This window comes from Musca domestica, unplaced genomic scaffold (assembly GCF_030504385.1).
Source record: "Musca domestica strain aabys unplaced genomic scaffold, Musca_domestica.polishedcontigs.V.1.1 16, whole genome shotgun sequence".
NCBI lineage: Eukaryota > Metazoa > Arthropoda > Insecta > Diptera > Muscidae > Musca > Musca domestica.
In genome coordinates, this window is record NW_026712219.1 from 2441394 (window position 1) to 2513482 (window position 72089).

The following is a 72089-nucleotide window of genomic DNA, read 5'->3' on the forward strand; positions in this document are numbered from 1 at the left end:
TTCAAAATTTGAAACAATTCCTTTGAATAATGTCGCTAAAATCATTAAAATACCGAATATCGGAAGGTGCCGTTATATGGGGGCTAGGCGAAGACTTGGACCTTCACAGACAATTTTCTGTCTAAGACTGTAGTATTCATTACGAACTTCAAATACCAAATTTGCAACATTTCCGGTAAATAATGTCGCTTATGTCCCCCCGTTATATGGGGGCTATATGAAGACGTGGACTTGTACCGACAATTTTCTGTCATAGGTTGTAGCATCCACTACGAACTTCAAATACCAAAATTGAAATATTTCCGGTGAATAATGTCGCTTAAATCACCAAAACACCAAAAAAAGGAGGTACCGTTATGTGGGGGCTATACCAAAATGTGGAGCTACATTACCCATTTTCAATACCAAAAGTCCTGCTGACAAAATACACATTTGAGTAAAATTTTATCAACCTATTTCAATTTGTTCGGAAGCTAGAGTGATTTTCACGGATAGACGGACAGACGGACGGACATCGCTAAGTCGACATAGAATTTTATGCTGATCAAAAATATGTGTACTTTGTGGGGTCTAAAATATATATATCGAGGTGTTACAAACGGAATGACAAACTGAATACACCCTCCATACAATGGTGGAAGTTATAACAAATAAAAAAACAACTAAGTTCCGGGCCGAACTTTTTATACCCTCCCCCATTCGGAAGGAACTTGAAATTTTACAAAAAAAAAAAAAAAAAATCCGAAATATACCGCTTAATTGTTAATCTTTATATGAGGGGCTATACAAAGTCGTGGTGCTGGATAAAAAATGTTTGTCGTAAGCTATAAGTATATAAGCCATTAGGACCTTCGAATACGCGAAATGCTGAATGTCTGGGGGTACCGTTATTTGGGGGTATATACAAAAACGTGGACCTATATAGACAATTCTCTTCAAGGGGCTAAGGTACTAAGAGGGAACTCCTTGTGTGGAATTTCAGACAGTTCCATTTAATATTTTGGCTACAATTATCAAAATACAGAATATCGAGAGGAACCGTTATAGGTGGATTTACGATATCGTACACCTATATAAAGACAGTCCTCTTACAGGGGGTAAAGTGCTTAGAACGAATTTCTGGTCTGGATTTTGAGACAATTCCCAAAAAAATGTGGCTAAAATCATCCAAATACCGAATATCGGGAGATACCGTTATATACGATATCGTGGACCGATATAGCCCATATTCGACCCTGACCTGCCTGCAGACAAAAGACAGATTATTGCAAAATTTTAGCTTCCTATCTTTATTCGTTTTGACTATACCGTGATTAAAACAGACGGGCAGGGCTAAATTGTTATGGAACTTTACGCAGATCAAGAATAAGAAAAAATCTATTCAATTTGGGCTGTTATTAAACATATGGTGAGCAATAACCGTAAAATCGGATGAAGATGTATAACGAAGCTATACAAAAATCTGATAATCTCAATGAAATTTGGCTCAGGTATTTTCTATGTGCTGTATCAAATATGTTGTAAAGTATATATAACGCATATAAGGGGCATAAAACTCCTAATCGGATGAAAAAAAAAACTAAATATATGGGAGCTATAGCTTTATCTTAACCGATTTTAAATAAATTTCATTAATTTGCTTATAGGCTCTGAAAGTAATTCTATGAAGATCCTTAAGAGTAACTATCAGACTATCTTGCTTCCACCTCCATGTTACAAACAAATGCGCAAAGACATAATATCCTTACTACTTTGTGGTGTAGGGTATAAAAGAAAAGTTGAAAAACACCGAATATAGGCTTCGGGTATCCGTATAGCCACCATATGGCAGTACCTATATGGGGGCCTACATGCGCAATTTTCTGTCACATTACGAAGTGAAAATTACGAAATTAGAAACAATTCCGGTGAATAATATCGCAAAAATGATCAAACTACTGAATATAGGGAGACACTGTTGACCAATTTAAGGTTTTAAGTCCCTCACATGCGTCATATGCACTCCGCTACAAAGAGTGCCTAAAGTTTTGTCAAGATCGGTTCAGATTTGGGGATAGCTACCATGTGTATCTTTATCAGATTTCAGTTTTATTGTGCACCAAATGACCAATATCAGCCCACTGAATTGAATTTTGCCACTTCCGACCGAATTCAGCCCAGAAGTAAGCAACATTTGGTGAAAATTGGTTCAAATATTGTTAAAGCTCCCATAAACAGGGTGAGATAAAAAACTGCAACAAAGTAAAGCACCATATTTTTTACATTTTTTTTTCAAATTTTATTGAATGAAAACAAAAATGTCGGAAATAGCATCACATTTTAGAATAAGTTTTGATTAGTTCGAATTGGTTACCTTTGGCACGAATTATAGCCTTCAAACGACCAATGAAACCGTCACACACTGCCCGAATGTTGGTCTGCGGTATTTTGGCCCATTCCCGGCGAAGCGCTTGCTTGAGGTAATCGAAAGTTTGGTATTTTTTAGTGCTAACCTAGCTTTCCAAAATATTCCAAGCTGAGCTTCCGAGCTCAAGGCTTTAATACTCCCTCCAGAATATTTTCGCATTAATATTCGGCATTTATTCTGATGCCACGGTCGATTAATACGAGCAGAGAGCGACCATCGGCTGTTATGGCAACCCCCATCATCACCATGGCGGGCGTTTGAGATTTGGTGGCCAACCGAAAGAGCACATTTTCTGCTGACCTCTTTGGCAAGTCAACACGATCATTTTGTTTGTTTACAAACTGCTGGACAACGAATGTTTTCACATCGTAGAAAACCACGATAACGAGCGATGGTACGAGACACAGAAGATTTATTCACATTTAAATGCTCGAGTGCTCTAACGATAGCCACTTGTGGTTTTCCAGCCAAATATATAGAAATCACACCATCGCGCTTGAATTCCATCACGAATAACTTTTTTTTCTGGAAAATTCTTACCAAAATGCTGTTGTACGCTTGTAAACAATATAACGAGCTGTCACTGGAATAATTTTAACAGCTGTCGGACGAATGGCTTGGAAATTACAGCAGTCTGAAGTTGATTGCAGTTTTTTCATGTTACCTTGTATGTATGCTTCACAACAATGTTATTTGATACCGGACATCAGATACAGCCTAAAAATAGCTCTGCCAAATTTTATCGAGATGGATTCAGATATTATATATACATCTATATCCGATTTTACGGTCATTGTCAACCATATATGTAATATCAGCATAAACTGGATAGAGTTTTCATATTTAACCGCATTTTTTAATTTGGGGAAACTCGCTCTGGTATATCAATCGCTCCAATAAATATGTTTTAATATAATTCTTATCGAAGTCATATCATGTACTATACAGCAATGTTATTTGGTACTAGAGGTGCAAAAGCCTCCATCAAATTTTTTGAGAGTCGATTCAGGATTGGATAGAGTTCCCAAATTGTGACTACGTTGAAGCCATGATACGCATTCAAATATGGTTCGTAGTTGCTATGATCTACTTCCCAATATAATTTTTTTTTTGTTATGGGAGCTCTGCTAAATACGCATAGTGGTGTAGGGTATCATATAGTCGGACCCACCTGATTTTTGACTTTTTCTTACTTGTTTTTTTTTTTTTTTTTAATTTCCAAATTTCTTCCAAATTGTGGAGGCCCGAACTTCCTGCTTTTTTACTTGTTTTTTAAGCTTACACCACAAGGTGGTCAGGGTATTATGTCTTTGGGCACTTGTTTGTAACAGGCAAAAGGGGACGAGATAGACACATAGTTCCTTTTGATGATCTGCATAGAATCACATTCTAAATCAGTCCGTTTGTCTATGTACTTTTGTGAACAAAGTACAGTTGTTTGTATCAAGGACGAACCCTATTGAAATTGGAGATAATCGGTAAAAATTTAGATATAGCTCTCATATATATCTTCGATTTGCCTTTAATTGTACACCAAACGTGTAATATCAGCCCGAATAGTATGGAATTTTGCACATACAACCAAATTATGCCTGAAAATAAGTATGCCAAATTTAATCGAAATCGGTTCAGATATAGCCATAGCTCCAATATATATTGTTCATCCGATTTGTTATTTTAGTCCTCCTCCTCTTAGTCCTCAGCAGTAATATGCACTCTGTAACAACAATTGGGGAAATATATCAAATACAGCTCAGAAATACCTTTGCTAAATTTTATCGAGATCGGTTCGGATTTGGATATATCTCCCATGGATAACTTCGTCCGATTTTCCTTTTATTGTGCACAAAAAGTGTAATATTTGCCCAAATGGCATGAAATTTGGCACTTAAAGAATTGAGTCTAGAAGCTAGTATGCCAATTTCGGTGAAGATCGGTTCAGATATAGCTATAGCTTCCATATATATTATTCATCCGATTTGTTATATTTGTTACCCATAACCGTAATATGAACTCCGTAACAACGATATTCAGGAAAATATATCAAATACAGCTCAGAAATATCTTTGCCAAATTTTATCGAGATCGGTTCCGATTTGGATATAGCTCCCATATATATCAAATGGGAAATACAAGTCTGAATTAAAGAGATACAAATGCTTCGGCATAGTTAGTTTTTTGAACTTTAAATTATAATTATAATCATTGTGTGTATGTGGAGCTCTACTAAATTAGCAAAGTGGCGACTTTAAGACTTTCCTTACTGGTTTTAAATAGGCAAATTTCACGAAAGAATCTACAGGTTTTGCCATTCTAAATGCTTGAATTTAAAGTATAAAAACGCACGCATGAATTCTCTCACACCCGGCTGCCAGTCCGATTTATTGAAACCACCAACATTTTACAAAAATCGATTGTCTTTTATTTTGTTTAATTTTTTCTTAAAAATGATTTTAACATTTAAAACTATAATTAAGATTGTTAAATCTATAACAAGGACATACAAATGTACAAAACTTAACTAATACTATATAACAAAATTACAAAAAAAAAAAAAAACATATTAACAGAAATAAATTTTCTCACGATTTTTAGTTTGAAGACTGGGTCACAATTTCTTCCTCCACAAGGAACTGTTCAAAATTACAGATGCATTTTACAATACGTAGGAAGACTATAAAACCGAATCTATGGAAAAAAGCCTTAACTAACAGGAATATTAACACATACATACATAGACAAAATTCTCTAAAAAATAACAACTAATGTTGGGACTCCACAAATGTGGAGTTACGTTTTCCATTCGTCGAATGTTTTGGTTGGGCATCATTCCAGCTCTGGACTTTCACTTTGCCAAAGAGCACAAAGAGCAAATTGCCAATGAAATAGAAACCGGCAGCAATGAAGAATATGATGCGCCATTGTTCGGGATTTTTCTGAAAAAAAAATTGACCATTTATTAGTAACTAATAATCATTTTAGGAGATATTCATTAACTCACCTCATCTGTCACAATAAAGCCCACAATCAGCGGGGCAATAATACTCATAATATTCGCCGCACAATTGGTAATGCCCATCAGAATGCCGGCAAAGTTTGGCGACAGATCAATGTGATTCACTTGGAAACCCAAATAGGTGGCACCATTAATGCCCACCGTAATGGTCAGCAGAATAATAGCCAAGTTGGTATCATTTGCCGATACATAACCCAAACAAACCAAGGTAATCATGGGTATCCAATGGCCAATGGAGTTGAAGAGTTTACGACTCACCGACAGAGGGATGCATTCGCGTTTACTCAACTGGGATTGCAGGGCGGAAAAGACAAAACTCATCAAAAACATGGCAGCATAGGGTAGGGCGGAAAGCAAAGCATTGCTCTTTATGTCCATGCCGAGAATATTTTTCATATATGATGGAATTTCTGTCAGCAATGTCCAGAAGCCCCAGTTATGGGTGCAATGGGTAAGAGTCAGTACCAAAAACGGTACCGAGGTAAAGAATTTCACCCATGGAGTTCTGGTTGGAGCCTTGGTCGTTTCATCTTCACTACTCGAACCCAGCGATGTTTCAATAAGTTTCTTTTCTTCCGGAGATATGTTGCGATATTCACTTGGCGAACTGGCACCCCAAATGAAAAATACCACTGACCACACTAGGCCCACACCGCCGGATATATAGAAAATACTTGGCCAGCCCATAACCGATGAGGCCATAACACCACTGGTGGCCAACATAACAACTGTGCCAAATTGTGTTCCGGAATAACTGTAGGTACCCAAAGTGCCTCGCTCTTCCACGGGAGCCCATTTGGAGAGTATGGTATGCGTGGAGGGGAATAGGAAACCTTGGCTCAAGCCCATCATAACACGCAAGGCACACACCAATTGCCAGTCGCCAAGGCGAGCACATATGGGTGTCAAAACGGTCAGCAGAGAACATATGAAGACACCACTTAACAGCATGATTTTACCACCAAATTTCCTGGCCAATTGGCCAGCTGGAACCTGGGTAACAACATAGCCCCAAAAGAAACTGCTCAACAGCAAGGATTTGGTTTTCTCCGTCCAATCGTATTCCTGTTAAAGAAAACGAACAATCATTAATTGCATTACAAATATATCCCTCCTTTTCTAATATTTACATCAAAGTCCGGATTTGTTGCATTCTTATCAGTCATTGCCACAATGGCCACGGACAGATTGACTCGCAGGGCATAGGCCACAGATAGACCACAAAACAGCAGAAAACATTGCAAATGTCTGATGCCAAACACAGAACCTGTAATGATTTGAGAAAATAGAAAATAAATGTGAGATAGTTAAGATTTTCAATACCGAAAAGCTGGCTAAAACTAGTTTAGACCAACTCAAGTAAGTAGCAAAATACAATAAAATGAAATTCACAAAAAACATCAGCTTAGAAAATTCCCCTTTTTGAATATTGTGTGTGTGTGTGTTTGAGTGTGTGCATGTGGGTGTTTAAATTGCTAATTAATTGTTAATCTAATCTCGTAACATGTTTACATGTAATGCCACGTTTTGATTTTTCAACTGGGCTTTATTTCGAATGCTATCGACATTGAAATGTGTTAAATGTATATATGTATATACATATGTATAATGTATAGATTTGGCTGAAATTGTGACAAATTAGGTCTGTCTAACAAAGGCGTTGCATGGCGTTGGAATGGAACACATCTTTACAAAAAAAAAATCTATACATAAGCTTTGTTCCTTTACTTTTTATACCCTCCACCATAGTGTGGAGGTTATATTAAGTTTGTAACAGAATATATATATACTTTGTATATATCCTTGATCAGCATAAAATTCTATGTCGGTGTAGCGATGTCCGTCCGTCTATCCGTCTGTGGAAATCACTCTAGCTTCCGAACGAAATGAAGTAGTTTGATAAAATTTTACACAAATGACTGCATGACTTTTGGTATTGAAAATGGGCTATGTAGGTCCACGTATTGATATAGCCCCTATATAACGGTACTTCCCGCTATTCCTTATTTTGATGATTTTAGCGACATTATTCACCGGAATCGTTTTAAATTTGGTATTTGAAATTTGTAATAGATACTACAGCCTATGACAGAAGACTGTCTGTGGAGGACCACGTCTTCTTATAGCCCCCATAGAACATTACCTCCAGATATACGGTATTTTAATGATTTTAGCGACACTATTTACCGGAATTATGTCAAATTTGGTATTTGAAGTTCGTAATGAACAGAAAATTGTCTGTGTAAGCAAACGTCTTCGTATAGCCCCCATACAGCGGTACCTGTCGAGATTCGGTATTTTGATGATTTTAGCGACATTATTCACCGGTTTTTATACCCTACACCACAAGGTGGTCAGGGTATTATGTCTTTGTGCATTTGTTTGTAACAGGCAGAAGGAAACGAGATAGACCCATAGTTCCTTTTGATGATCTGCATAAAATCACATTCTGAGTCGATTTATGCAAGTCCGTCCGTCCGTCTGTCCATGTATTTTTGTAAACAAAGTACAGGTCGCATTTATTGCCCGATCCGGATGAAATTTTGCAGAGATCATTTATTTGGCCCAAGGACGAACCCTATTGAAATTGGAAATAATCGGTCAAAATTTAGATATAGCTCCCATATATATCTTCGTCCGATTTGTCTTTTATTGTGCACCAAACGTGTAATATCAGCCCGAATTGTATGGAATTTTGCATATACACCCAAATTAGGCCTGAAAATATGTACGCCAAATTTGATCGAAATCGGTTCAGATATAGCTATAGCTCCCATGTATATTGTTCATCCGATTTGTTATTTTTGTCCACCGCCGCCGTAATATGCACTCTGTAACAACAATATTTGGGGAAATATATCAAATACAGCTCAGAAATACATTTGCTAATTTTTATCGAGATCGGTTCAGATTTGGATATAGCTCCCATATATAACTTCGTCCGATTTACCTTTTATTGTGCACCAAACATGTTATATTTCTCCAAATGGGATGGAATTTGGCACTTACGACCGAATTGAGTCTAGAAGCTAGTATGTCAAATTTAGTGAAGATCGGTTCAGATATAGCTATAGCTTCCATATATATTATTCATCCGATTTGTTATATTTGTTACCCATAACCGTAATATGAACTCCGTAACAACGATATTCAGGAAAATATATCAAATACAGCTCAGAAATATCTTTGCCAAATTTTATCGAGATCGGTTCCGATTTGGATATAGCTCCCACACATATTTTTATCCGATTTCAAATTAATTGTGCACCAAATGGGCAATACAATTCCGAATTTAAAAGATACAAATGCTTCGGCATATTTAGTCCTTTGAACTTTAAATTACAAATATAATCATAACGTGTATGATTGAATTCTCCCATAAAAACTTTAAATTGTTATGCACAGCTCTACTAAATTAGCAAAGTGGTGTAGGGTATCATAAAGTCGGGCCCGCCCGACTTTAAGACTTTCTTTACTGTTTTTTTTTTTCAAATTTGGTATTAGAAGGTTGTAATACAGCCTAAGAGGGAAAATTGTCTGTGCAGATCCACGTCTTCGTATAGCCTCCATATAGCGGTACCTCCCGATATTCGTTATTTTGATTATTTTAGCGACATTGTTCACCGGAGTTGTTTCAAATTTGGTATTAGAAGTTTGTAATGGATACTACAGCCTAAGAGGGAAAATTGTCTGTGCAGGTTCACGTCTTGGTATAGCCCCCATATAGTGGTACCTCCCGATATTCGGTATTTTGATGATTTTAGCGACACCATATACTGGAATTGTTTCAAATTTGGTATTTGAAGTTCATAATGTACACTACAGCCTGTGACAGAAAATTGTCTGTGCAGGACCACGTCTTCTTATAGCCCTCATAGAGGGCAACCTCCCGAGATTCAGTATTTTGATGATTTTAGCGACATTATTCATTATTCAAATTTGGTATTATATAAAATTTGACGTACGAGTACTTATTTGGTATTGGGTGAAGAGATAGGACTGAAAATCCGAAATTTCATGTGGCTGTGGTATACTATAAACGTACGAAAAGGGCAAACTGCCACGAAATGTGCAGTTGGGTGTTGAGAGTGGAAATAGAATTCTGACATTTGGTATGGAGGCCAATGTGGTGTATAGAGAACTACGCATTTTACGAAAAGTATGGTAGTAAATTTAGGATTGGGTCTTAGGATAGAGCTGGAATCCTGAAATTTGATATAGAGGCGCCTCTGTTCGTTTCTAGGATTGAGATAGGGTGGTGGCCAATTTTATTATGAAAAGACGTTGGCATAATTTTTGCTAGACGAATTGGATGTAAAACCATTGTCTAAAAATTGGTATTTGTGTGTCCTAATGGGTTTTAGCTTCGTTGCCGAAACATTGTATGTATAGGTTCAAGTTATTGTATAGCCCCATATAGCGGTACCTCCCTATATTCGATATCTTGATGATTTTTGCGACATTTTCCCACGAATATATCTAAAAATTGGTGTTTGTGGGTCACAATGTTTACTTTACCCTAAGGTGGAGGATATTAAAAGTTTGGCCCGGCGGAACTTAATGTTTTTTTTTTACTTGTTTGGTTGTAACTTGTGGCAAAAACCCTGAAAATGCCGTCAATCTCAAAGTACCATTATATGGGGGCTACAACTAAACGTGGACAAATATAGACCATTTTCATTATACAGACAAACGGAAATGACTTGATTGATGACTTCAAATATCCCGAAATAAATTGCGTCCAAACATGTATGGTTTCCATGTGGCGCCATTTTCGCCCTCACAAATGTCATATACTCTCATTAGTCATATAGAGATGTAAGTCCATGTCCCATGGAGTACACTAACCTAGGATACCTCAGATTATGTTATACTCCAAACGAAACACCACACAATATATATTTTCAATACATACTACGCCTTTATTGCGGGAATCACCAGCAACGAATTCCTTCGTTATAAGGAGTGGCCAGTTCTCACACAGGCCCTTCACATCCAATTATAGATTCACTTTATGTGGCCTCTCTGCTGAATGGTTGCAAACAAGCGAAAACTTAACAAAATTAATTTTATTTTTGTTTACCTTCATCTTCATAACGCCTATTTTTAACCATGTTGCTGTTGTTGTTTTTATTGGGATTTTATAAAATTCTTTGTTTATTGTAAATTATTTCAATATCACTTTTTGTTGTAATTTTCCAAATTGGGAAAAATCTTTTCACTTGTTTCGTTTTAAATGATTTACGTTGCTTCTTTCTTTGCGATCTCCGTCAAAATGCAATGCAACAATGATAACCGCTACTGACAAGGTCTGATCAAGAACTGATCAAATCGACGAGACGATTTGTAAACGGGACCAAGTGTTGGAAAGAAAAGCTCATCAAAGTACTGATACCCCCTTGGCTAAGTGTTATTAATTTTATATTTCGTTTCGAATATTTGTATACATCGATATAAGTCAATGCTTTGAATGTTTTTTTTTTTTTATAAGGAAATTGCTTATTATTTAATCTGCCCATAAGAGTACCTAACTGCAGAGCGCCTGCAGCCGGCAGCAGTAACAAGAACAACAACATCACAGCAACTATTATGGCTGTAATCAAAAGTAAATAATTTACCTGTGTGTCGAACCCCATCAGATGCACTTATCAATAAATTTTCAATATTCAAACGCATTTTTGTTGGTGCTGTAGTTGTGATAACTATTATCACGCTTAAAAAAAAGTAGCCAATCGGCGACAGCAGTAGGTACTTGCTTCTGCTTAACTTAGGCATGCCACATAAACATGTTATTGTTCTACATGTGACGAACATTGGTTAACCTGAAACTCTTTACTACTAGTTTCATTGATTGTCACATGCACACACATACATATGCACATATATTATACGAATGTTTTGGGGGGTCAGAGGAGTTTGTTGTCTTTGGCTTCAATGTAAAACGTTTGGTGACTTCGAAGCAGACGCAAAATATTTTCTTTTATTGATAATTTTCATTAAATGAATTGTTTAGATTGTCATTGAATTGTTTGGAGAATATATTCATACGCTAATGAGTTACAGCTAATTGCCATCAGATGTGAAGCGTAAAATTGTAACAGTTCATATATAATTGATCTGTTATAGCTACAAGATGATATTGTCACTTTCCGGGTAAGAAAAATAAATAAATTAATAAATAAAAGATCTGCTCACGTGTGACCGTGACTTTGCTCAGTGTCGTGGAGTAAGTAACTATTGTTCAAACAGCACCAAAGATGTACTCAAACGTTTTCCAAATTGAGCACTTGTTATATCGGAGATCTTTCAACGGGAAGCCAAAGCCTTTATATTGTTATAAGGAACAAAAAAAAATTGAAAATACTACATCTTGGGCTACACCTTGGTATCGGAATTAAAATATACACAAAATATACTGTCCAATAACAGCTATAGTTGCTAGTTTATATTTCATAATAATGTATAAAGTGAAATTTTTTATATCCTCCACCATTCTATGGAGGGTATATTAACTTTGTCATTCCATTTGTAACTTGCGAAATATTCATAATATTCTAAGACGATTGTAGCGATGTCCTTCTGTCTGTCCGCCTGTCTGTTGTAATCACACAATCTTTCGAACGAATTGGGATAGAAGGCTAAAATTTTGCATACATACATGTCGGCCATGTCGGTTCATGCTTTCGTATAGTCCCCATATAACGGTACCTACCGATATTCAGTACAGGGTTGCCCATATTCGACGGACCCATCTGGCAACGCCATAACTTTTGACAGAGATGTCACATCGCTTAATGACATACCGCGTTTGAAGCTTCAGTCCAAGCAGATTTTTACCATGAACCAATACACGCCACGCGAGCGCTCTGAAATAGTTGAAATTTACATTCAACAGAAGAAGTCAATTTTGAAAACTAAACGTGCTTTTAAAAAATTAAAAAATGTGAGAAGTGCGCCTTCTAAGAAAAAATTTCGAAAAATTTTCGACTGGTAAGGCTCTTTCTAATCCGAAGGGGCCATATAAAAGTCGACCAAGGCGATCGGCCGAGAATATCGCTGCCGTACGAGCCAGTGTTGAGAGGTCCCTAAGAACATCCCAAAAACGCCGTTCTCAGCAGTTGGGCATGGCTCGGTCCACTTTACAACGGATTATTCGCATTGATTTGCATTTGTCCCCGTACAAAATTCAATTGACGCACAGAATGTTGCCTGCGGACAAGCCTCGTCGATTGGAATGGGCCCAAAGGGCCAAAGGTCCGTCGAATATGGGCAACCCAGTATTTTCATGATTTTAGCGACATTATTTACCGGTATTATTTCAAATTTCGCATTTGAAGTTTGTAATAGGTACTTCAGCTTATGACAAAAATTTTTGTATGCAGGTCCAGATCTTCGTATAGCCCCCATATAACGGTACCTCCCGATATTCGGTATTTTGATGATTTCAGCAACATTATTCACCGGAATTATTTCAAGTTTCGTATTTAAAGTTCGTAATGTGTACTACAGCCTGTAACCAAAAAGTTTGTATGCAGGTTTACGGCTTCGTTAAGCCCCCATATAACGGTACTTCCCGATATTCGGTATTTTGATGATTTGAGCAACATTATTCACCATTTGGAACGAATTTACAATTTTTCAAAAAATAAAATCCTTAAAAAATTCTGTTAAAATTTTATAAAAAACCGAATATAGCCGTTATATTGGGTCTATACGACGTGGACCTACATAGACATTGTTTGTCATAAGTTATTACCATATTCAAATTCGAAACTTGATATAAACGGCGAATAATGTAGCTAAAATCATGAAAATATCGTATATAAGGAGGTACCTTTATATCGGTGCAGTGCGAAGATCTGGACCAACATAGACAATAATCTGTCATAGGCTGTAGCATCCATTACGTACTTCAAAATAATTTCGGTGGGTATTGTACCTAAACTCGTCAAAATACCGAATATAGGGAGGTACTGGTATATGGGGCCTATACGAAGACCTGGACCTGCATTGACAGTTTTCCGTCACAGACTGTAGTTCCCATTACGAAGTCTAAATACGTAATTTGAAACAATTTCGGTTAATAATGACGCTAAAATCATCAAAGTATCGAATATCGGGAGGTACCGTTATATGGGGGCTATATGAAAACGTGGACCTGCCTACTGGAAAAATAAACATGTGTGCAAAATTTTAGCCTTCTATCTCAATTCGTTCGAAAGATAGCGTGATTACAACCGAGAGACGGACAGACAGACGGACGGACATCGCTAAATCGACTTAGAATTTGACGCTGATCAAGAATATATATATACTATGTTGGGTCTGAAATGAGTATTTCGAGGAGTTACAAACGGAATGGCAAAGTTAATATACCCTCCATAGTACGGTGGAGGGTATAAAAACAGCATAACATTTTTGTAATTTTATTGAATGAAAGCAAAAAAAATCAGAAATAGCATCAAATTTTTCAATACGTTTAGATTTGTTCGAATTGGTCAACTTTGACACGAATTGTGACCTTCAAACGGCCAATGAAAACCTAACACTTTGCCAGAATGTTGCTCTGGGGTATTTTGGTCTATTCCCGGCGAAGGGCTTTCTTGAGGTGATCGACAATTTGGTATTTTTTTAGTGCCAGCCTTGCTTTCTAAAATACTCCAGCCTTGCTTTCTAAAAATCCGTAGATTTTGGAGCCCATTGTGCGTTGGAAATGAAGGGAGGAACATCATTTCGTAACCATTCTTGGGCGGGCGCGTGCTGAGTGCGATGGTGCTGAGTCCTGAATTTCAAGAATATTTTCGCGATAATATTCGGCATTTATTCTGATGCCACGGTCGATTAATACGAGCGGGGAGCGACCATCAGTTCACCAATTTTGGCCAAGCGAAGAAACTCTTTACCTCTTTTGAGTTTATTTTCTTTCTGTTGCGGTGTAAGTTCTTGCACTTTTAGGAATTTCAATGGCTTTTCAATATTTGCCGAATGGAATATTGCGATAAGTTCAGCTCACGAGCCATTTTTCGGCCACTGCGATGCGGGTTTCGATCAAGTCGCTTCTTTACCCTTCGAACCATTTCTGCTGATGTTGCTGTTTTCTTCCGTTTCCGGTAACGAGCGATGGTAGGAGACACAAAAGATTTATTCACATTTAAATGCTGGAGTGCTCTAACGATTGTCAATTGTGGTTTTCCAGCCAAATATAAAAAACTCACACTATCACGTTGGAATTCCATCACGAATAATTTTTTTTTTTCTGTAAAATTCTTAATTATTATTATATGTTTCGCATTACATCTTAAAAAGGTGTAGTATATTTTTTCACCAGCTTTTAAACAATTCTTTTTTTTGACATTATTGCTCTGTCCCAGAACCTGCAAGAATCTACAATTTTTGCATTTTTTTTTGATATTATACATTCTTGCAGTTCTGGAACAGAACAGAACATATATGAACATAGTTGTACTCACAACAAAGCTGTGGGTCTCCTAGTGGTGGAACTCCTTTGACCGATGATAGATATAATCTATCTTCTATTCTATACGAATTTTTCTGGTCTTCTATGTCTAAAGACATTTTTTGGTCATTATTCACAGAAGATTTTTTTTCAGATCTTTTACAGAATAAATATTTAATTAAATTAAATCACAATAAAATTAACATTTAATTACACTGTCTAGCTAGAGGCTCGCCTTTTATCTCCCTGCTAGTATTTGGAGCATAAAGTAATTGACCACCATTCGTAAGAGTACAAGGTCCGCACAAATACAAAATACAATGAATAATGAATTAATTAACCTATAATGATAAGTAAATATGTAACAAAAATAACCGACATGGATTAATTTAGTCTTGAAATTAAGCAAAAATGTGCAATCATCAATGACAATAAAAGAAAAAGAATAGAAAAGAACGCAGCAAGTCCATAGGCATTTGCTTGACCTGACTTTTTTTTTATAAAACAATGATGTGTGGGGGCTTTCTCCTCTTATCAGTTGGATTTGCACTTTTTTTGTTTTAATAATGAATACAATATTTTAATTGAATCTACTCTAGTCTAATAAGAAATTAATACTAAAAAAATGATTTGTTTGCCAGGCGTACAACGGCACAATGACTGGCGACTGGCAGAAGAACGTTGCTTGAGTGATTGGTGGGACGGAGATATGTCAATCAAGTCAGGGTGAGTGGAAAATTTTCTCTGCGTTCAGAAAAATATTATAAATAAATATATGGAGATTTTTATTTTTTTCCTATACACGTGTAATTTTTTATGATTAGTATTTATAAAAAGAAAAAATACTGAGGTTAAGAATCCATCGAGTGCAATATTCGGTGTATGGTCACCTTGACCGTATTATATTCGAAAATAACAGTTCATTGATTGCTTGAATATAAAAGTTAAATTAATAGTCGTTGGAAACAAAAGCTAAGTGAAAGCTTTTGCATGGGCTTTAATGTTATTGAAAGCTTCTGTAAATGGTGAGGTGAGTTTTCTGACAATAGCTAAGCATTTTAGGGTAGTGTTTTTTGTTGGTAAGGGAAAAGTAAATAATAAAATTTAACAGATAATTGCAATAATAAATCAAAGATTACAATAATGGGTATGTAGTTAAAAAGGCTCTTGGGCATGTCTATCGAACTTTCTTCCAAGTAAATTAATTTTGTTAGTCGTCAATGTGTATCAATTTCGTTTTTTAATATTTATCAATTTAAGTACCCTGGAGAGGATTGGGGACTTGGGAAATATCAAAAAATAAAATGCACATAAAAACAAAGCATTTGATTTGTTATTCACTAAAATAAATAAATCAATTGATAAACAAAAAAGTAAATTATTAAGAAAATAAAGAAGTAAATGCTTTAAAAACATTTACATTTAACTTTAAAACAAATAAATAAATAAAACGCATTAATCAAAAAGTAAATTCATAAATATTACTTATAAAAACAAATAAATAAACAATTTAATATTTAAATAAATAATAAACAAAATAAAAAAATAAGAAATAAAATAAATAAATACCTCACTCACTACATAATTTCCTTAATAAACAAAGGATACGAGAAGTACTAAAATGTTCTAAAAAACGGCATAAGCAAGAATTCTGAAATTTGGAAAAACAGCAACTGACGGAGTGCAGGATAAATGTACCAAAGAGGTGTAGGAAATTCGTACATCAAGGTTACGAAAATTTCTAAAATGGTGCTAAACTTCAAAATTGGTATCAATTGGTATTGTGTGAACGGATAGAGCTAAAACAAAAAAAAAGTAAAGTACTCAGAAAGAATTCCTTGTGTGGATTTTAAGACAAGTCCACTGGAAAATCTGGCTGAAATCATCAAAATACCGAATATCGGGAGGAACCGTTGTATGGGGGCTATAAGATATCTTGGACCTATATAAACAATTCTCGTCCAGAGGGTAAAGTACTCAGAAGAAACTCCTTGTGTGGATTTTTCTACAATTCCATTGGAAACTGTGGCTAAAATCATCAAAATACCGAATATCTGGGGGTAGCGTTGTATGGGGCCTATACGATATCGTGGACCTATATATAGACCTATATATTGTGTGGATTTTTAGACAATTTCATTGAAAACTGTGGCTAAAATCATCAGAATAACGAATATCGGGAGGTAATGTTGTATGGGGGCTATAGGATATTGTAGACCTATATAGCCCATCTTCGAAATTGACCTGTCCGCCGACAAAAGACTGATCAGTGCAAAATTTTGGCTTCCTATCTTTATTCGTTTTGACTCTAAAGTGATTTCAACAGACGAAGAGGGCTAAATCGTCTTAGAATTTTACGCTGATCAAGAATATATATGCTTTGTGGGCTCTATTATGAATATTTCGAGAAGTTACAAACGGAATGACAAAAATTAATATACCCTCCATAGAATAGTGGTGGGTATAAAAATGGTGTGAGAATCAAGGGGAAAGTAATTTTCATACATGAAGGTGGCTTTGGAAATGTATACTAAATGTGGAAACTGTACGAAATGGTACTAAATTTGAATCAGTTTAGCTTAGGGTGAACGGATGAAGCTGGAATTTGGTATTGGTATTAGTTTAAGATAAAGAGTTGACTTGAGAAATTTTGTACTACAAGTGCACGAAAATAACTAAATAGTTTTATAGTTGGTAAAATTTAGTATCGGGTGAATAGATAAATAGCCTGTACATATAAAGGTGGTTTCGGAAATATGTACTATAATTGTACAAAAAATACTGGACCATTAAATTCGACATTAGGTGAAGGTTATGGTCAAATTTGATATTGAGGTCTCTATTGGTATGTAGTGTTGAGATCTGATTGTAGTTTTGCAAATGCGTACTATAATTGTTCGAAAAGTACCAAGTGCTACTAAATTTGATGTTAAGTGGAGGGAGGGATAAAGCTTAAATTCTGAAATTTTAATTTGAAGTCAGCATTGGTGTCTGTGGTTAAGATTTGGAGGATATTCTTTAAATGTGGACTATAATTGTTCGAAATGTACACAATGGTACAAATTTGGGTATTGGGTCAAGGGATAAAGCGGGAATCTTTAAATTTAAAATGTTAGTCTTTGTTGGTATCTGGGATTGTGATATAGATGTGGTTTTGATAATCGGTAAAAATTAAGATATAGCTCCCATATATATCTTCGTCCGATTTGCCTTTTATTGTGCACCAAACGTGTAATATCAGTCCGAATAGCATGGAATTTTGCACATACAACCAAATTAGGCCTGAAAATAAGTATGCCAAATTTGATCAAAATCGTTTCAGATATAGCTATAGCTCCCATATATATAATTTTATCGAGATCGGTTCAGATTTGGATATAGCTCCCAGGAGCGCGACATCTCGTCGTTTAAAATTACAGTTCCTAATAGACTTTTTAACACTGTTGTTAGTAGTTCGTTTTGGCCCGATGATATTTTGGTAAAAGAATTTGTTTTTAGAGAACGCTCCAATGTAGATAAGTCTGTAAACATCGTAACTGCGCCAAAAAACTAAATGACGTCTGTCCGATTCTTTATCAAAATGTAAGAGGATTAAACACTAAGCTTAGAGATGTTTTCCTTAAAAGTTTCTTTTCTGAATATAAAATAATTGCTTTCACTGAAACGTGGTTAAAACCTGATGTCCTGGACACTGAGTTATTCTCTGATAATTATCAAGTCTACAGAAAAGATAGATTATCGAAAAAAGGTGGTGGTGTTCTAATAGCAGTTCATAACTCGATTCCTTCAGAAATGATTGATGTCTCAGCGGATCCTAATATTGAATTTATCTGCGCAAAATTAAATATCATTGGTAATACCATTTTCTTAACTTGTTCATATATTTCACCTAATTCTGAACTTGAAATTTATCTTAATCATGCAGATTTATTTGCAAAGGTGTCTTCGTTGCTTACAGATAATTCTGCATTAATTTGTTTAGGGGATTTTAACCTTCCTTGGGTATCTTGGACCTCAGGTGAAAATATTCTTGATTACATACCTCATATACAGATATAGCTATAGCTCCCATATATATTGTTCATCCGATTTCTACTATGTGTTACCCACAGCCGTAATATGCACTCCGTAACAACGATATTTCAGGAAATATATCATATACACCTCAGAAATATATTTGCAAAATTTTTTCGAGATCGGTTCCGATTTGGTCCTTTGAACTTCGATGCTGTCGCCATTTATATCCTCAGTTGGTACAAACCTTCGTGAAAAAGACCTAGGTTTACATTTTGAGTTAGACTTCATATATTTCAAACGATCCATCTTCAATTCGATGTAACTCAAATTTGATCCTTTTAGGTGGCCCCTATTGTATTACACTTCCACAAGTCCTGTCATATCCGGTATTTTCTCGTTTTTTTATAATGTAATGTGTATGGCAGAACAATAATAAAATTATACAATTTTGCATGCACCTCAAACATACAACCAAAATTGTTACGTCCCCATTTGACTTTATGCTCCATTTGTTACCATGCTCCACTAGCTGTTGTTTTTTTTGTTATTCTTCTCTGTTTTCGTTTTGTTATTTTTGCTCATGCAAATTTCACAAAAGTTTCCGGTTTTATTTTGTTCCAGTAATAAAAATTATTAATTTTTTGTTTGGCAACATATATAATTTATGGGGTTTTAATGTGAATAGCCTGAGCAATTAACTTATATCGATTACATCATAATTGTTTATATATAAACATCAACAACGACGACAACAACAACATTTGAAAATATTAACAATTTAAAGATTTGTAGTTGTGCCTGTATTTTTGTTTCGACAACAAATCTGTTGAAATTGTCATAAATCAAAAAAGCAATGCTGTAACAAAAAATCAAAGCTACCGCAAAACAAGTGGCGCTTAAATTCAAGAACATTGTCAACTGTATTTAATGAAAATATTGCAAATTATTATTGTATAAAAGCGACTGACTCCCTCTAAAAAATTAATGAAAAGCAAAAAACAACTTTCATCAAACTAAATATGTAATAAAATTGGATTTTATGGCCCGTGAAAAGCAATTAGGAAACCACAGTTAGTATATTGCTAGTGTGCTAGACTTTTTTAATAATCAACTTCATGAGATTAGGTGGTGAAGTAAGTTCGGTATTCTTTTTGCAATATGACAAAATTTTCATATGAAAAAAAAATTTTTTCTACAAATTTTCCATGAATGTGCTAGAGTTTTCTTCTGATGGAAAACCTCCTAACAATGGACACTTCCTAAATGACTTCCATAATTTAAAAAAAAAAAATCTAAAGGATTTCAATAGACAATAGACATTTTAAGACCTTTGGCAAAAGATGTTTTATAAATTAACAAGTAAAAAAACATTAAGTTCGGCCGGGCCGAATTTTTAATATCCTCCACCTTTGGGTAATGGAAACACTAGAACCAATTATAACCAACAAATACCAATTTTCAGACAAATCCGTGAAAAAATGTGGCAAAAATCATCAAAATACCGAATATCGGGAGGTACTTTATATGGGGGCTATACCAAAACGTGGACCTATACATGCAAAGTTTCGCCACCGTAGCTAGAACCTATTATGACCAACAAATACCAATTTTTAGACAAATCCATGAAAAAATCCATGACCGAATATCGGGAGGTACCGTTATATGGGGGATATACCAAAGCGGGGACCTATACTCGCCACCGGAGCTAGAACCCATTATGACCAACAAATACCAATTTTTAGACAAATCCGCAAACAAATGTGGCAAAAATCATCAAAATACCGAATATTGGGATGTACCGTTATATGCGAACTATACCAAACCGTGGACCGATATATATCATTTTCAATACCAACCATCCTAGACATAATACAAATTATTCTGCTAAATTTTATTTATTTATTTATTATTTAGGGATGTACAAACGGAATGCAAAGTTAATATACCCTCCTTTCTAAAGTGGAGGGTATAAAAAGAATACCTTAAAAAATTCTGTCATCCAAAGTGTCGCTTACTTACTGACAGATGTTGTTAATTATCGAAATTTTAAGCGTTTTAATTTCACCAGTTTTTGTCGGTAACTCAAAAAAAAAAAAAGAGTTAGAGAATTCCACAACATATGTCCTTTTAGGAGCCTCTTTAACAAGAAGATCTCCGGAATTAATATGTGACCCTTTAACAGAAATCCTGTTGTTAGAAAGGCTTATATAGATCATCTTTCGATATAACATTCTAAAGTTCTTCTTTACCTAAGTTGATGAAAAATACTTCTATAAATAAATTAAATAGCGTTTAAATCTCTGGTATCGACAGAAAATGTTCAACAGCTCCTCTATGAATATTATAAATGTTAAAGCTCTTATATAGTATACCTTCTATAGTTCACCTATATTTGGAAAGCCTTATAAAGCTCTTCGGTACATGGTGTAGACCTTATGAGGCTCTCCTGTATATAGAAAACCTCATAGAACTCACCTGTGGAGATAACACCTTATTTTTGTATCAAAAAAAAAACCTTCCAAAGTTTTTTTTTTTTTTTTTTTTTGTGGATATACGAATATTTAAAGGTCAGGATAAATCGAAAATCTTCTATAATTTCTCTACAGATGTTTGCAGCTCTTTTATAAATAAAATTACTTTTAAAGCTCTTCCATAGACAGAAAACATTATACAGCTCTATGCATAGAATACATTTCAAATCTCTTCTATAGATAGGGGACCTTCTGTAGCTCTTCCATGTATCGAAGAGTAAGTAAGAGTAAGGCATTTACGATAAAGATTCTTAAATACTTTTTAGGTCTGTTTTTTCATAAATGTAGTACCATTAACACTACTTTTGAAAGACCTTACAAAGCTCCTCTATTGATAGGAAACCTTAAAAAGGCTTTCTATATAACCCTTCAAAAGTTATTTTGTGGAGGTTCTTCTAAAAACAGATGACCTTTTATAACTATTATATTGATCCAAAACTTGCAAAGCTCGTTGGCACACAGAATGATGGCAATAGATTAACTATTTATAAAAGACATTCTATAAGTCCTTCTAAAAGTCTGCAACAGCTGAAAAATTTAAGAACATTCTCAGATCTGCTGGAAATAGAAATGAATAACTTGTGAAAAAAGAACTTATAAGGGTTTTATATTGGTGTTTTGTTTGTGTGGTTCCTGAAATCTAGATAGTTCCCATAATTTGTTATTATACCCTACCCCACCAGGTGGTCAGGGTATTATGTCTTTGTGCATTTTTTTGTAAGAGGCAAAAGGAAAAGAAATAGACCCATACTTCCTTTTCATGATCTGCATAGAATCACATTCTGAGTTGATTTATGCATGTCCATGTATTTTTGTAAACAAAGTACAGTTTGCATTTATTGCCTTGTCCAGATGAAATTTTCTAAACAACATTTGTTTGGCCCAAGGACGAACCCTATTGAAATTGGATTGGATCGGTCAAAATTTAGATATAGCTCCCATACCAAACCTAATCTTCGTCCGATTTGCCTTTTATTGCTCACCAAACGTGTAATATCAGCCCCAATACTATGGAATTTTGCACATACAACCAAATTAGGCCGGAAAATAAGTGTGCCAAATTTTATCGAAATCGGTTCAGATATAGCTATAGCTCCCATATATATTGCTCATCCCAGTTGTTATTTTTGTCCTCCGCAGCCGTAATATGCACTCTGTAACAACAATATTTGGGGAAATATATAAAAACAGCTCAGAAATACATTTGCTAAATTTTTCAGAGATCGGTTTAGATTTGGATATAGCTCCCATATATAACTTCGTCCGATTTATCTTTTATTGTGCACCAAACGTCTAATATTTGTCCGAATGAGATGGAATTTGGCACTTACGACCGAATTGAGTCTAGAAGCAGTATGTCAAATATGGTGAAGATCGCTTCAGATATAGCTATGTCTCCCATCCGATTTATTATATTTGTTACCCACAGCCGTAATATGCACTCCGTAACAACGATATTCAGGGAAATATATGTAATACAGCTCAGAGATATATTTGCCAAATTTTATCAAGATCGGTTCAGATTTGAATATAGCTCCCATATATATCTTAATCTGATTTCAAATTAATTTTGCACCAAATGGGCAATACAAATCCGAATTTAAAAGATATAAATGCTTCGGCATGTTTAGTCCTTTGAACTTTAAATTATAAATTTAATCTTAGCGTGTATGATTGAATTCTCCCATAAAAACTTTTAATTGTTATGCGGAGCTCTACTTAATTAGCAAAGTGGTGTAGGGTATCATAAAGTCGGCCCGCCCGATTAGCACATCAGTTCGTCTTATGCCTACAATCATAATATTGCAAATGGACTATATTAGTCTACGTTTATGCGGAGACCCCATATTTTATTATTTCTCGATTTTCGTTATTTGGGATTTCTATTAAAAAATAATGGATTTTTACATAACATATACATACATATATACATATATATACGTATATTAACTTTGTCATTCCGTTTGTAACATCCTCAAATATTCGTCGTAGACCCCATAAAATATATATATATATATATATATATATATATATATATATATATATATATATATATATATATATATATATATATATATATATATATATATATATACTAGCTGGCCCGGTCCGCGTTGCCGGCCTGTAGTTTTTGTCTATTATGTATATTTGTCAAAGCATAATTATTCACAGATATGACTGTTATAAGTGTTCACGTACTGGTCGATTAAAAGTGTTTTAAAATACCTGTACCTATATTTAAACCGTGGACTTCAAATGTGTGCGAGTGCTATATAAATCCATTAAAAAGTATATATCAAATTAATTTTTAGTATGGTAAACATCGTAGCAAAATTTTCCAGTCAAATAAGCAGTAATTTGGAATTTACTGTATTTTGTACACCTCATAATTGAGGCCTGAATGATTAAAGAATAGCCAAAGTTAATTACTTTTTTAAACCCATTAGCACCTCAGATTGTGCATTAGAGTTCTCATAAGTCCCCCTAACCATGTCGGTCTGTTTGTCCGCCAAAAGGTGGACTTGAGGGGGTACTATTAAGTAAGATTTTCACCCCCCAAATACACATTTTTAGACAAATCCTTTGAAATATGGTAAAATCAGGAGGTAGATTTATATGGGCACTACTCCGAAACATCAACCTACATTGAAAACTTTCTTCTACCCCTTATAATCCAATATGACAAACATAGGCCAAATCAAAAATATAGCTATTTTACACCCATTACCGTAAGATGAGAATTAATTTTATTTGCAATTTAAATTGTAAGTTGGAGACCCCATAAAGTCCAAATTTTTTATCATAGTATAATTCAATGACGATTCAACAAATATCCCGTGCTACTTTCTTATATTTGTAATTTGTTCATGTTTTCACAATTTATTTCATATAGATGTACATCCCAAAACTACGTTCCCAACCAATATTCTCTTGGGGGTTACAAATTCAATAGAATACAAAATTTTCTTTTCTGACCACACATTAGATGTGAAAGTGGACTTGGGGATACTCCAATGTGGGGACTTTACTTAAATAAATTCCTATGTGGCAATTATCTGTATGATGGTTCCCTACCCCAGGGTGGCATAAATAAAATTTTTTAGCCAAATCAATTGATGAATGGGCCCTACACCGAAAATTTTATGCGAAGAGGTTCTCTACCCCTTAGAAACAAAGATGCCAAGGGCCAAAAAATGAAAAAAGTGGCCAAGACCCCAAAAATAGCTTAAATCATACGATGGTTATATATGATAAATATCATGACCTGCAAAAGCGATTTAAGGTATCTTGAATGTTTGGGAGCAATTTCGGAAGGGATAGAAGCCCTTTTCTTACTAAAAGTCCTATTCGCTCTACTATTTTGCACCCTTTATATTTGGTATTTTACTGATTGTACTCCCATAAAAATTTTGCATTTAGAGCTCTCATTAGACGGATTATTGTCACATGAAAGAAGTAGGTCCACGCTTTGAAATGAGCCCCATTAGTCTTTTTCGGTCATTTTTGTTTGTTTAAATGTGTGCGCATCTTTCAGCTGAAGCACGCTGTAGGCCCTGGAGTTGAAAGGTAGATGTCAGTTAACATCGTATTTCACACTTATTTCATTTTTTTGCTGAAAAATTGTATATAGTGAAAAATTATTCTTTATTTAGAATTCAATATGACAATACAAACTAAAAAAAAAAAATACAAAAGAAGAATAACAAATTGAAAAAATCTTCAGCTTGTTTTGATTTTTTAGCGATTTTGAAAAAATAATTATCTTTTAACTTTGGTGTGACCGCGTTAAATTATTTCGCTATCATCTATTACGTTTCACCACCACATGATTCGGTACTACACTTCCATGTAACCCGCCTTCAATTTCAGTTCTCAAAAAATCAAGTCAATTAAATAAATTAGTAATATTATTCGAATTCAAAAATCTATATATATAAAAGAAAGTTGTGTTAGTTACTACGCTTATAACTTAAGAACCGCTGAACTGATTTAATTGATTCATACAAATTCGGAATTGTTTCCTCTCCGAAAAGGATAATATCCAAAAAAATCGCGTAAAAATGTGATATATTAACATTTTCATTTTGACTTTTGAAATGTACAATAGTAATGTTTTATTTTGCATGATTTTTTCCATTTTGACTTATTTTTTTCTAATGTACATTTGTAGTGTTTTTTATATTTTATTTTTGAATTCGAATAATATTACTAATTTATTTAATTGACTTGATTTTTTGAGAACTGAAATTGAAGGCGGGTTACATGGAAGTGTAGTACCGAATCATGTGGTGGTGAAACGTAATAGATGATAGCGAAATAATTTAACGCGGTCACACCAAAGTTAAAAGATAATTATTTTTTCAAAATCGCTAAAAAATCAAAACAAGCTGAAGATTTTTTCAATTTGTTATTCTTCTTTTGTATTTTTTTTTTTTAGTTTGTATTGTCATATTGAATTCTAAATAAAGAATAATTTTTCACTATATACAATTTTTCAGCAAAAAAATGAAATAAGTGTGAAATACGATGTTAACTGACATCTACCTTTCAACTCCAGGGCCTACAGCGTGCTTCAGCTGAAAGATGCGCACACATTTAAACAAACAAAAATGACCGAAAAAGACTAATGGGGCTCATTTCAAAGCGTGGACCTACTTCTTTCATGTGACAATAATCCGTCTAATGAGAGCTCTAAATGCAAAATTTTTATGGGAGTACAATCAGTAAAATACCAAATATAAAGGGTGCAAAATAGTAGAGCGAATAGGACTTTTAGTAAGAAAAGGGCTTCTATCCCTTCCGAAATTGCTCCCAAACATTCAAGATACCTTAAATCGCTTTTGCAGGTCATGATATTTATCATATATAACCATCGTATGATTTAAGCTATTTTTGGGGTCTTGGCCACTTTTTTCATTTTTTGGCCCTTGGCATCTTTGTTTCTAAGGGGTAGAGAACCTCTTCGCATAAAATTTTCGGTGTAGGGCCCATTCATCAATTGATTTGGCTAAAAAATTTTATTTATGCCACCCTGGGGTAGGGAACCATCATACAGATAATTGCCACATAGGAATTTATTTAAGTAAAGTCCCCACATTGGAGTATCCCCAAGTCCACTTTCACATCTAATGTGTGGTCAGAAAAGAAAATTTTGTATTCTATTGAATTTGTAACCCCCAAGAGAATATTGGTTGGGAACGTAGTTTTGGGATGTACATCTATATGAAATAAATTGTGAAAACATGAACAAATTACAAATATAAGAAAGTAGCACGGGATATTTGTTGAATCGTCATTGAATTATACTATGATAAAAAATTTGGACTTTATGGGGTCTCCAACTTACAATTTAAATTGCAAATAAAATTAATTCTCATCTTACGGTAATGGGTGTAAAATAGCTATATTTTTGATTTGGCCTATGTTTGTCATATTGGATTATAAGGGGTAGAAGAAAGTTTTCAATGTAGGTTGATGTTTCGGAGTAGTGCCCATATAAATCTACCTCCTGATTTTACCATATTTCAAAGGATTTGTCTAAAAATGTGTATTTGGGGGGTGAAAATCTTACTTAATAGTACCCCCTCAAGTCCACCTTTTGGCGGACAAACAGACCGACATGGTTAGGGGGACTTATGAGAACTCTAATGCACAATCTGAGGTGCTAATGGGTTTAAAAAAGTAATTAACTTTGGCTATTCTTTAATCATTCAGGCCTCAATTATGAGGTGTACAAAATACAGTAAATTCCAAATTACTGCTTATTTGACTGGAAAATTTTGCTACGATGTTTACCATACTAAAAATTAATTTGATATATACTTTTTAATGGATTTATATAGCACTCGCACACATTTGAAGTCCACGGTTTAAATATAGGTACAGGTATTTTAAAACACTTTTAATCGACCAGTACGTGAACACTTATAACAGTCATATCTGTGAATAATTATGCTTTGACAAATATACATAATAGACAAAAACTACAGGCCGGCAACGCGGACCGGGCCAGCTAGTAAAATATAAAAAACACTACAAATGTACATTAGAAAAAAATAAGTCAAAATGGAAAAAATCATGCAAAATAAAACATTACTATTGTACATTTCAAAAGTCAAAATGAAAATGTTAATATATCACATTTTTACGCGATTTTTTTGGATATTATCCTTTTCGGAGAGGAAACAATTCCGAATTTGTATGAATCAATTAAATCAGTTCAGCGGTTCTTAAGTTATAAGCGTAGTAACTAACACAACTTTCTTTTATATATATAGATATATATATATATATTCATAATCAGCATAAAATTCTAAGTCGATTTAACGATGTCCGTCTGTCCGTCTGTATGTTAAAATCACGATACAGCCCACATTATTTGACGTAGAGCGCCAAAATTTAGCAGAGCAATTTGTATTGTGTCTAGGATGGTTGGTATTGAAAATGAGATATATCGGTACACGTTCTGGTATATTCCCCATATAACGGTAGCTCCCGATATTCGGTATTTTGATGATTTATGCCACATTTTTTTACGGATTTGTCTGAAAATTGGTATTTGTTGGTCATAATTTGTCCTAGTTCGTGTGGCGAAACATTGTATGTATAGATTCACGTTTTGATATAGTCCCCATATAACGGTGCCAGCCAATATTCGGTATTTCGATGATTTTTGACACATTTTTTCACGAATTTCTCTTAAAATTGGTAATTGTAGATCATAATGGGACCCAGTTCGTGTGGCGAGTCATTGTAACTATAGGTCCATGTTTTGGTATAGCACCCATATAACGGTACCACCCGATATTCGGTAATTTGATGATTTTGCCACATTTTTTTTCACGTATTTGTCTGAAAATTGGTATTTGTAGGTCATAATGGGTTCTAGCTCCGTTGGCAAAACATTGCATGTGTAGGTCCACGATTTGGTATAGCCCCCATATAACGGTACCTCCCGTTATTCGGCATTTTAGTGGTTTTTGCCGCATTTCATCTAATGTTTCCTTTACCCTAAGGTGTAGGGTATTAAAAGTTTGGCCCGGCCGAACTTAATGTTTTTTTTACTTGTTATTTTTCATCCAATTTTTGAAATAGCCCCATACAAAGGCTCTTTCGAATCAACAAGAATTACCTGGAAAACCATTCATTACAAATCGGTTTACAAACCCATTATTTTTAATTGGGAAAAATTAGTCACTAAAATGGTCATAAATGGTCACTAAATGTTGAAGAATTAATGCTTATATAACGACAAAATTCGATAAATGAATACTTGTTTAATCGACTTTCTAATCCGATTTATAATGGGCATAACACTATTGTCGTTTGTGATAGGGTAGGGTATATCAAATTCTACCCAGCCCAACTTAATAATGCTTTTGTTAATTTGTTGCGTTTCTAATTTTCTATTTTTAATGCAAGCCACCAAATATGGTTATAAACAACCAAAAAAAAAAAGCATAAAATACGCAGCTAATTAAACAGGTCGTAGTTTTGAAACGTAACTGTTCTAACAAATGACAACAAAGTGACATTTCACTCCCGTATGCGGCTGTTGGTGTGTGTGTGTGTGTGCAGTAAGTATGTAACATGTTATCGCCACTAACTTCCTTGACGGAAATTGAATTTTTAATACCACAAAAATAAAATAAAAAAACACCGTAAATATGTAAATTATGTTAACAAAGAAGTCGCTCAACTCTATGGCAGACAAATAAAAAGAAAAATCACATTTATGACGAAGAGAGAGAAAGGGAAATTATGATTTGTATGTGTTGTTTATACGACCTGAATAATTTTATGACAATTTGTTGGCGTCAGAGTTCGCTTTGTTTTGTCTTTCGTCGGAAGAATTTGATAAATGTATTCATCCAATGAATAATTTATATAGCACGTGCTAATTTTATACAAATTGTAAACAAATTGATGAAATTTACCAAATATTACAGCATTTACCTGCTAAAACATTGAGCTGGTGCGACAAATTAATTCATTTAAAATTTGTTAATTTGTCTCAATAATATGGGAATCACCAAGCAGACTGCATGTCGTTCGGAGAACAAAAACACAACAACTAAAATATTCCATCCAACACACAAAACCACTTGTCTGCCTTTATTCTTCAGATTAATAACATACGAGGGTTGGTGGAACAATTTGTTAACATAAAATTCCAGATTAATGTCGGCGGCTATTTATACCCTACAACACTATGTGTTGGGGGTATTATAAGTTTGATTGGGCCATAAATTATGTAACACCTCGAAATATTGGTTTCCCACATAGGAAAGTATATATGGATCTTCCTATCTCGTCGATCGAGCTATGTATGTCCGTCTGTCCGTCTGTCCATGTTAATTTGTAATCACTCTACAGGTCGCAATTATGGCCCGATCTTCACGAAATTTAGAATAGAGGTGGGGGTAGGACCAGAATAGAACCCTATTGCTTTTGAAGATGATCGCATAATATTAAGTGGTTGAAATGAACCAAAAACAGAAAAATTTCATGATTTTGCAGCTGCTCCACAGGTCGCAATTATAGACGGAAGATAGCATGAGGAAGATAGCATGAGGCTAGAGCTTAGGGCTGGACAGAAGTCTTCCTATTTTGATGGTCATCGGATAATATTTAGTGGCTGAAATAGACCATAACATTTGTGTTATATAAATTACAAATTTTCTATTAAACCGCGAATATTTTTAATCCCGGCGAAATCACAAATAGACTCTGACCGTTACGTCGATGCCGATAGTAAATATATCGGATGTATATAGCGAAATATATACAATGTATATATAGAAAGGAGGGGGATGTCAGCTAGAATGCTTATATCTCAAGATTGGCTAAACCGATTTCGACAAATTTTGTCAATTCAGAATGCCCTCTTAACATAAAAGTATAAAATCTAAAAAAATCGCATAAAAAGATGCCAATAATGATGTTAATATCGATTTTGTAGTATTTTGTGCATTTTTTTATTTTTTCATATTTTTTATCGCATGCGATTTTTATTTCAATTTGACTTATAATATTGAAGTGCATATTTTGTAATATTTTTTCATTTTACAACACAGGTTGGGGTTATTATATACAGATTGAAGTTATCCTCACGAAAAAGGGTAGGATTAGGCTCAGAATGGCTAGGCCTATTGTTTTCAAAGATGTCCGCAATATATTTATGGGTTGAAATGGACCAACAACTAAAAATGTTCCTTATTTTGCAGCCACTATAAAGTTAACAAATTGAATCCAAAGGAAATCTCGCGTGAAGTTCGAGTTTAGGGTAGCCGTTAGAATAGACCACTACTTTGGTGTAAAAAACCAACATTTCTTACAACTTCTGGCTTTTTTTATGCTGATTTCTTTGATGGATGAAGCCACATATCGTAGACAAGCAAATCATATAGATGAGTTTAAATTTGGTGATACAGATTGGCCTCTTGCTATTGGAGTTGATCGAAAAATATTTAGGGGTTCAAATGAACCAAAAACAGAAAAAATTTCCTGCTCACACAATTGAAAAGAATTATAAACAGGGCAGAATTCCGGCATTTTGGATAACAATTGGTATATGTAGCTGTAAAATGGACCACAACAACTAACAGCACGATGGAGTGCGTAAATATTGGGCAAATATCCCTGGTCAAACCGTTAAGGGTAATATCTGGGCAGTGCTCCATGACATAATTTCAAAAGCGAAGTATTCCAAAATGGATTCGGGCATAAGGGGGCTTCTAACATATTGTAGTGTTGTAGGGTATCACATGGTCGGTCCCGCACGACTATAGCCTTTGCTTACTTGTTTTTAATTAAAACGAAAATTTTCACAAAGTCTACGATGTTTGGAAAGCGCTACATCAGCTTTGTGACCCATAGTTTGGGAAATTCATGAGTCTCGAGGCATTAGTGAAAATTATATGTGGACCCCGAAATTGAAACGGATTCGAATCTTCATTGGCTACTCACAACCGAAAGCGCAGATATTATGCACAATATAATTTTTTAATATTTAAACTTAGAACGTTACGAAAAGTTCTAAAATGGGAATAAAAGTACAGCATAAGTACTAAAGAGTACTTTATTTGGTACAATTTACTATTGGGTGAAGAGATAGTGTTTGAAATCTGAAATTTTGTATTGTGGTATTGGGTGAAAGAATAGATTTTAAATCCTGAAATTTGATGTAGATGCCACTGTTGGTGTCTGCGATTAAGATTTGGAGGTAGTTTTGGGGATATGTGATATAATTGTTTGAAAGGTTGTATGTGGTACTTAATTGGGTATTAGGTGAATGGATAGAGCTGGAGTCCTAAAATTTAATATTGAGGTCTCTATTTGTATCTGGAGTAGAGATATGGAGGTTGTTATGAAAATGTGTACTATAATTGTGCGAAAAGTACTAAATGATACTAAATTTGGTATCGGGGGAAGGGATAGCCTGGAGTCCTCAAATTTAATATTGAGGTCTCTGTTGATAGCTGGAATTGAGATATGGAGGAGGTATTTGAAATATGTACGATAATTGTGCGAAAAGTACTAGATAGTTTTTAATTTGGTATTAAATGAAGAAATTGCGATGAAGCTCTGAAGTTTGATAAGGATATCACCGTAAGTGTATGTGGGTAAGATGTGGAAGTGGTTTCGGAAATGTGTTCTATAATTGTTCGAAAAATACTAAATGGTATTAACTTTGGTATTGGGGGAAGGGATAGGCCTGGATCCCTCAAATTTGATGTTGAGCTCTGTTGATTGGAATTGAGATATGGAGGTGGTCATTAACCCTCAGTCATATGGCTAGAATGGGTATATATCATTTGATACGGCCAAAACGTGCCAAAACGGTTTTAGACCCTAGATCTCTTTGGACCAAATCCATTTCAGGACATTTGGAGTCGATCTAGCGATGTCCGTCCGTCTGTATGTCTGTCTGGCTAACTAGTGCGCACGACAACTCTCGAAGGGAGTATCCGATTTGATCTAAAATCGGTACATCGTAATATTATTGTCAAACTTAGATCGAGTTCGGAGATGGGCAATATCGGTCCACTCCTTCCACTCCCCCACTAAATTTCTACATTTTCAAATAACTTACTGCACAGAAAGAGAAAGGATAATCCAATTTTGCTCCAACTTCATGAATCCTAATATTTGCATCAGTGCTTGATCAGCTGCGAAAATGGAGGATATCAGTCCACCTCATCAAATACCTCCCCCACATAGGGTCAACATTTTGAATAATTATAACTCCTATAAAATTATTCAAATTAGACACATCATAATATTTTTATTAGACCAATGTTATGGAATATTTCAGTTCACTCTTTCTGGCACCTCCCCCACAAAGGGTCAAAATGTTGAGTATTCATGAAGCTCATAAAACGCGAAATCAACATCCGATTCCATTCAGACTTGGTACATCTCAATATTTCCATAAGCACAAGATCTGTTATAAAGACGGTCGAGATCGGACCATTTATTTTGCTACTTGCCCCACAAAGGGCTCAAGAATTTGAAAAAATAAAACGCTCAAAGAAGGCGATTATGATTTCCCGTAAATTGGAAATAAATGTTCGATTTTCTTATAATTTTCGCCATACCAATATTTCTATCTGTATTAGATGAAGCATAAAAATGGAATACCTCTGTTGACTATATTTGCTATCTCACGCATATTTCCACATTTCTCAAAAATGTGCACATATATCATAAAAAGTAGAGGAAGCAGTCGATATAGTACAAATTTGGCATATTGTAATATTTTTATCATTCTTAGGTCAGATACGAATTGGTCAATATTGGCCAACTACTTCGGAACCTCCCCTCCCATAAAGAGTCAACAGTTCAAACAATCGTAACTCAAGGCTGGCTGGTTGGTATTGTGAAAATGAGATATATCCGTCCACGTTTTGGTATAGTCCCTATATATCGGTACCTCCCGATATGCGGTATTTTGATGGTTTTTGTCACATTTTTTCACGGATTTGACTGAGAATATGTATATATGTTGGTATTTGTAGGACACAATGAGTTCTAGTGTTTGCTCTAGCCTAAGGTGGAGGGTATTAAAAGTTTGTCGTGGCCGAACTTAAGGTTTTTTACTTGTATTATTATAAAAAGATGTTGAACTAGTTTTAGACAGACAAATTGAACGTGGTCCCATTTTAAAGACCTTTAAAAATTCGTGAAACTTAAGAAAAATAATGCTTTCCAAGATCGTTCAGGCTATACGTAAATTTATGTTAAACAAGTAAGCAAAGGCTATACTCATGCGGGGCCGACCTTGTGATACCCTACAACACTACATAATGGTAGAAGTCGCCTTATGTCCAAATCTATTTTGGAAGATTTCGCTATTAAAATTAGGATTTTGACTAGGGACATTTGCCCAATGTTTATGCACTCCTTCGGGTTGTTAGTTGTTGTGCTCCATTTTATAGCTAAATATAATCCAATGGTCCTCCAAAATGCTAGAATTCTTCCCTTTCCCTAACTCCCTTCACAGGCGTGTCGATTGGCTTCAATTGTGTGATCGAAAAAACATTTCTGTTTTTGTTTAATTTGAACCCCTAAATATTTTGCAATCATCTCCAAAAGCAAGAAGCCCCTCTGTATCTCCAGATTTAGTTTTATGTCAAGAGGGCATTCTGAATTGACAGCATTTGTCAAAATTGGTCCAGCCGTTCTTGAGATATAAGCATTCTAAATAACATCCCCTTCCTTTGTATATACACATTGTATATACTTCGCTATATATAACCGATATATTTATTATCGGCATCTACGTAACGGTAAGAATTGACCTGTTCGTCTATTTGTGATTTCGCCGGGATTAAAAATATTCGCGGTTTAATGGAAAATTTGACTTTTATTTAACACAAATGTTGTGGCCTATTTCACCCACTAAATATTACCCGATGACCATCAAAATTGGAAGGCTTCTGCCCAGCCATAATCTCTAGCCCCATGCTAACTTCCGCTTTGATTGGTCTATAATTGCGACCTATAGAGCAACTGCAAAATCATTACTTTTTTCAGTTTTTGGTCCATTTGAAACCCGAAATATGCGATCATCTCCAAAAGAAATAAGGTTCTATTCTGACCCTAGCCCCACCTCCATTCTAAATTTCGTGAAGATCGAGCCATAATTGCGACCTGTAGAGTGATTACAAATTAACATGGACAGACGGACAGACGGACGGACGGACAGACGGACGGACGGACATACATATCTAGATCGACTCAGCTCGGCGAGATAGGAAGATTCATATATACTTTCCTATGTGGAAAACCAATATTTCGAGGTGTTACATAATTTTTAGCCCAATCAAACTTATAATACCCCCAACACATAGTGTTGTAGGGTATAAAAATATGAAATAGATATAAATGTGGGCATTTATATTTTCTTTTTTTCAGAGACTTGTATGGATCATAACGGTAATAACGAAATGGACCAAAATGGATTTGTACGTAAGGGGACTTTGAAATACATTGTACTTTTTTGGGGGGGAGAGTAAATATTATTTGACATGACCAAAACGTGCCACTAATCTGGTACCTGCAACATTTTTCAAAAATTATCACCTATCTCATATAAAGTGAGGGAAGTAGTCGATATAGTCCAAATCTGAATAATCATAACCATATTTTGAATAATCATAACCCAAGTCGAAATATATTTAAATAAACAAAAATTGGCTGAGGAATTTTTTAACTTTTTTCAAAAAAAAAAAAAAAAAAAAAAAAAAAAAAAAAAATAGATTTTGTTTTAAAATATTTTTCAGTTTATTTTTAAAATTTTTTCAAGGACCTACAAAAATCTTGAATTCTTAAAAAATATTTTTTCAAAGTGTTCATGGATCAAAATCCAGTATTTCTTTAGAAACGAACAACCGGGGTTTTTAAAAGAGTACTTTAAACATTTATGGGTTGACTTCAGTTTTCCATTTTTAATAGGCATTTTTAGTTATATTTTAATAGTAACTACATATTAATGTGTGACATTGCTTTCAGAAAAATATGAAATATAATACATCCATTAAAGTTATTAAAAAATATATAAAAATTTATTGACCATGGCTTATGTTATAAAAATAAAGGTGCACACTTCAAATTTATAAAAATAAAAATGTATTTATTTTTAATTTTTAAGGCACAAAGGCAATGTTTAGCTTTGTTTTAACAACCAACAGTTAAAATTCAACTCATATTCTTTGTTAATATGCTTGAAATTCATACGGTTCACACAACCGGTTACTGAGGAACTTTTTCCAAATTTATGTGGAAAAATAAAATGTGGAAGATAAAATTGCAGGCCATTAATTTCTTGGTAAAATTTTGGAGTCGTGCGTCAATTGAACTACTATTAATCACAAAAATTTGTTTAATGGCACGAGAAATGTTTTTTATTTTTTTATACACAAAATAATTTGTCACTTTGAAATAAGTTGATAAAATATTTTGTTTTTTTTTCTTGTTTTAATTTTTTGCGCCTCTTAGAAATGCCAAAACAAAAAAAGTAAACATTGCAAATGAATTGACTTCGCTTATTATGCGTTAAATGGTAAACACCACCTGAGTTATTATCGGATGATCAATAATAATATTTGAAAAAAAAAATACATATTTCGAAATTTGAAAATAAAAATTCCATAAAAAAATCAAGTGACATTTTTGGGCCGGTCATTGTCATTTAAATCAAGAACCTACTTAGTTCGATTCCTTCCATAAAAAATTATAAAAAAATTTATATCAGCACTGTCATCATAATTAATGTCATTATGTCTGGCTTGTTTAAATTCAATACCAATTATTTCGAATGCATTTCACTTTAATAGGCCAAATAAGTAATTGTCATTTGCAGCTGTGAAGAGATAAGAATTTCGTTTTATGTTCTTTTTTTGTCAAGTGTTTTTGAAGTACATACATTCATCATTTTGAAAGGTGGCACATTCTTCGACCTATTTGGGATTTTTTTCTGTTTATATTATAACAAATACTCTTTCAATAAAAATATTTGGATAATATCATACGATCGACCCACCCTATAGTCATATTACAATGATTTTTAAGATTTTACGACTTATAAATTAAAATCAGAAAAGAAAGGTCAAAAGTCGGGCGGGACAGACTTGAATACCCTATACAAGCGTATGCAGGCGTATAAAAGCATTTTGGAGAGAATTTTTTAGAAAAAAAGTTATTGTGATGGAATTCAAGCGTGATAGTGTGATGGCTATCGTCAGAGCACTTCTGCATTTTTAATGTGAATAAATCTTTTGTGTCTCTTAACATCGCTCGTTACCGTGATAGTGGTAGCGTAATCCGACTTCAAGGAAGTGGACGGAAGAAAACAGCAACATCGGCAGAAATGGTTTGACAAGTAAGGAAGCGACTTGATCGAAACCCGCGTCGCAGTAACCGAAAAATGGCTCGTGAGCTGAACATATCGGAATATTCCATTCGATAAATATTGAAAAATGAGCTCGGGCTAAAGCCATTGAAATTCCAAAAAGTGCAAGAACTTACACCACAAAAGAAAGAAAATAGACTCGAAAGAGCTAAAAAGTTGCTTCGCTTGGCCGAAAGTGGTGAACTGCCGAATTTGGTTTTTTCCGATGAGAAAACAATCGTTGTGCAGCAGTTTGTTAACAAACAAAATGATTTTGTTTACTTGCCCCAGAGGTCAGCTGAAAATGTGCACCTACGGTTGGCCACCAGAAATCAAGCGCGGGCAATGGTCGCTCTCCGCTCGTATTAATGGACCGTGACATCAGAATCAATGCCAAATATTATCGCGAAAATATTTTGAAGGGTGCATTAAAGCCTTGGGCACGCAAACATTTTGGCCACAGACCTTGGACATTCCAACAGGTATCAGCACCATGGTACTCAGCACGCGCCACCCAAGAATGGTTACAAAATTAGGTTCCTCGCTTCATTTCCAGCGCACAATGGCCACCAAAATCTCCGGATACTAATCAGTTTGACTATTGTGTCTGGAGTATTTTGGAAAGCAAGGTTGGCACTAAAAAATACCAAAGTGGCGATCTCCTCACGCAAAGCAATGGCCCAAAATACCGCAGAGCAACATTCGGGCAGCGTGTGAGGTTTTCATTGACCGTTTGAAGACCATAATTCTTGCCAAAGGTGACCAATTGAAACAAATCTAAACTTAGTCTAAAATATGATGCTATTTCCGACATTTTTTGCTTTCATTTAATGAAATTTAAAAAAAAATGTAGAAATTATGGAAATTTTCAAACATATATATGGGAGATATGGCTATATCTGCACCAAATTTGAAGTACTTGTTTCCAGACTAAATTCCGACGGATGTGCTAAAATTTAGGTCATTTGGACTTATATTGGTCATTTTATGTACAATTAATCCGAAATCGGTTAAAGATATATATGGAAGCTATATTTAAATTTGAAACGATTCCCACCAATTTCAATAGGGTTTGTCCTTGGGCGAATCAAGTGATTTGTAGAGAATGTCATCTCAATCGGAAAATAAATGCCACCTGCATTTTGTTCACAAAAACCATGAACAGACGGACAAAAGGACTGACATTTATAAATCGACTCGGAAAGTGATCCTCAAAAGTAACTCTGGGTCTATCTAGTTTCCTTCTTCATCCTTACAACTATGTATTGTAGAGTATACAAATATCGGAAATATTGACCGTAAAATGTCTATAGTGTTTAATACCTCGATATAACTAACAATAATCCAAAATTCCTATTTAAAGCTTATTCGGTCGGAAATAGGAATAGCAATCTATGAAATACTGGGAGAAATCGCTATATTTTTAACCATATACCTAAATTAAAGTTTTAACCCTATACTTAAATTTAACCTTTTTGAAAGGCACTGCTTTACTGATTCCCTGAGAACCAAAATCACTTGAAATCTTCAAAACATAAAGAAATCGAACTATTGAAGCGAAATAGTATCTGAAATTTTTGATCATAAAATTCCAATAATAAAATAATGGAACAAAGCTAAAAAAAGGTTTTAAATAAAAAACCATTTTAATTCTTGTTCCTTGTTTTATGGATCGTTTTCATTGCGGTTAACTTATTTCCAACCAATCTGGTAGACATTGAAATGTCATTTTGTTGAAAACATAGTTTGGTCTAACTGTCTTGCGTTTTAATGACGTTCAGCAGACATCTGTGAATAATTGTTTAGTGGAAACATTTCCATTGCTATATTTCTTGTTATTCGATTTAATTTAAATATTTCAAGATTTTAACTCAATATTCGATATTAGCATACAGTTCAAGGTTCATAGAGTTTTGCCCAAGTTAAAGAAATCAAAAAATAAAAATGGAAACATTTAAATCAAAAAATCCACTAATTAAAAAAAAAAAAACAATATATGAAAAACAATCTGGGAGACCATTTCGCCTCCAGAATAAACCAAAACCCCAAAAATATTTCGGGTTCGTAGGCCAAACTTTTGCAATGCCTTTATGTATCGCTGATCATAAACAAAGGGATTCCAATATTTTGAGAAAATTTTCGCAACGTTTAAAATAGAGCTTTGTAGTTTTATAAAATGCTTTGGATTGATATTACAGTCGCTGATTTGAAAACTGCTAATGTTCGTCCATTTTTTTTTTTGGAATAGCCCCTATATAAATGTAAATTCCGGTCATTCCGCCGAACAAATATGGTTGTGTGTCAGCCTGAACAACGCTAGGATATATTGCGAATGTTGCAGAATGTGTGCGATAATTTGACGAGGACCTGTACAATTTTCTGTCTTAGGCTGTAGTATCCATTCCAAACTTCAAATACCAAATTTGAAACAATTCCGGTGAATAATGTAGCTGAAATCATTAAAATACCGAATTTTGGGAGGTACCTTTATAACGTTGACCTACATGGCCCATTTACGAACTTAACATGCCACTGGCAAAATAAACATACGTGCAAAATTGTATCCTTCTACCTCAATTCTTTCGATAGATACAGACGGACATCGTTAAATCGACTTAGAACTCGAATTTTACGCTGATCAAGAATATATATACTTTGTTGGGTCTGACATGAGTATTTCGAGGAGTTACAAACGGAATGACAAAATTAATATACCCTCCATAGTATGGAGGAGGGTATAAAAATGTATTTGGGCACAGAAAAACCGCATGCATATATTAAAAAACCGATGCAATCAAAGCTAATCACTATTTAGTGCGGATTTTGGTTTAAAGGCATAAATGGTCAAATTTACTTCGAAAATAATTTTCAAAAATATGGTCCATTCTTATTGAATATCTAGGGCTTTGTGGAACGTAATGCCACCCGGTTGGTCATTTGTTGACAGTAGCCACCTCTTCAATTTTTTTACAAAAATTAAGGATATTGGAAACATTTGGTCTCAATATTTTGCAGTTATGGCCCAATCCGAAGTTTAGCGTGGAGATCAGGTTAGGATCAAAATAAAAGTCTGTTGTTATAGAAGATGTTCGCAATCTATATGGATTTTTTTCATGAAATTATTGTTAAAGACAGCATATGACAGAACATATGCTTCGTCAAATACCGATGCTTACTTAGTGATCGTTTGTTTTTGGATAATATTGATTCCAGATCCATGATGATTATTCGAGAAGAGGCCTAGAGTCTAAAATCGTTATTTCGATGAGACACGTTTTGACCGTATCAAATGATATACATCCTCTATAGCTGAAGTTATAAAATATGTAAAAAAATCCGGGCCGAACTTGAAATACCCTTTACCATTTAGAAGAACTTTGCAAAAAAAATATAATACTGCTAAAATCATAAAAATAAATACGAAGATGTAGACCTGCATAGGTAATTTTTTCGTCATAGGCCATTACAATATTCAAATGCGATACTTGAATACTTGCAACAATTCCGGTGAATAATGCGCAAAAACATAAAAAATCCGAACATTGGGAGGTAGCGTCAATTTCCTGTCATAGGCTGTAGTGTCTTTTAGGAACTTAAATTCGAAATAACGTATAGCTCCCATGTTAGGATCCATAAATGGGGGCTATACATAAACGTGGACCTCCATGGGCAATTTTCTGTCACAGGCTGTAGTACCCATTAGGAACTTAAATTCTAAATTTTAAACAAATTAAAAATTTTAAAAGTGTGACACAAATCAAAAATGTATCGAATATCTTGAGGTACCGTTAAATGGGGGCTATACAAAAACATGGACCTATATTGACTATTTTTAATACCAAAAGTCCTATAGACCAAACACACATTTCAGTAAAATTTGAGAAACCTAATATAATTCGATCGGAAGATAGAGTAATTCCAGACCGACAGACAACCGGACTGACATCACATAGAATTCTATGCTGATCAAGAATCGAGGTGTTACAAATGAAATGACAAAACTTAATATTCCCTCCATACCATGGTGGAGGGTATAGAAATCTCACACTTTTTAAGAAATAAACAGAGTATTAGACGTTGTTCAAACTGAGTACATTTTAGTATTTGTATACAATCCTTCTGGTACCTCTTCGAAAAATTGGTTCTTTAGGTTCATTTGTTTGTCTTTCATTTATCAGTGGTTTTGCCAACAGATGTATACCCTCAGCCATTGTTCGTTTTTTATTTCTTTTGATTATGATTATCCAAACTGGAGGAGCTTCCAAAGTCCATTTCGTATCTGACCTTAGTCGGATATAAATTTACCAGATTTGTCGACTATTTCATTTACTTTTACATATAATTTAATTTTTGGAAAATTAAAATATGTGTGTGAGGTACCCGATAAAGTGGACCAATGCTTCGGTCATCCAAAACAGAAAACAAATATTGGAATGAGTATCTAAAATGCATTTCCAAGTTTATGCGAATGTGATTAATCAAAATGTAAACATTTTGTGCGGAGGTACCAGAAGGAGTGAGCCGATGAATTTTATATTCACATCAGATCCCAGTTTACCAAGTTTTAAGAGAATCGCTGATTTTTTTTCGCAAATTGTAAGAGATAAAAATATTAACAAGAAAAAAAGCAGTAAGTTCGGCTGGGCCGAACTTTGAATACCCTCCACCATATGGAACGAATTAGGAAATTTTCAAAAAAAAAAAAAAATAATAAATAAATAAAATAAAACCTTTAAACATTCTCGTTCAGGGAGCTTTAAAATTCCTAATGTCAGAAAGTGCCGATATATGGGTAAATATACGATATTGTGGACCTATATAAATAACTCCCTGTGTGGATTTTCAGACAATTCCGTTGAAAAATCTAGCGAAAATTATCAAATTACCGAATATCGGGGGCTACCGTTATATGGGTATATACGATATCTTGGATCTGTATAGACAATTCTCTTTCAGGCGGTAAAGTGCTCACAAACAACTCCTTGTGTAAAATTTCAGACAATCCGTTGAAAAATGTGACTAAAATCATGAAAATACCGAATATCGGGAGCTACCGTTATATTGGGGATATACGATATCGTGGACCTATATAAATATAATTCTCCTTCAAGGAGAAAGTACAAGGAACTCCTTATGTGAATTTTCAGAAAATTCCGTTGAAAAATGTGGCTAAGATTATCAAAATACCGAATATTGGGGATATACGATATCGTGGACCTATATAGACAATTCTCTTTCAGGGGCTAAAGTACTCACATGGAACTCTTTGTGTGGAATTTTAGACAATTCCTTTGAAAAAAAAAAAAATCAAAATAGCGAATATTGGGGGGCATACGATATCATGGACCGATAAAGCCCATCTTCGAATTGACCTGCCTGTAGACAAAAGAGAGATCTGTGCAAAATTTTAGCATCCTATCTCAATTCGTTTTGACTGTAGCCTGATTACAACAGACAGACTTACGGACAGGGCTAAATCGTCTTAGAATTTTACGCTGATCAAGAAAATATATACTTTGTCGGGTCTAAACTGATTATTTCGATGAGTTACAAACGGAATGACAAACTTAATATACCCTCCCTACTATGTATGGTGGACACTTTGTGGGCAAGATATCAACCATCTTCCCACCAGATTTTGTGTTAATAGAAATATTGAGATTTGAAATTGGAAATCGAAAATTTATAAGCATTTTGGTTATTCAAAATTTTAACACTTTGTGGGAGAGGCACCGGAAGGGTGCACCGATATATTCCACCTTCACACCAGATCTTTTTTTTTAGAAGAAATACTGTGATGTGCAAAAATTGAAGAGAATCGGATATTTATTTCGTATTTTATAAGAGTTTTAATTATGCCAAATTTTGACCCTTTGTTTGGGAGGTACATTTTCGTACCTGATATAGAACTGATTCAAGTATTGAGATTTGTAAATTTTGCACAAAATTCGTTGATCCTTTCATGTTCTATACGGTAGATTATTTTCTGTGAAACTTTTGGTCAGGGCAAACTTCGGTTACCCTTTAATGAACCAAAAAGAAGCACCCGGTTAATTTCCCTGAAACATTTTGGCTGAGGTACATTTTTCATGCATGTCCTAATACAGAAAATATTTTATAACAATTTACTTACATTTTTTGCCACCTGTGCTGGTCACCTCCATGGCCGTTGTGGTATCCTTTGCCGCAACTGCAGAGTTGACATTCATGGAACCGTTTTTATTCAAAATATTTGGTATTTTCATGATGACACTAGTTTGGTTAGATTTTTTTTGTTGCAGCCGAGGGGTAATATTCCAAATCAGTAATTAAATCAAACAAAAATTTTAATTGCACATAAATTAGAATATTCTGTTCATTTCACGTTATTTTCTCTTTTTGTTGTTGTTGTTGCTTTTGTTTTGTTAAGTGTTGTTGTAAAAATATTATAGTTTTACGATATTCTATGGAGAATAGTTAATTGTTGTTGTTGTTGTACTAACTCAACTGCAACAAAAGTAATCAGCTCACAATAAATTTCACGGCAGGGAGGGGACAGTGGGGTAAGTAATTCAAAGCTTTAACTGTATTCCGTGATTTATTTTTAATGGTAATTCAGATAAATAAATTTCGAAATTCTCTCGCTGGGCCAGACGAATTTGAGCACAAAATTAGCCAATGCCATTAAAAAATTTCTAACGTGGCAATTAAAGGTGTTCGATTGGTGTTTTCTTTTGTTTTGTCGCCGGTATTTATTTTTTAAAATTGGTTTTAAACTAATTTTTGTTGTTTGACTATAGAATTTGTTGTTGCTGGTTTCTCTTCGTTGTGTTTGTTGTTGTTGTTGTATATTTTTATATTTCTTTGTTCTTTTTGTGTTGTTTTAGCAATTTAATTTGTGGGAACTTTTTTCCAGTTGGCTGGAGCTGGATGCTGTTTTGTTGTTGTTGTTGGTGATGGTGTTGCTGATTGTTTTCTGTATTTAAATTAAAAATTCTTTCTTTTTTTAATATTCTTAAAAAATCGGCACTTGACTTCTTTGGAGGGCGCTTGACGCTGCTTTTGGCCACCTTGATTTTTGTTTTTAAATTTTATTGTATTTCGATTTTCAAATGCTGCCGCCGTCTGTTTGACGTGTTGGCCGCGACAAATTCAACTTGACTGAACATTCTGTTAGCGTTACAATTCAATTTATATTGTATTGGGGGTTTTGTTGCTGCTGCTGCCATTCATTGGCTTGGCTGGCTGGCCCGGCTTGCTTTCAGAGTATTTCTTTTCCATTTATTTATTTATTTATGTTTATTTGTTGCCGTTGTCTTTCTTCTTATTAATAAATATTTTGATTTTTTTTTTGTGCAAGCGCGTACCGCTTAGCTAAGTAAGCAGCTAGCCACATTGATCTTGTTAAGCGATCTCACCATTGTTTGATGGGGCTGGCGTTGGGGTTGGCTTGGTGGGGGAGATTGTCGCGCTCGCTGTCGTGGTGGTTGTGTGTGTGTTAAGTGCTGCGTTGTCACAGCTTGGCATGAGACCTGCTAACGCCACAATCATTTACCTGTCTGCCTTCCTTGCAATTGATTAGTGATAACTTATCCATGTTTGTTTTTTGTTTGTTTTATTGTTTTTTTTTCTTTTTTTTTTGCTGCAAGGCATTGCTGATATCCGTTTAATTTACCAAGATTTCATGTTCAGTTGACTTTTTATTCATCAGAAAGACAAAAAAAAAAAATTTGAGATGAATGATAATTTGTTTGATTTGGTAGCAATAATTAGTAGATTTTTTAATGATGTTCAGTTTTTCCTCAATTTTATCATTTTTTTTTTTTTGGAACTTCCAGTAAATCTTCCATAACAAACCTCAATATTAGAAGCTTCAATATAATTACTAAATTAATATTTTATATTCCAATCACCCATTGTAATTCAAAAGAAATGCCAGATTTGGCTTTGTTATTATGTGATATTCAATTGAAAAAATCCGCAAAACAAATCCAGTAAAGGAAAATTTGACTTTAGATGGATGGTTTAAATTAATCGAAAATCTGAAGTGGCAGTTTTGAATTTTCAACCATAACATGGGTTTTACATTACTCCGAGACCCCTTATGAAAAATAAATAAATTCATTATCATATCGAAATTCAGAGTCAATTTGACGATGGCAGAAAAAATATCTTAAAATCAAATACAGGGTGCGATAAAAAAAAAATGCAACCAACTTCAGACTGCTGTCATTTCCCAGTCACTCGTATGACAACTGTTAAAATTATTCTAGTAACAGCTCATTATATTGTTTACAAGCGTACAAAATCCATTTGATGAGAATTTTCCAGGAAAAAAGTTACCCGTGATGGAATCGTGTGATTTCTTTCTATCCACTCCAGCATTAAATGTGAATAAATCTTTTGCGTCTCGTAACATCGCTCGTTACAGTGATACTTGTAGCGTAGCCCGACGTCAAGGAAGTGAACGGAAGAAAACATCAACATCAGCAGAAATGGTTCGAAAAGTAAAAAAGCGACTTGATCGAAAGCCGCGTCGCAGTGGCCGAAAAATGACTCATGAGATGAACTGAAACTATTGAAATTCCAAAAAGTACAAGAACTTACACCGCAACGAAAAGAAAATAGATTTAAAAGAGCTTGGCCGAAAGCCTTCACATCGATCAATGAACCCAATTTCGATTACCAATCATCCGAGACATAATATAATTAAGCACAATCTCAAAGTTGAAGAAAACAATTTTCAGCTCCACAGGGTGAGATAAAAAAACTAAAACAACGGCAAACGCCATAATTTTTACATTTTTCTTAAATTTTTATTGAATGAAAGCAAAAAAAGGTTTTTTAACAGATTAGATTTGTTCGAATTGGTCACCTTTGGTACGAATTATGGACTGCAAACGGCCAATGAAATCGTCACACACGGCCCGAATGTTGCTTTGCGGTATTTTGGTCTCTTCCCGATACTTTAGTATTTTTAACAGCCAACCTTGCTTTCCAAAATCCTTCAGACACAATAGTCCAACGAATTGGTATCCGGAGATTTTGGTGGCCATTGTGTGCTGGAAATGAAGCGAGGAACCTCATTTTGTAGGCATTCTTGGGTGGCGCGTGCTGAGTCCTATTGGAATGTCCAAGGTCTGCGGCCAAAATGTTTGCGTGCCCAAGGCTTTAATACACCCTCCAGAATATGTTCAAAATAATATTCGGCATTTATTCTGATGCCACGGTCGATTAATACGAGCGGAAAGTCACCATCGGCTGTTATGGTGGCCCACACCATCACCATGGCCGCCGCTTGAGTTCTGGGCAACCGAAGATACACATTTCAGCTGACCTCTTTGGCAAGTAAACACGATCATTTTGTTTGTTTACAAACGGCTGGGCAACGAATGTTTTCTCATTGGAGAAAACCAAATTCGCCAGTTCACCACTTTCGGCCATGCGAAGCAACTCTTTAGCTCTTTTGAGTCTATTTCCTTTCTGTTGCGGTGTAAATTCTTGAACTTTTTGGAATTTCTAAAATTATTATTTCGATGAGTTACAAACGCAATGACAAACATAATATACCCTTTGTAAAGGAGAATAGAATCCAATCACCCTCTTCGATTGTAAACTCTATTCTTTATTCGGCTTGACTGGAGCAATGTTTTGTGGGAAGGGAAACTCGACCACTTCGTTAGGGTGCTATTTCAATTTTGATTTTATTTCAAAAATATGTTTCTTAAGTGCTACAAAAAATAATCTAACGCCTCAACCGCACTCAAAAGTGTGTACACCCTCCATACTATGTAAAAAGCTCAAAAGACCAATCTATTCCCTTTTTAGAGCGCTAGAGTCGAATTTATTACGCCTCACTTTATTTTTACACCCTCCACCATTGTATGGAGGATGTACTAAGTTTGTCAGTCCGTTTGTAACATCTCGAAATATAACATTTTGACTCCACAATGTATATATATATATTTGATCGGAAACAGTTATATGTCGTCCATCTCCGTTTGTGAAAATCGTGAGATACGTTGATCAAATTTTACTCTTAAAATAATATTCGGAGTATTTTATGTCTGCAGGAATTTTGGAATTGAGAATGGGCCAAGTAGGTCCACATTTTGATATAGCCCCCAAATTACTGTACCGCCAGATTTAAGGCGTAGTGATTGTTTTAGCAACAATTTTAACCGGAATTTGCTGTAAATTGTCAGATTGTCAGATTGTGGTATACATATCTAATTCCTCCAACCTGCATTGAAAATTCCATACACCTCCTCCGCCCCTTATGTTGGCATTTGCGCTGTTATATTAGTGTCCTCTTCAAAATATTTTTGTTGTTTTATTTATGTTTACTTATTGACAAATCTTTAGAAAAGTTATCGATAATTTACGGTTAATTGAGTTTAACAAATATTTTTCTTATTTACAAACAATAACGATGAAATTGATAGTTTATAAGTTATAATTTAAACGCCATACTCTTGGTACATACATATATTAACATTATGCCACTTGAGATCGTCATTGTTGCCGTGACACAATACTTCAGAATTAAATAAGTGAATTGTTTTATTTAGTTTTGTTTCAAAAACAAACAATAACAACAACCCTACAATAAATCGTTATTAAATAACAACAAATATTATTGCCAATAATGGCAATGACATGTAATTTCGATCGAATCGTATCTCAAACCTAAAACGTAACATCTTCAAAAGATAATCATAAAGTGTTTTACGATTGCCCATCACGGCTAGGGGACATTCGAGTTGAGTGGTTCATGATATTGTATTCAATAGAATGTTATTTTTATATTCTCCATATGGAGTACGGAGGGTATATTAAGTTCGTCATTCCGTTTGTAACACCTCGAAATATACATTTTAAACGCCACAAAGTATATATATTCTTGATCAGCATAAAATTCTATGTCGATGTAGCGATGTCCCTCCGTCTGTGGAAATCACTCTAGCCTCCGAACGAAATGAAGTAAATTGATAAAAATTTACCCAAATGTGTATTATGTCTGCAGGACTTTTGGTATTGAAAATGGGCTATGTAGGTCCACGTCTTCGTATAGCCCCAACGATATTCGATATTTTGTTCATTTTAGCGACATTATTTACCGGAATTGTTTCAAATTTGGTATTTGAAGTTCGTAATGGATACCAGAGCCTATGACAGAAAATGAGCCATGTAGGTACACGTCTTCGTATAGCCCCCATATAACGGTACCCCCCGATATTCGGTATTTTGATGATTTTTGGGACATTATTTACAAGAATTGTTTCAAATTTGGTATTTGAAGTTCGTAATGGGCTATGTAGGTCTACATCTTCGTAAAGCCCCAACAATATTCGGTATTTTGATGATTTTAGCGACATTATTTACCGGAATTGTTTCAAATTTGATATTTGAAGTTCGTAATGGATAGTCCAGCCTAAGACAGAAAATCGGTCATGTAGGTCCACGTCTTCATATAGCCCCAATATAACGGTACCTCCGATATTCGGTATTTTGATGATTTTAGCGACATTATTTACCGAAATTGTTTCAAATTTGGTATTTGAAGTTCGTAATGGATACTACAGCCTATGTCAGAAAATTGTCTTTGCAGGTCCACGTATGGTACCTCCCTATTTTCGGTATATTTATTTTAGCTACATTATAAATAGATTTTTTTCAAGATAAGCATTTTAATATTATAATAGCTTATGACAAAAATTGCCTATGCAGGTCCACGTCTTCGTATAGCCCCAATATAACGGTACCCCCGATATTCGGTATTTTAATTACATTCGGTATTTTTAAGATTTTAACAGAATTTTCAATGGAATTTAATTTTTTTTTTTTTTTTGAAAATTGCCAAATTTGTACCAAATGGTGGGGGGTATTTAAAGTTCGGCCCGGTCGAACTTACCACTTTTGTACTTGTTTCCAAAACGAATCTAATTTTATGGAGTATAAAATATTGATGACTAATCTGATAGTCCAAATTAAATTTAACTGGAAAAACAATTAATTCAAAAAATTAATTAATTGATATGTGACATTATTTTTGGTATCAGATATAAAATATCGCCTGGCTATGATATGGGTTAAACGATTTGCAGCACATAGCATTTGTGAACCAAATTCAGCGAACCATCACTTTTGATGCACAAATGCGATTAATAATTTACAATTGTAAATCCCCATAGAATGCAAATATTGGCAGTTACACAGAACTTTCAATTTTCTTACTAATTATTTAATCTAATGATGAAGATATTTAATCTAAATCAGAGATAATAAGGTGTTTCAAACACATTTTACAAACCTCAAAAATTAAGTAAATACTTTCAAAATAGTGTAACTTGAAGGGACTTTTATATGTTCAATAATATTTCCAATCATACTTTTTCTCATCCATCTACATTTATATTTTGGTTTTTTCCGAAATTAACCTCTCTTTGTCCAGTCTGAAAAAAAAATTAAAAAAAAAAATAAAATCAAATGGTTGTTGTTGGTATTTAAATAAAAACAATTAAAATTCGAAATTGTTGTGTGTTTCCAAGTAATTTTAAAGTCAGTTTGCCGGCATGTGCGAGTATAAGTGCCTATGTTTGGTAAATGTTTCTGTTTTGTGCCAGACACTCAATGTTAATAAAAAATATTATTAAATAATTCAAACATTAGACGATCACACCCAATAAACGTGAATAGAACAGACGTTGCACAGTGGCGATCATAAATGAGATAATAATATTTTTTATTTTTATATATTCATGGTATAATTATTTAGATTCAAGTTTAAAATGGTGATTTTTTTCAAAAAGTTTCAAATATTATTTTATACCCTCCACCATAGGAGGGAATATTTAGTTTGTCATTCCGTCTGCAACACCTCGAAATATACATTTTAGACCCCACAAAGTATACATATTCTTGATCAGCACAAAATTCTATGTCGATTAAGCGATGTCCTTTCGTCTATCCGTCTGTGGAAATCACTCTAGCTACCGAACGAAATGAAGAAGATTGATAAAATTTTACTGAAATGAATATTATGTTTGCAGGACTTTTGGTATTGAAAATGGGCCATGTAGGTCCACGGTTTGGTATAGCGCCCATATAACGGTACCTCCCGATATTCGGTGTTTTTATGATTTTATCGACATTATTTACCGAAATTGTTTCAAATTTGGTGTTTGATGATCGAATTAGATACTACAGCCTAAGACAGAAAATTGTCTGTGCAGATGCACGTCTTCGTATAGCCGTCATATAACGGTACCTCCCGATATTTGGTATTCTGATGATTTTAGCGACATTATTCACAGATTTTTTAATAATATAACATAAGAGCTACATTCGGTATTTTGTAAGATTTTAAAATAATTTTTAACAGATTTTTTAATTTTTGAGAATTGCCAAATTCGTTCCAAATGGTGGAGGCTATTCAAAGTTCTACCCAGCCGAATTCACAGCTTTTTTACTTGTTATATATTTTAGTTATTCAGAAAATGTTCTAAATACCCAATTGTAAAGTTTTAATAGGCTTAGTTAAATGGGAGGCTAAATCCAACTTTGATATTTACTCCCCCTCCTACATAGTATCAAGGTTATATTAACACCTCGAAATATACATTTTAGACCCCACAAAGCATACAGGGTGAGAGGAAAAAATTCCGACAGCTGCAAAAATTATTCTAGTGACAGCTGGTCGTATTGTTTACAAGCGTACAAAATCATTTTGTTGAGAATTTTCCAGAAAAAAAAAACTATTGGTGATGGAATTTGAGCGTGATAGTGTGATTTCTTTATATTTGGCTGGAAAACCACAAGTGGCTTTGGTTAGGGCACTGCAGCATTTAAATGTGAATAAATCTTCATCTGTGTCTCTTACCATCGCTTACCATCGCTGATAGCGTAGCCCGACGTTAAGGAAGTGAACGGAAGAAAACAGCAACATCAGCAGAAATGGTTCGAAAAGTAAATAAGCGAATTGATCGAAACCCGCCTCGCAATGGCCGAAAAATGGCTCGTGAGCTATACATATCACAATATTCCATTCGGCAAATATTGAAAAATGAGCTGAGGGTTAAGACTATTAAAATTCCAAAAAGTTCATGAACTTACACTGCAACAGAATGAAATAGACTCGAAAGAGCTAAAGAGTTGCTTCGCTTGGCGAAAGTGGTGAAATGCCGAAATTGGGTTTCTTCGATTAGAAAACATTCGTTGTCCAGCAGTTTGTAAACAAACAAATTTATCGTGTTTACTTGCCAAAGAGGTCAGCTGAAAATGTGCACCTTCGGTTGGACACCAGAACTCAAGCGCCGCCCATTGTGATGGTGTGGGCCGCCATAACAGCCAATGGTCGTTCTCCGCTTGTATTAATCGACCGTGACATCAGAATAATTGTCGAATATTATCGCGAAAATATTCTGGAGGGTGTATTAATGCCTTGGCCATGCAAACATTTCGCCCGCAGACCTGGGACATTCCACCAGGATTCAGCACCATCGCACTCACCACGCGCCACCCAAGAATGGTTACAAAATGAGGTTCCTCGCTTCATTTCCAACGCACAATCCGTTGGACTATTGTATATGGAGTATTTTGGAAAGCAAGGTTGGCACTAAAAAATACCAAAGTGTCGATCACCTCAAGCAAGCGCTTCGCCGGGAATGGGCCAAAATACCGCAGAGCAATATACAGGCAGCGCATGAAGGTTTCATTTGGTTTGAAGGCCATAATTCGTGCCAAAGGTGACCAATTCGAACATATCTAAACTTATTCTAAAATTTTATGCTATTTCCGACATTTTTTGCTTCCCTTCAATAAAATAAAAAAATTTAAAAATTATGCCATTTGACTTTCTTGCAGTTTTTTATCTCACCCTGTAAGGTGGTGTAGGGTATTAAAAGACGCCCTAGCCCGACTTTGGCCTTTCTTTACTGGTTAATTCTTTTAATATTGCCCCTGAAAAAGTAAAAGAAAATCGATCCGAAATTGCAATAAATTTTAGTCGATTATGAGAAGAAATAACTTTAAAATCGATATGCGTGAACAGAAAGTTGACAAAAAGTCAAAAATTTAAAAGTTTAAAGTCGACTCTTGTATATCCAACACAACAAGAATTGTAGCAATCAGTCAATTCCCGTAATTGGATTTCACAGATAAAAATAGAAATTTTTAAATAGATTACAATTCATCACATAATTATTTATAAGAATGGTGTCAGTTTAGACTTCGTCATTCATCATTCGTCATTATAACAGCTCTATCATTACTTATTTGAGCAATGCATACAAATTCTACCCAAATCCGTGACAAACCAATTCATCACAATAAATGGGGAAAATGTAAGCACAGATAAACATTCACACAATGATACGAAACTAAGATTTCGCTGTTTAGAAAGTTTAGAAAAAAATATTAACTCCTCTAAAAGCAGTGCGTCAATCACAACCATGCCTCAATTGATGACTTACGTCAATTCCGCTGGACATCTATCATTCCAAGTACTTCCAGCTAAAAGTGCAAAATATATTTACCAAACCTTGGCCGCCGCCACTTCATTTGTCACCTCGTGTCTTAAATCGTTATTTTTTTTTAGTTTTTTTTTTTTATACTTGATCTACATTTACGTGCTGGACTATCTGATTAATTGTAAGACGACAATAGCGGCAACAACAACATCAGCACACAAAACAATAAAGTCATTCACGTTTACCAACTGTCAGCTATACTGTTTACAATGCTCTTCTTTTTCTTTCGTTGGGGTAGACAAAAAAATTCCTATGTATCTCATAACAAAAATGTTACTAACCTCTGCAACTTGTATCAACAGCAAAATGGACGTGTTTTTTAAATTACTTATCTCTTTTGTTGGTATTGTCATTATGATAATGTCACTTTTGAGATGCCTTTTTGATATAAATAATAATAATAACAATTAATATATATCCACATATTTATATTGTCTGTGATTAAAATCGACCAAGATTTCGAAATTGCTCTTGACCCTTTTTGCGAGGAAAAATAATGATTACAATCTATAAAACGAAATTGCAACTTGTATTGTATGTCGTACCTACATACACATCTTGTGTTGTATATTATACATGATGAGAATATTTTGAAGAGAAATTCTATAGTAAGAAGGTCTTTTACAGACAGAAGAATTTTCATTGGTCTTCCACGGGTGCTTAATTGTTTTATGTCGTAAGCCATATGGCTACAGATGATATACAGGGTGTGATGAAAAAACTGCAAACAACTCCAGACTGCTGTCATTTCTAAGCCACTCATCCGACAGCTGTTAAAATTATTCCACAGACAGCTCATTATATTGCTTGCAAGCATACAAAAACATTTTGGTGAGAATTTTCTAGAAAAAAAGTTATTCGTGTTGGAATTCAAGCATGATAGTGTGATTTCTTTATATTTGCCTGGAAAACCAAAAGTGGCTATCGTTAGAGCACTCCAGCATTTAAATGTGAATAAATATTTTGTGTCTCGTACCATCGCTCGTTACCTTGATACTGGTAGCGTAGCCCGACGTGAAGGAAGTGGACGGAAGAAAACAGCAACATCAGCAGAAATGGTTCGAAAAGTAAAGAAGCGACTTGATCGAAACCCGCGTCGCAGTGGCCGAAAAATGGCTTGTGAGCTGAACATATTGCAATATTCCACTCGGCATATATTAAAAACTGAGCTCGGGGTAAAGCCATTGAAATTGAAAGCCAAAAAGTGCAAGATCTTACACCGCAACAGAAAGAAAATAGATTCCAAAGAGCTAAAGAGTTGCTTCGCTTGGCCGAAAGTGGTGAACTGCCGAATTTTCTCCGATGAGAAAACATTCGTTGTCCAGCAGTTTGTAGGCAAATAAAGTTATCGTGTTTACTTTCCAAAGAGGTCAGATGAAAATGTGCACCTTCGATTGGCCACCAAAACTCAAGCGCCGGCCATGTTGATGGTGTGGGCCGCCATAACGGCCGATGGTCGCTCTCCGCTCGTATTAATCGACCATGGCATCAAAATAAATGCCGAATATTATCGCGAAAATATTCTGGAGGGTGTATTCAAAACCTTGGGCACGCAAACATTTTGACCGCAGACCTTGGACATTCCAAGAGGACTCAGCACCATCGCTCTCAACGCCACCCAAGAATGGTTACAAAATGGCCACCAAAATCGCCGGATACCAATCCGTTTGACTTTTGTGTCTGGAGTATTTTGGATAGCAAGGTTAGCAATAAAAAATACCAAAGTGTCGATCACCTTAAGCAAGCGCTTCGCCGGGAATGGGCCAAAATACCGCAGAGCAACATTCGGGCAGCGTGTGACGGTTTCATTGGCCGTTTGAAGACCAAAGGTGACCAATTCGAACAAATCGAAACTTATTATAAAATTTGATGCTATTCCCGACATTTTTTACTTTCATTCAATAAAATTTAAAAAAAAAAATTAAAAATTATGGCGTTTGACTTTGTTGCAGTCACGAACCGAACGAAAATCAGTAGGTTGATAAAATTTTGCTCAGATACGTGTTAGTTTTGCAAGACTTTTGGAATGGGCTATATACGTTTTGATATAGGCCCCATCACCGACGCAGCCAGGAATGCCTTTCGGAACTAATTCGGAAATTGGCAGTATGCGTTCCCATTGTGTAAGAAACATAGATCTGTCAACATAGGTCTTAGTTTTCGTATAGTCTCCATAGGATTGTACCTCCCTATTTTCGGTATTTTGTAGATTTTAGCGATATTTACCGGGGTAGTTTGAAATTCGGTTTTGTAAGTTTATACTGCTTCGTAAAGCCCCCATATGTCGGCACTTATATGGAGGCTATAGTGTGGTATTTTGAAGATTTTATTCCCCAGAATTGTTTCTAATATTTTGTAGATTTTAGCGATATTTACCGGGGTAGTTTGAAATTTGGTTTTGTAAGTTTATACTGCTTCCTATAGTCCCCATATATCGGCACTTATATGGCGGCTATGGTGTGGTATTTTAAAGGTTTTAGCGACCTTATTCCCCAGAATTTTTTCTAATATCGTGTTTGAAGTTCGTAACGGGTACTACAGCCATTTACAAATAATTGCCTGAGCAAGTACACGTCTTCGTATAGCAACAATATAACGGTATCTCCCTATATTCGGAATTTTTATGATTTTCGCAGTATTTTTTAAAGTACTTTTTTTTTGTAAAATTTCATTTTTTTTTGAATAATTTTAATTGCTTTTAAATGGTGGAGGGTATTTAAAGTTCGGCCCAGCCATACCAATGTATTTTAATTATGAATTTCAAAGCCCCACTTTTCTTCTCACTCAAAAGTGAACCTCATATAATATTTCGGATTTCAAAGTTTCTCCGCTTTGCAAATTTCAATATTTTGTAATTTTAAGTTCTCTTCGTAAATATTTTAAGCTCTTTAGCTCTTCGTAATCTCTCTTTAGCAATGATAATACATTTAGAGCCAAATTTTCTCAAATTTTTTAGTACGAATTTTCAACAACCCGCTTTAACGTCAATTTAAGAATAAATCAATTTTGATTTTTTGATCAACATTACGTACCTTTTCGTATTTCGAATTTCAAAAAGAAATATTACGAATTAGAATATCAATCGAAAAAAATTGATAAGACTACCATTTTACTGCATCTTTCTCAATTTCTCATTTGTAATTCGTAATATTTCTGTTAAAAATGAGGAAATACATCGTAAATTTGAATTATTACTATTGTGATTTTTTTCACTCGGTATTCGAAATTTTTCATTCGAAACTTAAATTTTCCTAAATTATATTGAAATCAAAGTCAGGTGGTCTCAATTTCATAGAAAATCTTTCAAAGAACACCAAAAAGACCTCTCTCAAAAAAAAAAAAAAACAGTAAAGAAAGTCTTAATGTCGGTCGGGGCCGACTTTATGATACCCTACACCACTTTGCTAATTTAGTAGAGCTCCGCATAACAATTAAAAGTTTTTATAGGAGAATTCAATCATACACGCTATGACTATAATTATAATTTAAAGTTCAAAGGACTAAATATGCCGATGCATTTTTATCTTTTAAATTTGGGCTTGTTTTGCCCATTTGGTGCACAATTTATTTGAAATCGGATAAAGATATAAATATATATGGGAGCTACATCCAAATCGGAACCTATCTTGATAAAATTTGACAAAGATATTTCTGAGCGGTATTTGATATATTTCCCTGAATATCGTTGTTACGGAGTGCATATTACGGCTGTGGGTAACAAATATAACAAATCGGATGAACAGTATATATGGGAGTTATAGCTATATCTGAAGCGATCTTTACCAAATTTGTCATACTAGTTTCTAGACTCAATTCGGTCGTAAGAGCCAAATTCCATTTCATTTGGACAAATATTAGACGTTTGGTGCACAATAAAAGGTAAATCGGACGAAGTTATATATGGAAGCTATATCCAAATCCGAACCGATCTCGATAAAATTTGGCAAAGATATTCCTGAGCGGTATTTGATATATTTCCCTGAATATCGTTGTTACGGAGTGCATATTACGGCTGTGGAGGACAAAAATAACAAATCGGATGAACAATATATATGGAAGCTATAGCTATATTTGAACTGATTTTGATCAAATTGGCATACTTATTTTAAGGCCTAATTTGGTTGCTGATATTACACGTTTGATGCACAATATAAGGCAAATCGGACGAAGATATATATGGGAGCTATGACTAAATTTTGACCGATTATCTCCAATTTCAATAGCGTTCGTCCTTGGGCCAAACTATACTGATTCTATGGAGATCCTCAAACCACTATGTGGTGTAGGGTATAAAAAATGGAACTTAAATGGAATTCTTGAATTATAATTAAAATATTTCATATTAAAAATATGTTACGAACTACAACAAGCATATTACGAGTTACATCGAAAAAGCTGTAGATATATTTCTTTATAGATTTTCAATTTCACCCCAATTATCTGCTATTAAAATAGTTTCGATCAATACAAATCGAACAATTATTAGAAATTCCCAGCACTTAATTTGTAACACAACTACAAAATTCTCCCATCTCAATCAATAACTCAATGTTGAACTCGACAACTTCAAACAAATAATTGTTTATCACATCCCTCCCGTCAAATTGTTGTATTAAAATTTAAATTATTTACCTGGTCGTTATCTTGACGCTACAGAGGCGACGCAAGTGACAATAAAATTAACGATTACTCACACTCATTAATGCCGTATAATTCGACTTTAAAGCGCAACTGACAGACGCGTCGACACAAGTTTGTATGTCAATCAAGTGATTGTTGTTATAATTATGTTGCGTATGAGAGAATTCCTCATTTCTATAGACTTACGAATCAATAGAGCGCTTTTTTCCCAATGCGGGAAAATGTTGTAATACTGCCGTGTAAATTTCAATGACAATGGGTTCTGAGAAAAAAATGTAAATAAACGAACACCTTGAAGAGAAAGTAAAAGTAATTTTCTTTGTTTGTAACTTTTCAAAATGACTTGCTATTTTCAGGGTAGTGCATTTTCTATTGCCTCATGAGCATGAATGAAAGATGTCAAATTTAATGAAATTTAAATAAAAATGTGTCATAAAATTTACTTTTTTTTATCAATAATTACAGAAAACCTTCAGTCGATTATGAAAGAAGAGGTACAAATAGAAGACACGTGTATCGTGTACACACGTGTATAGCTGTACCCCGCTACCTCGTTAGTGAGTAGTCGACCTTAAAATTGAAGATTCGTTGCACCAGTTAATTTTAGTACTCAAAATGCACAATTTGTTCATCATTTTTAGACAAAATTTCAAAAAGAAAACATGTTCGATAGCACTTTATTCATATTCTCGTTTTTCCTTTGCCGAGAAGTATTTTTGAAAAATGATTACTTTTTGCACCAAAAAGTCTAGAAAATCTTTCGTTTTAAAGTGTACGTGAGAGCTCATTAGTTATACACGTGCAAAATAGTTTAACATCCAACATTTCTGGTGAAAACTATTTCAACGCCTTCTCACAATAACCAAATAAAAAGTTTAGAATCATAAAAATACCGAATATAAGGAGGGACCGTTATATGGGGGCTACATGAAAACCTGAACCTGCAAATTTCTGTCACAATTTGAAACAGTTCTGGTGAATAATGTCGCTAAAATCATAAAAATGCTGGATGTAGGGTAGTAATGTTATATAGGGACTATACAAAGGTCTGGACCCACAAAGTCAATTTTCTGTCCCGTTATTAACCTTCAATACAAAAGTTGAAATAATTCCGGTGAATAATGTCACTAAATTTATTCAAATGTCGAGGTACAGTTATATGGGGGTTATACCTAGACATGGACTTAAATATCCGGTTTTCAATACCAAAAGTTCTGCATCGGAGTGAAATTTTATCAACCTATTCAATTCATTTAGGGACTAGAGTTATTTCCACAAACGGATAGACGGACAGGTATATGGGCGGACATCACTACATCGACATAGAATTTTATGCAAAGAAAACAAGTAAAAAAGCTGTAAGTTCGGCCAGGCTGAACTTTGAATACCCTCCACCATTTGGTACAAATTTATAATGTTTTTTGTCATAGAAGTTATTTTTAAAATAACTTCTGGGGAGAATATCCCAGACAAAAAACAAGGGAACTGATGAGGATTGGTGGCTCTTTCCGAAACCTAGGTATTCCCTGCCTTTACCCCCTGGTAAACATTACCATCGTTCTCCACTCATAAACAAAAGTTGTTTTTATAAAAACAACAATAAAGGGATAAAGCCTGACCATTTTGCAACAACAAAATACTACGGTATCCCGAACAAACAAGCCACACTGTTCTATTTTTCAAAATATTAAAATTCATTAAAAATTCTGTTAAAATCTTAAAAATACCGAATGTAGCCGTACACAATTTGAAATAGTTCCGGTAAATAATGTCGCTAAAATCATCAAAATACCGAATATTGGGGGTACCGTTATATATGGGCTATACAAAAACGTAGACCTGCACAGACAATTTTCTGTCATAGGCTGTAGTATTCATTACGAACTGCAAATACTAAATTTAAAATAGTTCCGGTAAATAATGTCGCTTAAATCATCAAAATACCGCATATCGGGAGGTACCGTTATGTGGGGGCTATACGAAGATGTGGACCTACATGACCCATTTTCAATACCAAAAGACCTGCAGACATAATATACATTTGAGTAAATTTTTATCAACTTACTTCATTTTGTTCGGCAGCTAGAGTGATTTCCACAGACGTATAGACGGACAGACGGACGGACGTTGTAAAATCGACATAGAATTTTATGCTGATCAAGAATATATATATATATATATATATATATATATATATATATATATATATATATATATATATATATATATATATATATATATATATATATATATATATATATATATATATACTTTGTGGGGTCTAAAATGTATATTTCGAGGTGTTACAAACGGAATGACAAACTTAATATACCCTCCATACCCACCACCATGGGTATACAAATTTGTGCGCATTTTCAAAACCACCTCCATATCTTGACCACAGTCACAAGCAGTGACATTTATATAAAATTTCAGGATTTCAGTTCTATTACTTCACCTTATAACAAATTTAGTACTATTTAGTACTTTTCGTACAATTATAGTACACATTTCCAAAACCTCTTCCATATCTCAATTCCAGATACCAACAGAGGCCTTAATATCAAATTTGAGGTTTCCAGTCTTATTCCCTCACCCAAACAAATATAGGATGCATTTCAAAACCAACGACAAACCTCAAATCTAAAATCAAATGTCAGATTTTTTATCCCTATCCCTTTACCCAATACCAAATACAGTACCATTCAATATTCTTTGTACAAATATAGTACACATTTCGGAAACCGCCTTCATATGTCCAGGCTAAACTTGAACAGCGACCCAAAATACCAAATTTCTGATTTACAGCACTATCTGGTCAACCAATACTAAATTTTACCTAATTAAATACTATCTAGTACTTTTCGTACAATTATCGTACACATTTTCAGAACCTTTAGTACAGTTCACACACTTAGAACACATTTTCAAAACCACCTTCAATGTCGGACTTGCTTTACAACCTTAATTCTCATACCAAATATGAAGTTTTTAGCTCTATCTGTTTACATAATACCAAATGGTATCACTTTAGTAGTTTAGTACCGGTTTAAAACTTTGGTTGGAAGTTGGAACATCTATCCTGCACTCCATCAGTGACTCTCATTCCAAATTTAATTCTAACTCGTTCCATTTTTCCAATACAAAGTATCAAATTTTTAGATCATTTTAGTAGTTTTCGTACCGTTTTTTTAAAAACCCAGGCTGAGATAAAAAACTGCAACAAACGCCATATTTTTAATTTTTTTTTAAATCTTATTGAATGAAAGCAAAAAAAAAATCAGAAATAGCATCAAATTTTACAATAAGTTTAGATTTGTTCAAATTGGTCAACTTTGGCACGAATTATGGCTTTCAAACGGCCAATGCAACACACTCACACGCTGTCCGAATGTTGCTCTGCGGTATTTTGGCCCATTCCCGGCGAAGCGCTTCCTTGAGGTGATCGAAACTTTGGCATTTTTTAGTGGCAGTTTTGCTTTCCAAAATACTCCAGACAAAATAGTCCAACGGATTGGTATCCGGAGATTTTGGTAGCCACTGTGCGCTGGAAATTAAGCGAGGAACTTAATTTTGTACAAATTCTTGGGTGGCGCGGCCAAAATGTTTGCGTGCCCAAGGCTTTAATACACTCTCTAGAATATTTTCGCGATAATATTCGGCATTTATTCTGATGCCACAGTCGATCAATACGAGCGGAGATCAACGATCGGCTGTTATGGCGGCCCACACCATCACCATTGCCGTTGCTTGAGTTCTGGTGGCCAACCGAAGGAGCACATTTTCAGCTGGCTCCTTGGTAAGGAAACACGATCATTTTGTTTGTTTACAAACTGCTGGACAACGAATGCTTTCTCATCGGAGAAAACCAAATTCGGCAGTTCACCACTAGCTCTATTTTTAGCTCTTTTGAGCCTATTATCTTTCTGTTGCTGTGTAAGTTCTTGTATTTTCAATGGCTTTACCCCGAGCTCATTTTTAATATATGCTGAATAGAATATTGCGATATGTTCAGCTCACAAGCCATTTTTCAGCCACTGCGACGTGGGTTTGGATCAAGTCGCTTCTCTACTTATCGAACCATTTTTGCTGATGTTGCTGTTTTCTTCCGTCCACTTTGTTGACATCGGGCTACGCTACCAGTATCACGGTAACGAGCGATGCTGGAAATGCTCGAAGGCTCTATCTATAGCCACTTGTGGTTTTCCAGCCAAATATAAAGAAATCACCATATGACGTTTGAGTTGCATAACAAATAAACTTTTTTTTGGAAAATTCTCACCAAAATGCTTTTGTACGATTGTAAATAATAAAATGAGCTGTCATCGGAAAAATTTTAACAGCTCTCGGACGTGTGGCTTAGAAATGACAGCTGCCTGAAGTTGGTTGCCGTTTTTTCATCTCACCCTGTATAACATGCTAACGCATCGTGAGACTGACCCTCGTGCCAAAAATCTAGATTTTAGTTTCAGCCGTTTTAAGAGAATTTTTGACCATTTTTTCGAATAAGGGTCGAAGACATTAATAGCATTCCATTAATTCCAAAAATTTAAAAAAGTGGAGGAGGCGAGAGCTGGGTATTTTAAGGGTCTTCTACGTATAGGAGACATTATATTAAGGAGTAGGCCTTAGAGGCTTAGAAATTCTATAAAAGGTATTCTTTGAATTGAATATCTGTAAGAGGTCTGTAGAAGTCCTGTAAAAGGTCTCGACATATGGAGACATTAATTGCATTCCATTAATTTCAAAAATTTAAAAAAAAAAGTTAAAAAGGCGAGAGCTGGGTATTTCAAGGGTCTTATACGTATAGGAGACATTATATTAAGGGGTAGGCCTTTGAAGCTTAGAAATTCTATAAAAGATATTCTTTGAATTAAAGATCTGTAAGAGGTCTGTAGAAGTCCTGTTAAAGGTCTCGACATATGGATCGTCTTTCATGCTTAGAAGCTTTGCAAAATATCTTCCTTCCATAGAAGACTTGCTACTACCATCACTCTTTCTCTCCCTCTCGCCAAAACTTTTTAAAAATCTTAACTACCGACCAGTAATTTCCATACAACTTATTTTGAAAATCTCTCATTAATAAACTATCATATAAATTCCAACAACGTCCATCGAACGTCATTAGCATGTTTGTGTGTAGGTTAGTATTTTGTGGTTGTAGAACACATTTGGCTATTGCCATTTCTGTAATGCCGGTCGCCTATGTTCAATTTCAAGTTCATGACTTAAATTTTTTGTATTTCATTTATTTATTTATTTATTTATTTATTTTTTTTTTTTTTTTTTGTTAAATGTTTATTTTTCGGCAAATTCTGTTAGTTAACTGCCACTGGGTAAGTGACAAAAAACGCTACTGCTTGGCTAATGTGGAAAAAATAAATGCACAAGAACGTATCTGTTTTGCATACAAACGATCATGTAAATGTTTTTGAATTCTACTTCTACATTTGCGAAGCGTCAAATAATTCATATTATTGACATTCTCATTGGCGGAACACTGGATGTGGCGTTCACATGTGTGTCCAAAAAAAAAACTGGCAGTTGACAATAAATCGAGGGTTATGTGTACAAAGGCGGATGTGGTAGTCATAGGATTGGGGAAACAACTCGTGATTCTCAAGGTAGAACAGTGCTTAATGATACTTCTAAAAGGCAATTGGATTAATATTTCGTTTCGATGTTAAATTGAAATTTGTGGGTTGGCAACGAAATTCTTTTGTTTCCCGACTTAAAAAGGTGATCTCCTCTGTAGGTCATATATTCTTATCAGTTGATTTATATTTAAGTTCAGATTTGAGATTTGTACGAAATATCCGAATATTTTGGGGAAAGTACTTGGTGTAAAGTACCTAAAATAATGTTTTTTTGGGGATTTTTTTGCTGTTTACTTTGGTTGCAAAGTTGCAATAAGTAAATAAATAGATTTTAAAGGTTAAGCAATCAAATATGCAGAGAATGAAACATGTAAAAAGCATTAAGTTCGGATGGACAGAAGTTCAAATGCCCTCCACCATTGGGTAAAGCAAACATTTTCATATAAAACCAGTAAAGAAAGTCCTAAAGTCGGGCGAGGTCGACTTTTTGATACCCTACACCACTTTGTTAATTTAGTTGTTAATAATTTAAGTGTTAATTCAATCATACACGCTTTAAAGTTCAAAGGACTAAATATGCCGAATCATTTGTATCTTTTAAATTCGGACTTGTATTGCCCATTTAGTGCTAAATTAATTTAAAATCGGATAAAGATATATAAAGTTATATATAACCATATATATGGGAGCTATAGCTATATCTGAACCGATTTCGATCATATGTGGCATACTTATTTTTAGGCCTAATTTGATATATTTCCCTGAATATCGTTGTTACGGAGTGCATATTTCGGCTGTGGGTAACAAATACTACAAATCGGATGAACAATATATATAGGAGCTATAGCTATATCTGAACCGATCTTCACCAAATTTGACATACTAGCTTCTAGACTCAATTCGGTCGTAAGTACCAAATTTCATCCCATTCGGGCAAATATTAGACGTTTGGTGCACAATAAAATGTAAATCGGACGAAGTTATATATGGGAGCTATATCCAAATCTGAACCGATCTCGATAAAATTTAGCAAAGGTATTTCTGAGCTGTATTTGATATATTTCCTCAAATATTGTTGTTACAGAGTGCATATTACGGCCGCGGAGGACAGAAATAACAAATCGGATGAACAATATATATGGGAGCTATAGCTTTATCTGAACCGATTTCGATCAAATTTGGCATAGTTATTTTTAGTCCTAATCTGGTTGTATGTGCAAAATTCTATACTATTCGGACTGATATTACACGTTTGGTGCACAATAAAAGGCAAATCGGACGAAGATATATATGGGAACTATATCTAAATTTTGACCGATTATCTCGGTTCGTCCTTGGGCCAAACAAATGATATGTGCAAAATTTCATCTCAATCGGATAATAAATGCGACCTGCATTTTGTTCACAAGAATACATGGACAGACGGACGGACAGACGGACTGACATGCATAAACCAACTCAGAAAGTGATTAAATAAAAGGCAAATCGGACGAAGATATATATGGGAACTATATCTAAATTTTGACCGATTATCTCGGTTCGTCCTTGGGCCAAACAAATGATATGTGCAAAATTTCATCTCAATCGGATAATAAATGCGACCTGCATTTTGTTCACAAGAATACATGGACAGACGGACGGACAGACGGACTGACATGCATAAACCAACTCAGAAAGTGATTCTATGGAGATCCTCAGAAGTAACTATGGGTCTATCTCGCTTCCTTCTTCATGTTACAAACAAATGCACAAAGACATAATACCCTTACCACTATGTGGTGTAGGGTATAAATATCTGATTTTAAAAGTGTTCCATTTTAAACTATAAATACCAGTAAGACCGCATGGATAATGCTGTAAAACTTTTCAAAAAAACCATAAAGTGGGTGCCAGCGTTATATGGGGGCCATACCAAACCGGAAAACTCTATAGACAATTACATACTTCAAGGATAGCCATCTACCAAATCTTCTAAAATGCCAAATTTGATACAACTTCAGTACAAATGACCTGAATTTTGACCCATCCGACCGAATTCATTAAATTTGGTTCAGATATAGTTATAGCTTCCATATATACTTGGTGCGATAAAAAACTGCAATAAATTCAAACGCCATAACTTTTACAATTTATTTTAAATTTTATTGAATGAAAACAAAAATATCGGAAATGGCATCAAACTTTAGAATAAGTTTAGATTTGTTCGAATTGGTCACCATTGACCCGAATTGTGGCCTTAAAACCGTTGCACGCTGCCCAAATGTTGCTCTGTGGTATTTTGGTCCAAATGTTTGCGTGCCCAAGGCTTCAATACACCCTTCAGAATATTTCCGCAATAATATTCGGCATTTATTCTGACGCCACGGTCGATTAATACGGCCGGAGATCGACCATCGGCTGTTATGGAGGCCCACACCATCACCATGGCCGGCGCTTGAGTTCTGGTGGCCAACCGAATGTGCATATTTTCAGGTGACTTCTTTGGCAAGTAAACACGATAATTTTGTTTGTTTACAAAATGCTGGACAACGAATGTTTTCTCATCGGAGAAAACCAAATTCGGCAGTTCACCACTTTCGGCCAAGCGAAGCAGCTCTTTAACTCGTTTGAGTCTATTATCTTTCAGTTGCGGTGTAAGTTCTTGCATTTTTAGGAATTTCAATGGCTTTACCCCGAGCTCCTTTTTCAATATTTGCCGAATGGAATATTGCGATATGTTCAGCTCACGAGCCATTTTTCGGCAACTACCATACGGGTTTTGATGAAGTCGCTTCTTTACTATTCGAACCATTTCTGCTGATGTTGACACAAAAGATTTATTCGCATTTAAATGCTGGAGTGCCTGTAGTTTTCCAGGAAAATATTAAGAAATCACACTATCACGATTAAATTCCATCACGAGTAACTTGGTTTCTGGAAACTTCTCACCAAAATGCTTTTGTACGCTTGTAAACAATATAATGAACTGCCACTGGAATATTTTTAATAGCTGTCGAAAGAGTGGCTTAGAAATGACAGCAGTCTGAAGTTGGTTGCAGTTTTTTCATTTCAACCTGTAATCTACCATATCTTCTTAAATACCAAATTTAAATCAATTTAAGTCCATGTCACCTGAATTTTGGCTCATACGACCGAAATCATTCTAGAAGCAAGTACATCAAATTTGGTTCAGATATATATATGTTGGATCCGAATTGGTGTTTAAGTCCCTCAAATTCGCAATATGCACCCCACAAAAATGACAATAGGTACCAGATAGTTTATAGAGTTCGGAAATACCTGCCAAATTTTTTAAAGATCGCTAGAATCGTCCTTACATATCTTTAGTACGACTTCAGGGTTGCTGGGTTGGGGTTTTGCTGGGTTGAATATTTATAGTCCAAGGGAAGGTACTATCTACAAAAGAGCGATATATTGCAACTGAAGTAAGTAGATGTAATCAAGCACATCATTACTAATTTGAATATGTGTACGAAATTCATTACCAAATATTTCACTTTTGTGATCAGATCCGTTTGCGATTTCACTTATTATTTCACACATTTAATAAACTATTTAAGCCAATTTGTTAAACAATAAACAATAAAGTAAGAGAAATGCCTGCTTATTGTTAAGTTCAATACAAATTGTTTTTATTGCTGGCCACTATTTACCCACTGCCGGTTTATGACGACAACAGTTAACAGGCAATCGAGTATTTTAGTGGTCAAGAAAAAAATCCAGACTTTTATGTACACTCATTTGTATAACATAAGGCCATCGGTTTGTTTTTTCTAAGTTCAATGTAAACTGAGAGAGAGACCTTCAACATGTATCCCTATGATAACAGACCTTTATAATGTGCCATTTAACAACAAAAGCAGTTATTCTCCAGATATAATAATTTTTTAAATTGATATGTTAATATTTACTCAAAATATAAAATGTGACAAGAAGCTCATTCACACAAAACCATAATATATAACAGTTGGCAACTCAACAATATACTTAGATTACTAAAGCATACTTTTGGGCAGTATGTATAATATTCGTATTGTTTTCGTTATACCAAAGGAATCAGAAGGTTGTATTTTCACGGAATTTCTTTCACATTAAATTATATATAAAAAAACAATTTAATATATAGGGTGACATAAAAAAGTGCAACAAACTTTAGACTGCTGCCATTTCTAAGCCACTCGTCCGAAAGCTGTTAAAATTATTCATTATTTTGTTAGCAAGCGTTCAAAAACATTTTGGTGATAATTTTCCAGAAAAAAAGTTATTTTTGATGGAAGTTAAGCGTGATAGTAGCTATCGTATCGTATCCAGAATTTGAATGTGAATAAATCTTTTTTTCTCGTACCATCGCTCGTTAGCGTGATACTGGTAGCGTGGCCCGACGTCAAGGAAGTGAACGGAAAAAACAGCAACATCAGCAGAAATGGTTCGAAAAGTAAAGAAGCGACTTGATCGAAACCCGCGTCGCAGTGGCAGAAAAATGGCATGTGACTTGAAAATATCGCAATATTCCTTTCGGCAAATATTAAAAATTGATTTCGGGGTAAAGCCATTGAAATTCCAAAAAGTGCAAGAACTTTACACCGCAGCATAAAGAAAATAGATTCAAAAGACCTACAGAGTTGCTTCGCTTGGCCGAAAGTGGTGAACTGCCGAATTTGGTTTTCTCCGATGAAAAAACATTCATTGTCCAGCAGTTTGTAAACAAACAAAATGATCGTGTTTACTTGCCAAAGAGGTCAGCTGAAAATGTGCACTTTCGGTTGTGCACTTTCGGTTGGCCGGCCATGGTGATGATGTGGGCCGTCATAACAGCCAATAATCGATCTCCGCTAGTATTAATCGACCGTGGTATCAGAATAAATGCCGAATATTATCGCGAGAATATTCTGGAGGGTATATTAAAGCCTTGAGCACGTAAACATTTTGATCGTAGACCTTGGACATTCCAACAGGACTCAGCACGGTCGCACTCAGCACGCGCCAACCAAGATTGGTTGCAAAATGAGGTACCTCGCTTCATTTCCAGCGCACAAGGACCACCAAAATCTCCGGATACTAATCCGTTGGGCTATATCGAATATAGAGAGGTACCGTTATAGGAGCCCCGTTAGAAGGGGGTCTGAATAGGCAATTTTCGTCATAAGCTGTTGTACGCCTTAGGTAATTCAAATACGAATCTTGACACAATTCTTTGCTATATTTTCACCGGAATTATACGTTGTTTTGATGATTTAAACGAAATTATTCACCGGAATTATTTCAGTATTTGCCAGAAAATTCATCATATCCCCCATAACGGTATCTCCCTATATTCGGTATTTTGACGATTTTAGCGATATTGTCCACAGAAATTGTTTGAAATTTCGTACTCCAAATTCGTAATGGGTAATACAGCCTGTGGCAGGTCCATGTCTACTTATTGCCCCAATATAACGGACCTTATCATATTCGGTTTTGCTCTAAAAAAGTTTTACCTTTTGTGGTAGAATTCTATGTAATGTGTAAACTTTCAAAACGCCGATACATGGGGGTTCTATTTTCAGCTCTATTTTGATAGTCGGCTGGATTTTTTCTGTAATTATTGAAAAGAAATGTAATTTTATCGCCTTTTACATGAGGGTATTCTATCTATAAAATACCTATGAATGTCTATGAAATGTCTGCAATGGATTTATTAGAGGTTTTCTATACAAATGGCCTGTTAATATTTCGCAATCTAAAAAATACCTCTTAAAATTCTTCTATCTGTATGAGATACTACTATGCAGAGAATACCAGTTATACCATGTAATATCTACAGACGAACTGTGAAAAAAACCATTATAACTCCAAAGAGCCCTTCTATATAGAGATCATCCCTTAGACATGCGAACGGTTTTCTATTTATATAAGATCAATATGCTTCCACAGGCCTTCTATCTATAAAAAAAACCCTGTTGAAGATATTCCATCTATCGAAGATTCGACAAAGGTCTTTTGCCTGTTATAGAACTATCCGCAAAATGGTTTTTCATTCATGTTAAAACTATTCTGCGTCAAGAAGTCCCGTTAAGGAAATTTTAAAAATTTTCCTATGATATTTTAAAAGTTACACGTTTTATATCCTTATATTTACAACAACATTTTCATAACAAATATTTAAACAATATACATCACATTTAAATCTATATACAATTTTGTAGTTTTGTTTTACCAATTTTTATATTTATATACAGCTAATAATATTTTTCCAATATTCCACATCGACTTAAACATAAATTATATTTTATTATTTTGATAATCAACTTGTGGCTGATGACTGGGCATTGTTTCCAAATCGCTAAAATTACTCTTATAGCTATGCCATTCGTTGTCGGTATCATCGGACGGCAGATAGTCGTCAGAATTCCATGACTGCGTTTCAGCTGTACCAAAAATGATGTACAACAAATTGCCCACAATGAAGATGCCGGCAGCAATGACGAACACAACTTGCCATTGGTATCGATTGTGCTACATAAAGGGAAGAGAGAAAAAATAGGAAAATTAAAGGATGTGACTCTCTTAAAGCTTAAAGAATAACAAGAAATCTATTCAAAACTGACTGAATTATGTTTTTTAGAAAAAAAATTTGTCTTCTAAAAGAAGTCATCCTAAAACAAGTAAAAAAGCTGTAAATTCGGCAGGGCTGAACATTGAATGCCCTTCGCCATTTGGTACAAATTTGGCAATTTTCAAAAAAAAAAAAAAAATCTGAAAAAATCTTAAAAATACCGAACGCAAAGCAAAGACAACTTTTGTCATAAGCTATTACAATATGCGAAACTTGAAAAAAATCTGTTTATGATGTACCTAAAATCATCAAAATACCGAATATCGTGGGGTACCGTTAAAAGGGGGATATACGAACACGTGAATCCATTACGAACTTCAAATACCAATTTTGAAACAATTCCTGTAAATAATGCCGCTAAAATCATCAAAATACCGCGTATCGTTAGGTACAGTTATAGGGGGGCTATACGAAGACGTGGACCTTCATGACCCATTTTCAATACCAAAAGTCCTGCAGACATAATACATATTTGAGAGTGATTTCCACAGACGGACAGACGGATACACGGACGAACGTTGCTAAATCGACATAGAATTTTATGCTGACCAAAAATACATACATATTGTGGGGTCTAAAATGCATATTTCGAGGTGTTACAAACAAAATGACAAACTTAACATACCCCCCATACTATGGTGGAGGGTATAAAAAAGACCACGAACTCTTCTTATCAGAGCTCAGATTTGCACATTTTCACTCGCGAGCGAAACTTGCTCCCAAGCAGGATTGCTCAAAGAGTTACAGTTTTTTACGGAGTCTACTCTTCACTATTTTGTTTTGTAAGGGAGCACTCCTGAGAAATTGAGGGAGAACAGAATCACTCAAAATAGATCAAGAGTTTGCTCTAAGAGTGAAAGTCAGTAGAATTTTTTCTTGGTGATTTGTGTAAGTTCTGCCAGGTCGAACTTTGAATACCCTCCACCATTTAGAACTAATTTGGAAATTTTCCAAAAAAAAAAAAAATAAATAAATAAATAAAATCCGTTAAAATTTCTGTTAAAATTTTAAAAATACCGAATATGGCCGTCATATTGAGTCTATACGAAGACATACGCCATCACATATTTAAATACGGAACTTGAAAAAAAAAATTCGGTGAATAATGTAGAGGTATTGATATATGGAACCTATACAAAAACGTTAGCCTGCATAGACAATTTTTTCTCATAGACTGTTGTTCCCTTTACGATTTCTAAATACGAAATTTGAAACAACTCCGGTGAATAATATCCCTTAAATCGTGAAAATATCATATATCCGGAGGGTGGGGGGACGTTGGTTGATACCGTTGTATGTTGCCCATACGATATCGTGGACCTATATAGACATTTCTCTTCCAGACGGTGAAATATACGATATCGTGGACCTATATCGAAAATACTCTTCCAGGGGGTAAAGTATTCAGAAGGAACTCCTTTTGGATTTTGGTTTTTCAGACAATTTCATTGAGGAATTTGACTACAATCATCAAAATACCGAATATGGGGGGTACCGTTATGTGCGGGCTATAAGATATGGTGGACGGATAGAGCTCATCTTCGAACTTGACCTGCCTACAGACAAGAGACTGATCTGTGCACAATTTTAGCTTCCTATCTTTATTCGTTTTGACTCTCTCATGATTACAATAGACGGACAGACAAACGGACGGACAGAGCTAAATGTGTATTTTTTTGTGGATGCCGAAATTTACACACACATACATACACAACTCTTTGTTCGGCAAGAGTAGATCACCTTAATTTCGAACCAATTTTGCTCCCACTTAAAAACGACGAAAACATGTCCACTCCTATTCGAATGACATCGAAAAAATGAGTTTGCTCAATATTTTTTTCTGCTCCCGGGAGCGCACTCGCTCGAAATTTGAGTAAGTTTCACTCTTTATGCAAAATCGAGTGAGTTTTTTAGAGGTCTGCTTCTTATACCATTTCCATACTTACCACATCCGTCACAATAAAGCCCACCGCAAGCGGGGACAACAAGGCCACTACACTGGCCACAGTATTGATGATGGAATACAACAATCCTGCATGGGTTGGTGACAAATCAATGACATTCAGTGAACTTCCAATTGTTTCGCCGCTATTTATTGCATTGCTGAGCGTTATCAAAAACAGAGCCATATTCTGATTATCTTCATCCAGAAATCCAATGGCAATAAGACCTAGGGCGGGTATCCAAAATGCAACGCTATTGAATATTTTACGCGACACTGTCAGCGATACAATTTTCCGTTCCTGCAGAACATCAGCCATGAACATAAACACATAGGACATTAACCAGCTGGCCATGAAGGGCAGAGCTGAGAAGAAAGCATTAGTTTTGATTTCTAAATTGAGCACTCCATGAAAATAGGATGGAATTTGAGATTCTAAAGTGGTCAGACCCCACATTTCCGCTGAGCGGGTTATCAGCAGGGCCATAAATGGCACCGAGGTAAATATTGCCTTCCATGGCACACTTATTGTACCCTCATTGAACGTATCCTCATGGGCATTCGATGAGGTTATATAGAATTTTTCACTTTCCGATATAAGGCTGGAGTCATTCGGATTATTGGCACCCAGCACCTGCCACAGCAGGAACCAAACGAAACATAATCCAGCAGAGATGTATGAAATTCCCGGCCATCCAATACAGCTTTCGGCAATAACACCGCTCAGACCCATGGCCAATACCATGCCGCAATCATAACCGCTTTGGCTGAAACCACCCAAACGGTTGCGTTCTTCTAAAGGTGACCATTTTGCCAGATGATCGAAAATGCAGGGCATAACCATACCCTGTGCCAATCCCAACAGAACTCGTATAACACACAACGACTGCCATCCTCCCCAGTTAAGGCACCAAGGTGTAATAACGCTCAGCAAACCGGAGAAGAATATTGCCAGACCCATAACAAGTTTGGCTCCAAAACGC

The 72089-nt window shown here is 34.9% G+C and overlaps 2 protein-coding genes across 5 annotated transcripts in view; both read right to left on the reverse strand.

The window, feature by feature from the left end:
* Positions 1-4858: 4858 nt before the first annotated feature.
* On the reverse strand, positions 4859-43991 carry LOC131801377 (putative inorganic phosphate cotransporter). Of its 3 annotated transcripts, none has more exons than XM_059119977.1 (4): positions 14894-15014; positions 6554-6690; positions 5409-6488; positions 4859-5343 (listed from the first exon to the last, which is right to left on the reverse strand). In XM_059119977.1, exons 1-4 carry the CDS (start codon positions 14997-14999, stop codon positions 5170-5172), a joined length of 1497 nt encoding a protein of 498 aa, XP_058975960.1. In that variant the 5' UTR covers positions 15000-15014; the 3' UTR covers positions 4859-5169. The 3 variants fall into 3 exon arrangements, with proteins under 3 accessions (XP_058975960.1, XP_058975961.1, XP_058975959.1); XM_059119978.1 differs by lacking the exon at positions 14894-15014 and adding an exon at positions 10507-10808 and having other exon boundaries at positions 4862-5343; XM_059119976.1 differs by lacking the exon at positions 14894-15014 and adding an exon at positions 42956-43991 and having other exon boundaries at positions 4865-5343.
* A 24647-nt stretch (positions 43992-68638) lies between these two features.
* LOC131801379 (putative inorganic phosphate cotransporter) overlaps positions 68639-72089 on the reverse strand; it is a 7213-nt gene continuing 3762 nt past the window's right edge. For both annotated transcript variants that reach the window (XM_059119982.1, XM_059119983.1), the window contains exons 3-4: positions 71111-72089; positions 68639-69064 (exon numbers count right to left, since the gene is read on the reverse strand). The exon at positions 71111-72089 is cut by the window's right edge and continues 95 nt beyond it. In XM_059119982.1, coding sequence (XP_058975965.1) covers positions 68831-69064; positions 71111-72089 — 1213 coding nt within the window. In that variant the 3' untranslated portion in view covers positions 68639-68830. The remainder of the gene's footprint in view (positions 69065-71110) is intronic.

Coding starts and splice junctions, on each gene's coding strand:
- LOC131801377 (XM_059119976.1), bottom strand. CDS start 43,067: ATGAAAATACCAAATATTTTGAATAAAAACGGTTCCATGAATGTCAAC. Junction 6,489..6,553: donor CAACAAATCCGGACTTTGAT/GTAAATATTAGA, acceptor TTTCTTTAACAG/GAATACGATTGGACGGAGAA. Junction 5,344..5,408: donor GCTTTATTGTGACAGATGAG/GTGAGTTAATGA, acceptor TTTTTTTTTCAG/AAAAATCCCGAACAATGGCG.